We start from the raw sequence: 72089 nt of genomic DNA, 5'->3' as shown, positions 1-72089 counted from the left end.
TTTTTGACATGGAGAGGGTTGATCCAGAGGAGATTGTGCAAGTCTCTGTTGCACATGTTTCGGGTGTGAATGTTACTAGGGCAGCTACAACGGTGGCTGGCTCAGATTCTGATGATGAAGTGGCCGAAGCAAGACGGATTTTGGTAACACATGAACGGACTCATGGGAAAAGGAAGAGAACTGATGATGATAGAGAGTCAGACTATGAAGAAGAAGTTCAACAGTTGATTCGCAGATCAAGAAGGGAACGGATAGGTGCAGGATCGGGAGCTGGTGAGAGCTCGAGGGTGGTACCTTTCACCCCACCCGCACTGTCCGGTATGACAATGGTTCCCTCATCATTACAGGTTACAAGGCCAAGCGCCACGGACATTCCCGTGGTGGCTACCTCATCCTCATTTGGCCTCCCACTCACTTCATTTCAACTTTCGGCTCCGGAAATCGTATCGTTGCCACCTCCAACTCTTACTCCAACGGAGGTCGTGGCACATTTTATTGAGTCGACGGTTGTGGCCACTGCAGGGTTATCGGTGACGATACCACCTGCGGTTACGTCTACTTCTGAGGTCCCGGTTACATCGGAAATCCCTCCTCAGTACACTCAAGATATATCACATCTGAGGTTTGATTTCGATGCAACCTTATCAGACTCAGAACGAATAGCAGCACTTGAACGGGTCGTGGCAGAACAGTCAAGGATTAATCTTATCCAGACCCAGGCTATTCAACGCCTAGTTGCAGAGAATCAGATGCAGTCATCCCTGCTGGTAGAACATGGAAAAATCATAGATGCTTTGAAGGAGTTCTTGGCATCTCAGGGGGAGACGAGCTGTAAAGGCGATGAGTTGAGGACCAAGAAAAGAAATGATCGAGACAATGATCCCAATGCATCGAAAGGTGCAGGTGGTGAGTTGCCAAGAACTGTACAAGCTCTTGGGACTTCCACAACTCAGGGGGAGTCGACAACTGCAGCTGGTGGTTATGATGTGGTGGTAGTGGAGGTTGAGGAGATGGATGATGACTTTATGTGTGATGATGATGTATTACCGAGTGATGAGATAGAGAAGATTGGTGAACAGATTGCGATTGATGATGAGATAGAAGAGGGAGAGATAGTAGAAGAGAATGTATAGCATGAGATTCCAAAAGTCGATAACGCATATATGAGTAAAGAGATGGGAAATGATGAGACTGAATGGGAAGAACAGCCTAGATGGAAAGAAGGATATGCTCAGTGGTTCGTCAAAACGAAGAAACCAGCGGTCCCTACTATGTTTAAGAAGACTTACAATATTAGAGGCTATGCTGAAGCGAGAAAGGGGATTATCTGCTGGATATACGATGAGCAGTTGAGGCTCTTCGTGATTAAGAGATATGATGGTATTCAGTACTTCAAAAGAATGTTGAGATCGTTGAACACACTGCCAGAATGTGAAGTGAAAGACTTAGCCAGATTGGGATTGATAAATCGAAGTGATGATAATATGGCTAGGGTCATCGGGAAGATAGTATGGAAGGAGAGTATAAAGGAAAAGAAGTTCGAGCTACTGAAACCACAGAAGGGTAAACTTATCAAAGATAAAGATAGAGGGTTGAGAGCAGATGGCAAGCCTTGGATGATTATGAAGTATAAACCGATCCGGTGTTTGAAAGAAGTGCCGATGAAACAAATGCCCAAGGATGTGCTCAAAGAGTTGAAGTGGTGGTATGTAGATTGTGAGACAGCTGAAGCAGTGATGGAAGATGAAGATGAACAAGAGCTGCTGAGAGTCTATGATCCGATGCATCTAGTGAACCTGTCTCGAGCTGATCTGCAGGTGCTGAATGAGAAGAAAATCTTTTATATTCCTGCTTGGAAAGACGAAGCGAGGAAATATCAAAGAGTTGTTTCGGTATGTGTACGAGAAGGAGTGAATGCTTAAAGATGAAGATTCAAGATTGTTGAAGATTACAAGACACGTGCTTGAAGATAAAGAGATGAAGCTACTGCCAAGGGGGAGTCTGTTGGTGCATGATGTCAGTAGTTCAGTGTCTAGTGTATGTAATCGAGTTTGTAATGTTTTGTATTTGATGTAAGCGAAGTTAGCTAACAAGTTCGCTGGTATAGGCGAACTTGTTAGACAAGCGAAGTTAGGGACAACTTCGCCTGAACATGCCAGGCGAAGTTGTCGTGTTATATATTGATTAGGTTACGGCTTAATCAATAACAACAAACATTAAGAAGTTTTGTTATTTCGAGTTTACGAGTCAGAGAGTCCTGTAATCAGTGATTGATATCACGTGTTTAAGGTTGCAATATAACGAGTATTTGTTTATTGTAACGTGTGTTCGATTGTTTTAACTCGTATCGTCTTCTACGCTCGTAACGTCTTACGTAGGGATTCCGCACCTACGTAGAACGAGATATCTCGTGTAGATCCGGCTGGGAACCTACAAGGTTTCTTCAATTGTCGTGTCTGGGGTACCATCTTCCTCGATTGTTAGTTCAGTTGGTAAATCTCATCTCTCTGGTGAGGATTCAGAGGAAACTTTATCCGATTCTTCCGATGATGAAGCTGTTGAAGCTCAGAGAGTTCTGGTTACACAAGAGAGGATCCAAGGAATACGGAGGAAAGATTCAGATGATAGTGAGTTGGATTATGAACAGGAGTTGTATGCCTTGGTCCGTAGATCAAAGAGGGCTAGAGCTGGTGAAAGCTCGGGTGTTGTTCAATTTGCCCCTCCATAGTTATCTGGTATGTCTATAGTGCCTCCCTCTTCATCCGATCCATTACCAGTGACATCTAGTGTTCCTATGTGTCTTCGTTAGCACCATCTTGCATACCATCTACGTTTGTGATGTCTATGCCAGCGATTGTGTCTCTACCACAACGTACTATTGCTCCGTCTGAGGTTGTGTCTATGTTTGTTGAATCTATGGTGATGGCGACTACTAGGTCCTCTGTTTCAATTCCCCCATCATCAGAAATTCCAGTGACTCTGGGTATTCCTCCACCATACGCTCAAGACATTTCTCACATGTCATTTGCCTTTGATGCTTCATTGTCAGATTCAGAGCGGATAGCGGCTCTAGAACGTGTAGTGGCTGAGCAGTCAAGAATTAATCTCATTCAGACACAACCTATTCAACGTCTAGTGGTTGAGAACCAAATTCAATCATCTCTTCTTATTGAACATGGTAAACTTTTTGATACGCTTAAACAGTTCTTAGCATCTCAGGGGGAGACCAGTTGCAAAGGGGATGAGTTAAGAACCAAGAGAAAAGATGACAGAGATGATGATCCCAATGCTTCGAAAGATGCAGGTGGTGAGTTGCCAAGAACTGAACAAACTCTTGGATCTTCCACATCTCAGGGGGAGTCTACTGGTCCATCTGGCAGTGCAAGTAGTGAGACGGTTGTGGTGGATGATGATGCTACTGATCCATCTGGCAGTGCAAGTGGTGAGACGGTTGTGATGGATGATGAGGATGATATGGATGAAGATCTGTTGCCTCTTAGTGACATTGAAAAGCTTGGTGAACAGATTGAGATTGACAGTGGCTTAGAGCAAGGTGCGATACCTGATGATAGTGTTGAACATGAAATTCCAAGTGCTGGTCTAGAACGTGTGGGTCAAGATGATAATGTGTCGGGTGATTCTGAATGGGAGGAACAGCCACGGTGGAAAGAAGAATATGCTCATTGGTTTATCAATACGAAGAAGCCAGTGGTACCTACGATGTTCAAGAAGAGTTATAATATTAAAGGGTATGCTGAATCGAAAAAAGGTATTATCTGTTGGTTGTATGATGATCAGCTAAAAGTGTTTGTGGTGAAAAGATATGATGGGATTCAGTATTTTGCTAAGAAGTTGAGATCGTTCAATACGTTACCTGAGTGTGAGGTGAAGGACTTGGCACGTTTAAGGTTGATTAATAGGAGTGGGGACAATTTTGCTAGTTGGGTTGGTAAAATAGTGTGGAGTGAAGTTGTTAAGGAGAAAAAGTTTGAGTTGTTGAAGCCTCAAAAGGGGAAATTGATTGAAGATACAGAACGAGGAATACGGGCTGATAGCAAGCCCTGGATGGTGATGAAGTACAAACCGATTAGATGTATGAAAGAGGTTCCAATGAAGACTATGCCTCAAGATGTGATGAAAGATCTTAAATGGTGGTATGTTGATTGCCAGACTACTGAAGCCATGATGGAATATCAAGATGAACAGGAGATCTTAAGGGTGTATGATCCTATGCACTTGGTTAATTTTTCTCAAGCTGATTTGCAGGTAATAAACGAAAAGAAAATTATTTATACTCCTGCTTGGAAAGATGAAGCGAAGAAATATCAAAAGGTGGTCTCAGTTTGTGTGAGACAAGGTGTACATGCGTGAAGATGGAAGGTACGGCTTTTTGGATTACAAGACGAGACGAAGATGTAAGAGAAATGAAGCTACTGCCAAGGGGGAGTCTGTTGGTGCATTATGCCAGTAGTTCATTTGTCTCGAGTTTATCGTGTCTGTAATCGTTACGATGTTTGTTTTGTCTTTATGAACTAGTTAGTTTGGTTACCTAGTTTTGGCGAACTTCTGTTCTGGCGAAGTTAGGGACAACTTCGCCTAGGGTGTTAGGCGAAGTTGTCGTATTATTTAAACCTAACTTGCGTCGTTAGTCAATAGGTTTTTGGGTGTTCGTTTTGTAAGCCGCAGCAGGGTTTTGGTGTTCTTAGCATTAACATCTAATAACAAGTAACCGTTGTCCTACATGTTACGTGTTTCTTTACGTGTCTCTCGATTAAATACTCGTATCGTATACGTAGGGGATTCCACACCCTCGTGTTACGAGATAATTCTGTGTTGATCCGGCTGGGAACCTACACGAGCACCATACAAAAATTGTAGAGGTGCTTTATAAAGCCGAATTAGCTTTTTAGAGAGTAAAATAATTTTATTTTGATTCATGATTTTAGGTATACTATGTGTAACATCCGTATTACGATATTACAATAAAAGATAATTTATTGTTGTGTGTGTGTCGTTAAGTTAGTCGTGTGTTTAGTGTTTGAATAATATTTGGATTTGGAAGTGTGAGTAGGTTGTGGGGCCCATAACCCCCTATATAAACCCAACCCCTCCACCCTTTCACCATTTTCTTTCTCTCCACACACTTTCACACACACCATAGAACACACATACTCTCTCAAGACCCGAATCCAAATCCGGGTTAAAGTAAGGAAGATCTTGGTGCTCAAAGTGTCTTCAAATAACAAGAATCACGTCCAGATCCTCGAGTCGTCTCGGATTCGAACCGAACCCGAAGCAAAAGGTAGGTTTCAGTTTAAATGGTTAAGTTTTTAGTCGGTTTCGACATGCAAACTGATAGGATGATAGATCGGGCTGTGAAATGTAAGAAAAACATAAACTCGGTGAGTTATAACCTCACGGGTATGTTATAGGACAAAAAGGTGATGTTCGGACCTCATAAAACACGGGTATATAAAGTTGGTACAACTCAAAACCCATAAAAAGGGTAAAATCGGGTCCTAATAAAGAGTCACGGAGTAAAATAGCTTTAAAATGGCTAAAAAATAAGAAATGTAAAAAAATGGATTTTTCCCTGAAGAGAAATTCCATGAGAAGAGAAATTCTTCCATGAAAAAATAAATTCTTCCATGAGAAATTCTTCCATGCGAAATTCCATGACCCCCGTTAGTTGAGGATTTCATTAGCATAGATATAAGAGATACTAGTAACAGATAATTGACACGCGTAATGTATTGTGCAGTTAGCCGTGCACAACTAAGGAAGGGCATTACCATTGACGGCGAGAGATACCGACTCCAGGTGAGTTTGTAGCCCCTTATCTGTTATGTTTTCGGGGCTGTTTGCATACCCAATGTGATAGTTGTTAATACACTTACCTTAAGTGGTGAGTGTATGATACGCGTATGATATGTGTATGACATATGTATGATTAAGTATTGAATGTTATGATAGAATGTTTATACGAATGAATATGTATATATATATATATTTATAAACATGATTAGAAGATATGTATAGTATGCACGTATGAAAATGAATGTATAAAAGAGTGAAGAGACAGGTATGGTTGTATGGTTAGTTGAGACAGAGGGACCAGACCCTAATAATATCTGCGACAGAGGGACCAGACCCTAATAATATCTGAGACAGAGGGACCAGACCCTAATAATATCTGAGACAGAAGGGACCAGGCCCTAATAATATCTGAGACAGAAGGGACTAGACCCTAAAAATATCTGTGATGGTAGAGATGGTGTAGCCTATGTTATACCATAGGGGATTAAGAAAGAAAGTATGAGAGTACGAATGTATGTATGTATGTATGTATGTATGTATGTATGTATGTATGTATGTATGTATGTATGTAAAGCAAGTATGAAAGAAGTAATAGTAAGTAAAGTCTGAAATACGTATCTCCGGATACGTATGAGTAAGAACATGAATGTATTGTATGTTAATTGATTAACTAGAACTCACTCAGCGTAGCCGACTTTTAGTATGCACGCAGGTGAATAGGATGCGACGGGTTGCTTGAGGGAAGACACGTGACAACAAAGTGAAGACTAGCATCGAAGAAAAGAAGATTCACGTGTCGTTTACGTTACCTTTTAAGACTTAATGTATTTTGTTTAAAAACAAGCACTTATGTTATGTAAGAATGTTTAATATTATGTATTCCGCGAAAAGTTTTTAATTAACTCTGATTTTAGAACTGTGTTTATGAGTAAATCCAACGCCAAAGTAGGGCTTCCGGGAACGGGGCCTTACACTATGATTGACGAATAGAATGTTTGCGTCAAAATTAACGCACAGTATATTGTCTAGATTGTTTCAGGAATGATTATTATCAATCAAGTGAGTCAAAAAGCATGATTTACGGATCAAATAATAAAGATTAGGGGGGAGGGGGTGTCGATGTTGATTAGCTTGATAAAAACTAAATAAAACTAATAAGCGTAAAGTTGCTTGAACTTTTAAATTAGGTAAAACTAAAAAAAATCCATAAACTTTATTCCCTGTGTTAGACGTTACAAACTAAATAAATGACTAACATTGAATTTCCAGACTTATAATAATAATAATAATAATAATAATAATAATAATAATAATAAACGGGCGGGGTTTCGGGTTCGAAAATTGACGAATGTCACACTTTTGTCTTTACTTTGTCACTAAAAAAGAGAGTTTTTGAAAGAGAGTTTTTGCAAATAAGTGATGATTAGATGTCCTCAATTTTTAGTTACCGAAAAAACCTTTCATGGAAAGTACCGAAAAGTTAGGTTAAAACAAGCGACTGGTTTATTGGTTGTATGAAATGGCTGAAAGCTCTTTTATGATATGCCCCCATTATACAGTCCGTATGACCATATTTTCAGAAATATCAAACTTGTTCCTGAACTTGAAACTTTATAGCTTCTGACAGATTTGACCCCCAACGTTCTACAACACTTTTGAGCCTTTTAATTCCCATTATCATAACATCCTTTAACATGGTAGGGGAATATAATTAACTTCAAACATCTTGGTTTGACTCCCGAAGCTATCTTTGCAATATAGGAGGTTTTAGTCATTCGACTTTTCCATCACCAAAACGAATTGCATATATGCTCATGTATACCTATGAACTTTTTATACGGGGTGTTATAGTTGGTTTCATATTAGATAATTTATAACCAAAAAAAAAGGTTTGATGATTTTATATCCTGTTTACACTTTCAACCTTCTCGTGCTATAACTTTTGATAATTTGTATATATGTTTAGTTATGGCATATAGACTTGTAGATTAGCCCAATAGGTTAAGTGACACAGTAGGTTAATTAGCTAATTGTGTCGTTCATATAGCCCACATGTATTTGTATATTTATTTTCATATGTCATGAGATAATATTTTATAAAACTTACTAATCTTTTAGTATGTAATTAAATAAACAAATCGCATGCATATTTAATTAATTAGAAATCATGTTATCGGTTACATCTTCGTGGAATACTTGCTCTAGCTTAGTATAAATAAAAGATAATTGTTTCTATGGTTTTGTTTCCGATTTCTACAACAATATCGTTCGACTCGCGACTCACTTCGTTTAGATATGACTGATGTCTGAAGTTATCTTGCAACACTCAAATGTTCTTCGACGTTTATAGAATTTCTCGAATAGATTTCGTTCAGGTTCTCAGGGCTTTATTAAGTTGATTTTAATTTTTCAACTCAAGTATTTCGCTCATCACAATATGGACTGATATTAGGTCGCAAGCAGTGACGGATCTAAATCAAAATTTCAGGGAACCTACTTGGTTTTTGAAAGCTTGAAATCGAGCCACTACATTCTTCTCTTTTTTACTTTATCAAAAGTTCTCTTTCGAAACCTCACAAAATTAAAACATTGTTCAAAGACTCATCACCCATTCGATTACACAAATCCATCTTCATAAGCTTCATTTTTGAAAATCATCTTTCAATGGTTGCGGTTGCAATCGGTGAAACCAACAATAGCTTGAATATCTGATAAAACAAAGGAAATGACGCTCTTCTCAATTTCCACCATTACACGAGAAATGTCAACATTCCACCCAATTTGCAAATTTATTATCTTACTTTGAAGTGTGATAAAAGGTCTTAAGGTTACTCAAAATGCACGATCTTTCTTCGTTACTAAAATCATTCGGATGCATTTATGAAAATGTCACTATCTTAGATATATCTAACCTAGAAAACGCATCACAAGAATATAATCAGACATATTTTCTAACAAACTAGTTGAAACTTTACTGAATTTATTTCAAGTTCTTGACTTTGCATATCCAAAACCATATTATAAAGCAAAAACTTCAACCTCAAAAGGATATCAATTAGTACTAACATTATTTCGGTTTCTTTGATTAACATAACTTTTCGTCATATCTAACATCTTAATCTAATTTTGTTTTTCTCAGAAAGATGCCACTCCTGCCAACATCTTGTCAAACCCGTTTTGTGTCAGATTATTCAATATCCGGTTTGTTTTGTTTATCAACTTAGACGCTTTTAACAAATCTTGAATTTTTTTGAAGATGTTTTGAAAGAGCATTCGTGAGGCCTAAAAAACGTCCAACGCGTGTATATAACACACAAGTTCAAGACCCTTAAAATATGATAAAATACCTTTCGTATTAGATCGTTGTTGCACGCTCTCTCCATATTTTAATGAAATCAAGTATCTCAACAACTTCTGGAAATAATTTAAGCAAACTTATGATTGTTCTATGTGAGAGCCTAATCGTATGTCTCCGGCTCATGCAAGGGAAACCTTTTGGCTTAATCTTTTTCCTGTCTTAAGTTCACCAAGAAGAATTTCTTCTCTCTCTCTCTCTCTCTCTCTCTCTCTCTCTCTCTCTCTCTCTCTCTCTCTCTCTCCAACATACATCATATCTTTTCTTCTACAAGAAGCAGCAACTGTATTAACAACCATGCTAATAGTTACATAAAATTCTTTAACACCAGTTAGTTTTTATTTTATTTTATTTTTTGTTTACTTTTTTTACAACATCCACAAGCACTAACTGGAGTTGATGGGCAAAGCAATATATGCAAAGTAGTGTTGTGGGCTATAAATAGTTTATGCTTCTAATTTGATTGAGATTTTAATTAAACTTTGAGAATTTATGGGGCTAGACCATTGAGGGGGGATGACAATATATTTTTTGGGAGTAGCGGAATACAAAAAACGACGAAAGTTTTTTTTCACACTACCTGCACTACTAGTAAATAGTTGAGGGGTACCAAGGGCTACGCCCATGCTCCCAAGCATTGGTGGCATATGATACCGGCAAGTTTTTTATTTGTTAAACGTTATATTTGAAGTGAAGTGAAGCTAGCTAGAAATTAATTTTGGTCTAGTCTTAGGGGTTGTTTGCAATCATGTAATGAGTCGCTAATATGCCTAACTGATTAAGAAGTAGCCTATGAATCATTTAGTATCTTTCTAAAGCTTAATCATTTATAAAGGGATTAATGAACCATTAATATGTGTCTTTTTGGTTAATCATATACACTCTACCTCTTCAGAAAGGCTAATAGAATCACTAAATAGCCAGCAAACAACCCCTTAGTTCAATTATAGTAGCATTTATGTAATTAGTATTGTGTGTATCCTTAATAGATCATAAAATGCACATTATTTTTTGGGATTTTGTTAATGTTAGTTAAATTAATTGGATAGCGATATCGCATTCTTCTATAGTTAATAGACCAACTTCCACTTAAAACCCACCAACGGATGATGAATGAACCTGAACTCGATCGATATTTAAATATTTGGACGAGTAATGGGACGAGTATTAAATCCGAGTATGAGATCAGGTATAAAATCTGTCTTAAAAATTTTCAGAAGTATGAGACGCATATAATATTTTCCAAACCATGCCCTAAGAAGTTTATTTCGGAATCACAGGAGGTTATTTTTAAGAAACCAACGAGTATATCTGATATCGGCGAATAGCATAACAATCGGGGAAAAACACTGACACATACTCTATGGATATTGGCCAGAAATGAATGTTGATTTATAACTGAATACAAGATTGAGATTACTAATATCCCTTTTTCAACCCATCCCATTTTTTCCCGCCTAAAGTCGCCTGAAAATCAAAAGATAGTCCTGTTATGTTGTTATAGTTAAGTTACAAATATAAAGAGTAGAAATTGGTTTTTAGGAAATATGTAAATTGATTATTAACCCAAAGAATCATTTTGACAATATGATTAGATGTACCCTTGTTTTAATGTAATATCTTTTTTTCATATCTAGAAGAAAATCGTTCAAAAAAAGGTAAAAAAAAAAAGGTAACAAATAGGCCAGGGGTAACGTCTAGCCGTCATGGAGTAAAGTATTGCTGGATAACTACCTAATATGGGTACCTACACCAATCATTTACGCGTCTGTTGACTTTGGAACTTCTTATGTCTCTTTTTTATTATTTTATTTTTATTTATCTTTAAAATTCTGTTCTTTTTGTTTCTAATATAATAATAATAATAATAATAATAAAGAACCTTGTTATCGTAATTCGTAACTTAGCCGAGTGGAAGGGCCGTCGCTTAACGGATAAAAGTGACTCTAGGGATAACAGGCTGATCGTAGGGTGTTGAGCATGTTCCATGCTTATCTTGAAAGTGGTGTAGCTCCATTTAATCTCTACCGTGTAAGAATAAACTAGACAGGTGTCCACGTCATGCAGCGGGAAACGTAGACCTTGGTACACGTAATAAGTTTATGGGTGTTGTTCGGTTTGAAATCATAAAATCGTTCAAACCGGTCTTCGGTTTGATTTCACAGTTAATTTTTTCTTTAATTTTTGGCCGATTGTTTTCAATTTTCAAAGGTTATGTTTTGGTTTTCGACGAAAAAAAAACCGTTACTATCGGTTTGTCTCATGGGTTAATTTAAAACCAACAAAATCATACCGCAAGCACCCCTACATACGTAAAATGTTATTTTTTTAACTGAAAAAAAACTATAATTACATTATACTCAAATTAAAGATAAAAATATGCTCGTTTTTATGATATAATTTAAAAAAAAATTAAAATATGAAAAAGTTATTAACGCTTAAAAATTATGGGAGTAATTGGGTTAAAAGTGAAAATTAAAATAAGATATAGGTAAAAGATTAAGTGTTGTTGTTGTAAATATTTTTTAAATTTACAAATGTTAATCATAGTTGAGGGACCAATATTGTAACTATATTAAATAAAACTGAATACACGTTGAGTTTTAATGTGAGTATTTTGCCCTCATTCAAGTTTGTACCAAATACAATATTGCTTGTAAATCTCTTGATATGTAGTGTCTTAATAATATTCAAGGCCAATTTTGTTTCTATTATATTTCATAATAAAATAATTGATTTGTTCATATATTGGTTTAACACATACACAAGGTACTTAAAAGCATACACCAAGTCCTAAGTAAATACACAACATTAGTTTTGCCCACACAATATTAAATATGTCTACACTACATTTGTTATTACTACACGTTGAAAATGTACATACACCACATTAGACATGTTTGTACTACATCAGTTATGATTACACAATATTTTAAAGTTTGCCTACACTACATTAGTTTTGATTACACAACATTTGAAACTGTGTCTAAACTACATTAGTTATGGCTACACAACATTAGATATGTCTAAATTAATTGTAACTACACAACATTTTAAAGTATACTTAAACCATATTACATAGCTATATCTACATTACATTAGATCAAATGATGATGATGATGATGATGATGATGATGATGATGATTAGCCATTTTTAGAATAAATTAATTTTAGATAAAATAAATTCCAATTGTTCAAATTTTATATGTGATATAAAAAATAATAATAATTTTGTAACTTACCATTTGCTAGCAACTTATCATTAATTATTAAACCATTGATGAGCGTGAGTTACAAAACAAAATATATACTTTGGATTTCCCTAATATACCCTTGCTTAAAAATAATCGGAAAATAAAAAAAAAACATGAGATTGGTTAGAATCTCTTCTCGCACTCCTCGCAATAAAAAACACTTTTGAAATAAACCTAATCATATATATATATATATAAGCTTCAAAATTGATAATAAAATATATTATTATGATAAAAACAAAGAATAAAAAAGGATAGGAAAAAAAATAAAAATAAAAAGACTATATATTTTTATTTAATATATTTTTATTTTAAAATAAAGACTATAAAATGAAAAAGAGAAAAAATGTTAAGAGGGGAGTTATGCCAAATAAAATTATTAAAGGAATTAAAAGTATAGGGGATGAGATATGATAAGTAAAAGAGAGTGTCATTTAGCATAACCCTTTAATTAATTAGGTTATATGTCCCTCATCTATGTGTGGTGTTGTTAAACTTCCCATAAGAATATATGAGAATCATCGTTATCCCAAATAGGGTTGTTCATGAGCCAAACTGAACCAAACTAGGGTATGCTCAAATGCAACACGTTTACAAACTGGGCGTCTTGACTCGATTTGGCTCATTATAATGTAAAAACATATAAAACAAGAAACTTGTGAAAAATGTAGTTCCATCATATCTTTTGGACTTCTGAAAGATAGCTTCAATAGTCATCCAATATACGTCCCTAAAGGCTTGTTTCTGAATGCCGAAAACGTCTTTAGCCGTCATACATAAAATGGGAAATATGGACTTGAATGAGATTTGGATGAGAATTGCAAAGTCCTGTAACGGCGAATGGATTTTTAAAACAGGCTGATGAGGGCTAAGGCATGAGCAGCCGATGGAGATTTGATTTGGTTATGGAACCAGTTTGGATTTTGAGAACTTAGACGATTGATTGTAGGCTTTATAGCCGGATAGTGATTTTATAAATAGTGAGCGAATTTAAATTGTATATTTGTGTGTAACTTAAAAAATAATTCGAGCCAAACGAGCGAGTGTACCTTTCCTCGTGCTAGCTCATTAACAAATCAAGCTGAAATCGAACAGGCATTTTCAAAATGAGCGTTGAGCAATTTGTGTTAATCCCAAAGCCTACCTTCTGGGTTTGGTCATAGTTTACAAGAAAAAACAACAATATTTGATTTGCAGACATATATAGTTATCTCATTATTACAAGGCGGATATTGCAAATGAATGCTTTAAATGTAAACATACACATTATAAGATGTTATTATCATCATTTGAGTTGCTTATTGGTAATGCATACATAGAATCACAAAAGAATATGTATCATCTAATCTTATACAAAGTTATAGTCGAGCCAGATGACTAATATCATATGGATATGTATCCGTGGGCGACAGCACGGTTTGCTGAGACATTATCCCGTTTGCACACGACCATAATTATACATACACGCTATGTAGTGTTAGACATAGCTACTCGGGGCATGTTGTGGGCGGAAAGGGGGCCACAGTGTTTGATTGAGCGTGGGAAATGGATGCACGCAGCACAAACAGTCAAGGCTTCACTGTAGCTTAGCATAATTACATCATAAACATACAAACAAACATACTTGTGAACGTATATACATACATACATACATACTTGCGTATTTACAACTGTGATTATTGTACGCACAACTGATTTCTTGAAACTCACGAAACTCACCAACTATTTGTAGTTGACCCGTTTTAACATGTTTTTCAAGTACTAGATTGGATTAGAAAGTCAATGTGCTACGTGTTTGACTTGTGATCAATGCTGGGTGGATTGATGCAAGTGTGCTAGTAAGATATAAAGCCGCTTAACGGGCTGGATTTAGTTTGTATCACCAAGTTGTAACAAAGTTAGATTGATGTAAAATATTGGAAACTAGTTTGTATTGTTCTTTATAAACAATGTGGTTAATACAAGAAGTGCCTAATCTTCATCTCACATACCAGTTTCTAATAGCAAATTGAATTATTTTCTAACCATCTCTCTACCTCCATTGTTTAAAAACTAAGCACTACTCCCAAGAAAATACTTAAAAAAAGTTTGGTTTATCAAACTATAACTATAATAGCTATTCTATTAATTTTTAATAATATAACAATACATGACCACTTACATATGTCATACACCAGTTATGAAAATAATAATTCCTCAATACCTCATCAGTACCACCGACCTTAATAAACCTTCTTAACTAATAAAATTATTAAATCCTTTGTGTATGAGTACTCCTAACCACTCCTATATTGTTGTCACTCCGACCAGTTTATCATAAAAGAGAACCCTCACACCCGTGGACCAATGATGTATCTTGGCTGGTAGATCCCATGCTTACTCAACTAACAAATTATCATTTTTAGTAGACCCAGCATGCTTGTGGGTACTGACTGACCTAATGAAAGAATATTCTATAGCAAAATTTAATAACATTCAAAGGTCAAGGAAAATATGCAAATGCCTCCCGACTACAACGCACTGTTTAAACTCATAACGAGCAAATGTCTATTTACGGGAGAGACAGGATAAAACAGTTACCCAATGGTAGGGTTACATCTGCATAATTGTGGTACAAGTTGTGAATTATTCGTGATTATTATACTATGTGCCCGGATAGACAAGGATAGTATGACACTGATGTTTATAGTTTCGATACTCCCTGCAAGCATTTGATAGTATGCTATGATGATATGGAGGACGATTTGAACCCATTAGTACAAACATTAACCCTTATCGGGTTAAAATTACTTGTCGCGGGATGATAAATTTTGATATATACATGCAAACAATAGCCTCAGTAGGCTAAACCTATGTACTACCCTGAGTATATGAGTACATGATTTGGTGTGTGTAGCACGTAATTGCTATTTGAATTACCTGAATGTTAGCTAATGTGAATCCTTGTGTAGTAAGTTATAGGGAAAATTACTATTATGTGAGATGTAGTTATTTATCATTATAGGATGGCCCCAAAGAAAACAAACACTTGAATTGAGCCAGTTGTGGCCGAAATGATTGTTCGGCAACTACGACAGTAACTCTGACAATCGCAGCGCGATTCACTGCCAGCATTAATACAGCGATGAATACAAATCAAAGGCCAAACTCTGATACGGCCGCGAATATTATTTAGCCAGTCAATACTAATACACCTACAAATGTTATTTTCTCGATAAATACGAACATTTTCACGAATAATGCTCTCCCACGGGACACAGGTAATACTGCCAATAACGATAATTTACCCTACTAAATGCCATTGGCAACAACAAAAAAATCTTTTACCGAACATGAATACTAGTCGTAACAACCGTGATCCTTCACGACGGGAATACTCGTTTAAATGATTTAAGTTGTGAAAACACGTAAATTTTAGTGGTACTAAAGAATCAAATGAATTAGTAAGATGGACCGAGACGATAAAGTCTGTTATCTGTACCAATAGCTCCTATCAAATTGTATCATTAATTATGCTACTATTACATTACCTAGCCACGCCCTTGTGTGGTAGAAAGCGATGGTACGAACTCGGGAACAAAAGGCAATTATCCGCATTGCCTGGGCAAGACTTAAAACCTTTATATTGAAATATTTTGTCCAAGGAATGAAATCCAAAATAAAAGGGGGGATCAATTGGAATACACAAACCATTCTAACAATCTGGTTCGACAAATACTATGGTTAGTAATCCGAAAGTAGAGACCTTAGTTAATCCAGTTAGCCACAACTTTTGAGAATACCGGGGCGCAAGTCGAGGTGGTAGCTTTGAATTCGATTAGTTAAGGTGTGTTGAGATACCGGGAATCATCTAGTACAAAACTAGCTAATCACGCAACAGGAGTACAAGAGCTACAACAATTTAAACGTGCGTACCCTACAACTTAAAATAATACGACAATTAATTCTAGTTCATAATTAAACATATGCAATGAACCTCTGCCAAAGGGTATGCCGAATAAAGGCATGTCATAAAAGCGAGAAAACTGGATACATGCCTGTAGCCGTGAAACCATTATGACACTGTAAACCAACCATTCTAAATTCATCACTTACAGTTAACCCAATCGTAACTAATTCGCTCACAAATTATGACAACCCCCCCCCCCCTCATGTTTACTATGAGTATAGAAATATGAAACGCTTCAAAAGAACTGTCCCTGGTTAAACCAACAACAAGCATTGATGTCTAACTTGGCTGGAGGCCACGTTAAGTGATTGGATTAGATAGTACACGACAAGACTTAATTGTGGTGAGAGAATACATTTGTAATTTCAGACTAATATGCTTCAGTTTTGTTTGATATAGATACCGATAAAAGAGTTATTCTCCATTGAATTCGTAACCCTAGGAATTATACTGGTTAGTGAACTAGTAAGACCCATATGCTAAAGAATTCGCTAATAGAAAAATCTGTAACTGTTAACCAAATACTCCAAAACTTTCCTATTATCCTAAACAACTAATGTAAGACACCGAACCTCGGGAATCCTACAGTTGGTAATCATATCCAAAAATTCTCAAAAATTTAAAACCCAACATGTTCATCTTATTAAAATCAGTTCAGAGTAATTAAACAGCGGAATAATAAACATCAAATTCCCAAAAACCAGGAAAAGTGCCCAAAACCAAAAATTAAATGCTTATAGTAATTAATTAAAAGATACAGTTTGCGTTATTAATTCTTTGACTAGATGTGCCTTCAACCGTCCGAGCAGTCTCTAGCACGTCCAAGCGGAAATCTCTAGTCCTCAACCTGAAAGTCGATCTAACATACACACAAAGTCAGCTTGAGCTGAGTGAGTTCAAGTTTTCGATAAGTAACATTCATTAAACAATTTAATCCCAAAAGAATAAAAATGTAGGAGAATATCATAAATAAATAGATATATAACTTTCCTTGGTCAAATCATAAGTCAATTAAATCATAAATAACTCTTCTTAATCAAATCATAAATAAATAAAATAATAAGTTTCTTTTCTTGATCAAACACACAACACGGGACTCCTCACCCCGGGGTCTACCCCGAGTAATATATTTGATCCGGCCGCAGTTTAACAAAAACCAACAAAATCATGCAACACGAGCCTCCTCACCCCGGGTCATCCCCAAGTAATATATTTGACTCGGTCACAGTTTAATAATAAAAAAGTCACGCAACACGAGCCTCCTCACACCGGGTCATCCCCGAGTAATATATTTGACTCGGTCACAGTTTAACATACATAAACACGTGATACGGGCCTCCACACCCCGGGTCTTCCCCAAGTAATATATTTGACCCGACCACGGTTTAGCAGGACGGCGGGCCTCCTCACCCCGAGTCATCCCCAAGTAATATATTTGACCCACCGGGACATAAACATGCAACATGGGTCTCCTCACCCCGGGTCTTCCCCAAGTAATATATTTGACTCGGTTACAGTTTACCCACTCATACACATTCACATACACACTTACCAACATCATTTTCAAGCATTCAACCAAACCATATCATCACATTCAATCCATAAATAATGGATAATCTAGGAATTAATACTAGGCCTAATAGTATCCTCGAGCCTAGACCATAAGTAATATATATAACCTTAATGAATATATGACCATAAACGAGTCTAAAATATCCTAAGGCATAGAATATAATCCACACATAGTTTCATAAATGCACAAATACAAATAAGCTATGTAATACCATCCAAATAGTTGTAACGAGTAAAATCGGGTAAAATTGTAATACGGTGTGTATGCTAGCCCAAAACGTAAAAAGATTAAAAAGGGGCATCATGAACTCACCTGACACAAGGCACGAATTCACCACGAGCAAGAGGACCCCCAAAGTATCCCCAAAACTCAAACGCCTGCCGGTTTACATACAAACATCACTAACGACATTAAAAGGACTCGTTTATCCTACGAGACTTTCTAACATGGTTCGAGTTACCTAAAGCCTAGACCTCATCAAACTCATTCATAACAGCCCCCGGGGCCTTAAGTTTACCAACACGTCCCTTAGATACTCGCAGGAATAAAGAATTCCCTAATTACCCCCGGAAGCACTAGGTGATACTAACACGCGCGTTTAAGAGTTGTTTAAGCACTTAACATCCAACTCAGCCCCGTTTGGACCCAATATGATAATTCCACAGCCAACAAGTCCACACAACGCCACATGAGTCAAATGGGTCAATAACTCGCAAGTACAACGCACTAACTATTCAATAAACGCAAATGCGCATTGTACCGACCCGTTTGAGTAATTGACAACCAATTCAGCCCCCATACTTATAAAAATTATTTTTCAACATCCCGTAACCCGAACCAAGGTCACCCAAGCTGAATTGGTCATTAATTACTCCAATACTCGCGTTAAACGCAACAATTCGCTATTCTAAACAACCGAATATCCACTTTCAATCTACAACTAGTTGACCAATCCAACTAACACCAATGCACATGATTTTAAAGTATGTTATACGGGACTTACCTAGGAGGATTGTGGCGCAAAATCCTTAGACGAAACAGCCCCGAAACTGCCCAATTGGACAGCCACCCGGTAAGCCTAAAAACAACCGTTTTTCGACGAATAAACGAGCTATAAGGATGAATTAGGGTGAAAAAAGGTTGTAGCAATTTAGTACCGAACTAGAATTGGACTTCTAGAGGCCGGATGATGGCTGGTTTGCATGAAAATCGAGAAGGGGGGGGGGGGGACTGCTGCGCCGATCGGACCAAGGGTTGGCTGGGGTTTTTTTTTATAATGTAATATAATAACAATAATACATTCTAGCCCCTATACTTTACTGATGGTTGAACTTGTAAGAAAAGTTAAGTATGACCAGCTTACGAGGGTTGCAAGGAGCTCCCGGAAGGATGCCGGGTCAAGCCCGAAAGGTGTACACAACACTACGAGATTAAACATTTTATCGGAAATTTGCGGACGTTACAACTAACCATTTTTATTGACCTACTCCCGGTATAGTTAGGAACCATCGATGTAATTGTCAGTATGGACTGGTTAGCTAAATACAAGGCGGGAATCGTGGGTATTGACTAAATAGTTGAAATTCCTCTCTTGAATGATGAAGCATTATGGTACAAGGAGAAAAATGGTGCAATATCACCTCCCGTGTCTCATCTTAAATTTTTAAAGTGTTTACGCCAAGGGTGTACGGCATTCAAACGTAACTATAAATAACTCCAATGAAAAACATATAGAAGAGATCCCCGTAGTGAGTGAATACCCCGATGTCCCTCCTAATAAACTATCGTGATTACCACCTATCAGACGAATCGAGTTTCATATTGACCTAATCCTAGGAGCAACTCCTATTGCCCAGGACACCTTATCGTCTGACACTCTCCGAAATGTATGAATTATTTAGCCAGCTACAAGAGTTATTAGATAAAGATTTCATAAGACCTAGCTATCCTCATAGGGAAGCACCGGTGTTGTTTGTAAAGAAGAAGGATGGAAGCTTTAGGATGTGCGTTGATTACTGGAAAATACACATAATTTCCATCAAAAAACCAATATTTACTCCCACAAATAGATGAATTGTTCGATCAACTCCAAGGAGCGAATTATTTCTCAAAAATCGACCTCCGTTCCGGTGATCTCAGATTAAAATCCAAGAGGAAGTTGTTTCTAAAACAGTGTTTCGAATTCATTCTGGTCACTATGAATCCTTAGTTATGTCCTTCGAACCGACTAATGCAGCTGTAGTTTTCATGAACCTCACGAACCGAGTTAGTAAATCATACCTTGACAAGTTCATTATAACGTTATTGATGACCTCTTGATATTGAAAACCAAGAAGGAACACGAACAACATTCACGAACAATCTTGGAGATGTTGCGGCAGGAGGAATGGTATATCAAGATGTCCAAGTGTGAATTTTTGCTATAAGGAGTAAGATTCTTAGAACACGTTATTAGTTAACACTGAATTCACATGCATCCGAGCAAAACTGGAAAACACTAGAGTCACCAAGAGAAATTTGCCAAATTGTGGGATCAGTTGGATATTATCGACGCCATATTGAAAATTTTCAAGTATAGCCAACCCTTAACCTTCTTAACCTAAAAAGACCAAATTTATGATTGGGAAGAAGAACTAGAAAAGATTTTTCAATTGCTGAAACAGAAACTATGTTCAAACCAGATGCTAAGTCTCCCAGAAAGAACTGATGAACTTGTAATCCATTGGATTACATTCCGAAAAGGCTTAGAGTGTGTATTAATGCAGAAAGACAAGGTTATGATATACGCTTCCCAACAATCAAAAGCACACGAGAAGAATTAGACTGTCTTTGACCCGGGGTATGGGACGATTGCTTTTACACCTAAGGCATGGGAATGATACATATATGCCATTAAATGAACAATTTACATGAATCACAAAAGTCTATGACCTGCAATTGAACTGTCAAAACTAGTTATGGGGAAGGAAGACGAGTAGAGTCGTGGAACAATTGTAATTGGAAAAAAAAACGATGCCTTAAGATGAAGGGTTAAAGTTAAACATTGGAAAGTACGAATATTTGAAATGATTGTTTAGACAAACATTATCGGACATATTCATGTCACCCAAAAGAAAGTCCTAAGAGCATGACATTTAGAAAACAAAATTTTGTACGGGGAAGATAAAAACTTTGGAAAGAAAAACCGATGAAATTCTATACCTCCAACAAACCGAGTCTAAATTCCAACTTTTGTTAAAACTATGTTATCTGATCATGAATGAAGCACATAAGTCCAAAGATTCTATTCATTTAGGTGCTGATAAGACGCACAAACAGTCAAATAAATTTTATTGGTGATTCGAATGTCTGACTCGTGCTAGAATTAAGGCAGAATGTCAGAAACCCGCAGTAACATTATAACAACCGGAAACTCCCAATAAAGTGGGAACAAATTATAATGACCTTCACAACACACCTTCGTACATCATTCCAAGAACTCAGTGTACTCAGGGTCCTAATTGACCAATTAACTTAAATTGCATACTTTCTCCCGATCCATAACAACTACATGACTGAAAGGCACGCCCACAATTATGTCAACAAAATCATACCTCGATATGGTATGTCTATTTCGATTACTTCGGACTGAGATAGTCATTTCGCCTCTTATGTTCTAACAAACTTAAGAAACCGAATCAGTTTAACCACGACCTGTTCTTCCCAAACAAACGATTGATTTGGACAAACTATACAATCACTGAAAGAATTACCAAGCCTTAGAGAAATTTAGGATCATACGATCAAAAACATGAATTGATACTTTATTAGACTAAAAGTTGACAACACTCAAAATGCAAAATCCTATTTGATTCCGGAAACCACAGATAAAACTATGTCGATGTACATAATGAATTGTTAACCTTTGAAAAGTGTTATTCGAGTTAAGGAAACTGATAAGTTGACATCAACGTATACGGAACCGTACGAAGTTATCCTGAAATTTAATCTCATGGCAAATTGACTAAAACCATATTTATTGTCGAGTTTTAGTCCTATTAGTAATTTCCTATATATACCGAATTGACGAGGCGATGATACTACCAGTTGGAAACTCACACATAACTAAACTTTGTAAAGAACCCGTAAATAATATCAGGCGGGAAAGTCAAACAGTTACGACTCAACAGAACTTCAATGCTCAAAGTTCGGTAAAATGCCTTATAACAGGGAATTATATACATTTGAAAACGAAATCAAATATTATTGTCTGTTTCTAAGAAGCTTTTAACCGGCATATTGAATTTTGGGGACGAAATTTCTTAACGGGAGGAGAATGTGACATTTGAGACAAAACCAAGTACACCTCAGTACATATTTATCGATTAAGCAATTAAACGCTTATTACGTAACGAACGAACGATTAACCAAACGGGTCTGGTTTTGACCCGGATATCCCGGGTGGCATCTATAAGTTATATATGTCTAGTATAAGCCAACATATTGATATTAAGGCCTTCGTATGATAGCAAACTAGTTAAACGAAAACATACTCGTTTAACTACCCGCTATAGATTTAAACGCAAAAGAGAGTTACAAAACAGGCATTGTATCATCCGTTAAGCCGAAAAAGATTTACAAAATATTTAGTGGGAATGTATTAAGCGATCTGTGAAAATATTTTCGATTTTTATAAACAAATAGCATGTTTTATAAATTTACACAAAAATAGCCGAAAAACACGCGTTTTCGCACTTTTTGTCGTACCTGGTAAATTTTTCACGCCAGAAACCGAACCCAGAATATATTTGTACTTGGCATTTCACTTTTTGGCATTTAAATATAGATAAATGGACAAAATGGGTCAAAGGGGGGGCATCACATTTCCGGCCGCCAACCTCCCCTAAATATGTATTATTAATATGAAACTTCACTTTTAAGAAACCAAACATATTTTTAAAACTCATTCCAGAAGGTAAACGAAACCTTAGCTGTTCTTTCATATCTTAAGCGAAATTTAAGGTATTAACATCATTTTTAATCAATTTTATACATGTTTAATCTTGATTAATACCATATAAACATAGTTTGATTACCAAAAATCATTCCAAACCATGCAAATACCTTAAAAAGGGTCCAAAAACTTGTTTTGATCATACACATGGTTAGGAATCAGAATCATACTCTTTTTGGCCATAAACACGGATTAGAGGGTTTAAACGGCGTTTTTACGGTTTAAAAGTTCGGTTTTATACCCTAGCCGAAACCATAAGTTAAGGGGATTTTGTGTTGATGAAACATGCTTTTTTGGAGATATAGGACTTGTATCTAGCCTGTATAGAAGCACAAGATCGTGAAACCTTGATTAGAAAGTCGAAAACGAGCCAACCCCGCTAAGGTTATACTGAAACACTTGATTACGGGCTGTTTAGGTTAACGTTGTGATGTGCATATTGTTAGGTCTCGAAATTATTCAGGGACATCAGGTACCATATCATTGAGTCCCTGTCCAAATTTGGTAATTTTTCAACCATCCGAAAATATTTGGCGAATTTATTACCGAATTAAGATGTTTATTTGGGAAAAATAGTTAAAATGCTTGAAAAATTATGAATATTTTTGGGTAACTCATATTTGGTATATTATGATCATATATGAAATTTTGGAACATTTGGACATGTTTTGTATATTTGCGTTCATATGAGTTTTTATAGTCGAATTTGGCCCGAAAAGAATAGTGAACAAGGTTGTTAAATTCTATAATTGATACAAAAGGGTTTGGGTTAAAATTTGAGCATCCAAGATTTTTTTTGGAATTTTTGGAAATCGTTTAGGATAAACGGACGATTTTCAGATTAAATATAGCAGGTTAAATGAATTTTTATAAATTAATAAACCAGTAAATAATTCCAGAAATATTTTTATAAAAATCTACATATTTTATTTGATATGCGGCTAAATTTTAATAATTTAATGATTAACGGTTAATTAATTATGCTAATTTGAAGGTTAAACAAACTCAATTCTGATAACAACCGGCAAGTTCGTGATTAACGAATCTGCGAAAATATCAGAACATCAAGAGTGATCAAAAATCAAATTTTTGGATTAATTAAGTAAAAACGAACTTTTTTATGAGAAACATGGACAATCTGGATAGATTGTGCGCGTTTCTCCTCAAATCAAACTGAATAAACGGAAACGGACCCCGTAGCGAATCCGGAACCCCAATATGTGATCTTTCTTTATAACTTAATCATTTTATCAACCAACAAATTTACCCAAGCTTACTTCCCCATAATAGTTTTCTGAAATCATAAACAAATAACTTGGCCCAGCTGGGAAATTGGGGAAACTGAGCCAAGTTTGGTTTTAAGTATTAGACATTGAACAATATCACAACCTAAGCCTATTGACACTTTCTGGGCGTTCCAGCTATACCCAAATTAGACATACAGCCCAGTTTAGTATTGAGATTATAATAATATTAAAATATTAATATTATTATAATATTAATTATAGAGACTAAGTGATAGCAAGGGAAAACGAACCCCGAGCTGACCTCGCACTGAGTGCCTACAAAACAATGAGTTTCATAACCCCACTTTTAAACTGTTTTTACGAACTTTTGGGGTGAAAAACATGTTGATACATATTTATATATACTCTGAACTGTTTGATGATGTGAATTATCTAAGTACTAACACACGAAAGTCCCCAGTAACATAGTGATTAACTTCGAGCCGGTGGCTTGTTAGTACTATTGGTTTGACAAACCCAGGCGGGGCCAGCACGATTTGCTGAGACATTATCCCGTTTGCACATGACCATAATTATACATACAGCTATGTAGTGTTAGACATAGCTACTCTGGGCATGTTGTGGGCGGAAAGGGGGCCACAGTGGTTGATTGAGCGTGGGAAATGGATGCACGCAGCACAAACATTCAAGGCTTCACTGTAGCTTAGCATAATTACATCGTAAACATACAAACAAACGTACTTGTGAACGTACATACATACATACATACTTGCGTATTTATAACTGTGATTGTTGTACGCACAACTGATTTCTTGAAACTCGCGAAACTCACCAACTATTTGTAGTTGACCCGTTTTAACTTGTTTTTCAGGTACTGGATTGGATTAGAAAGTCAATGTGCTATGTGTTTGACTTGCGATCAATGTTGGGCGGATTGATGCAAGTGTGCTAGTAAGATGTAAAGCCGCTTAACGGGCTGGATTTAGTTTGTATCACCTAGTTGTAACAAAGTTAGATAGATATAAAATATTCTAAACTAGTTTGTATTGTTCTTTATAAACAATGTGGTTGATACAAGAGGTGTATGTTACATTTCCGATTTACGCTTCCACAAATCGCTCAACAGGGTGTGACACATATTAAGAATTTAATTTTATGTGATATCAAAAACCTATGGGTCTCACACCTTTGGAGTTAAGATTCAACTTCCCCATCTCAAGCATAGTAAAGACAATTAAAAATAATCGAGTTGAAGCAAACTGGTTCAACATATCACCATAAGATAACAACCTCTTAATGGTAAGAAGAAAATACAGTTAGATGGAGTTAATGGATGATAGGTCAAGTGAGGTTGTACGACCATGCCCTAAATATTATTGGACTTTGTCCTATATACGTCCTAAGGAAATATTTATTGACTAGAAACTTCGAGTCCCAATAGTGTATCCTTAGAGTCGCCATCCTCTTGGTAACACGTAAACTCTCAGACTCGTCTAGTATGTGCACTTTGGCCTCTTTTTCTATTTTTAAGAATGCTTCTTTGGCATTTTTCATTACATAACTTTCTCACTTTTTCTTTTCTTTTTTATTTATTTATTTATTTTCTTTAATTTTTTTATTGTGCACTTAGGCATCTTTAACCTAAAAATATATAACTAAGGACTAAAGCTCGTATAAAATTGGACATTTGCGAGACGCGCCACCACTCTTTATTTATTTTCATAAAACTGAGTGGAATTCTAATTTTAAAGTGCATTTAATTCTCACTACCTTAGGGTAATCAGCTTATGGTAATACTCTCTATGCCTTATCGAATTTCAGCTTCACTGTCCCCCCTATGATGAAAACCCACAAAATCTAAGATTTAATTAGGTTTATTAAGAATATGCAATGGAAAACTTTTCAAGATTAGTTGGGCCTACCGACACATCCCAAGCTTAGTACGCTTTCTTTTATATTATCTCATATTATTAGTAGTTTGAAAAACCGATTCCCCGATAAATATCCTCATCTCCCATTTAAGTGCAAAAAGAAACAAAATTAAGGGACATTTTTCAAAAAAAAGTTTAAAATATAATTAAAATATAACTACGACTCAAATGTCCTATCCCCACACTTAAATTTTGCATTGTCCTCAATGCAAGGATAAGAACGAAAAATAAAAATAAAATCAGAATACAAAAAACTGAAAACCTAAAAATCAAAAACAAAAATAAAAATAAAATAAACAAGCAAGATAGATAATGGAAAAAACTTTGCTGGTAATATACGAATGAAGATATGATACCAAAGTCTTCTTCCATAAATGCCCTCCAACTCTAAACGTGCTCACAAAACAAAAACCTCCATCTCTCACACACGAACGGAAACGCCAAACACAACAAAAAATATCTAAAAATATCTTATCAACTTGATAGAGTTTAAACATTCAAAGTATTTCACCATACCAACCAACCCTAAACAGTATATAATATGAATAATAGCAGCAAATAGATAAATAAAAAGAATACAGCTCCTGCTGCTTCATCCCACACTTGAATTTTGCATTATACTTCATGGGGGTCATTTTTAGCTCAAATCCTACAAACCTTAAAAACATAAAAACAAAGAAAAAACTACAAAAGACTACGTTAGTGACTCGACAATTATACAAACTCTGTGGAACCTCCCCACACTTAAACTTAATCAAGAGGTTCCTCTTTGATCTGGACCCTATCTAACCCATTCAGATCCACCCGGTACTTGTTAAACATTGAAATTTTCTCGATGGAATTGAAAAATGATTTAAAAATCTTTAACGAGTCAGACCACCAAAATTTAAACTTACCTGGCATGAACCGGATGCATGACATGTATCGAGAAGAATGGTTATTCTTGAACTTCAATGGCTTCTTCTTTCCTGTAGACCATCTTCTGACTTGCAAATTATTCCGGTTCGCAGATGCTCTTCTCTTCGCATTCTCCCGTGGTTTTGATTTATGAGCAACATTTATTATAAGTGTCACGGGCCAACTGTGATGCTCTTCCACTACCACCACTTCTATATCTTCTAGTAGGGATTCAAAAAATGCTAAGTCACCCTCCGAATCAAACTTACCTATTTCATCATACTAGGCAACCCTTCTAACTCCCAATCCAAAAGCTCGTCCTCCTCACACAATTTATTCTCAACCTTTTCCTCAACACCAAACATCAAATCAGGTGAATCTTCCAAATCCACTTCATTCTCCATCTCTTTTTCAACACCAAACATCAACTTAAGTGAGTCTCCCAAATCTAATCCCTCCTCTATTTCTTCTTTCTTCACTAAAGACCTCTGATAAGCAGCCCACTCTTCTTCATCTATTTCATCATCAGAGTCACTCCAGTAATTAGCAATAGCCACCTGTGGAACCGGAGGTGGGACTTCATCGTCCATTTTCGTCTTCGTTACTTGAGTGATCCCCTCATCTGACACGCCAACATACTCCAATAACTTCAATCTCTTTTCTTCTTCCTCTTCTTCATCCAATCTCCTAGTAATGATTTCTATTGTATGTTGGAGACCTGTAATAACGCTCTGCTGATTTTTCAAGATGATCTCCTGCTCAACTAACTTCTGTTGGGAATCTGAGGCCAAATATTGAGCTAACATGCTCTCTAAATTCTTCATACTACTCTCAATTGGGTTGTGATTTGAATATTGACCATCGAATTGACCCTGATTATGTTGTGGCTGCTGATGTAGATCATCATGATAATACGAAGGATGCCTCTGCCAAAAATTTTATTGCGGCTGCACAGGAGGATTAGTATAATAATATACTAAGCAACCCACATATTGAGGACATATAAGCGTAAAATGGGGTCCACCACAAATCTCACACATATTTACGAGATTCAAAAGAAATAAAAGACACTGACAATTAGACTTATATTAAAAGACTCCTATATAAAACTAACAATTAAACTAAACTATATTAACCTAACTCCTACGACTTAAAAACACAATACAAATAGCACGTATACAGCAAGCAAGTACAATCAAAGCTAACAACGCAATCGCCAAGAGTCCCCGGCAACAGCGCCAAAAACTTGATGTGCTAAAAGTAGTTATATAAAAACATGCAAATCTAGACACTAAGTAATAATTCTAGACTCTTAAACTTAACTAAACTACTAACTGGCAAGTGAACCGGTCGACTCTAGAACAGCTAAGTAAGTCCGGATATCGAACCCATGAGACTCTTTTAATTACGTAAACTAGCTAAATTAGACTCAACTACAGACACGACTATTTATTTATTATTTGTTTAAGGGGGTTTTACTAATAAACTAATTTAAACTAATTAAGGAAACTAAATATGACTAAACTTAGAACTTTGACTTAATTCAGATGATGACAAGCAACCACCTAGGCTAGAATACCATAAGTTTCAATTATCAATTAACCGGGAGAATACTTAGTTATGGAACTGGGATCGTAAAATAGACGCTTAAGAGAAAACCTGAACAGGATCCTTGACCCTTCTCAAGAGACACCTATGGGTTTCTAATAAGTTTTAAGGCATACCAGTATTAAAAATCAAGTTTCCTTACAGTCACCTGATTAATTACAAACTAGTTCCTTTATACGAAATCCTACCTTATAGCACGAAAATCAAAGGCAGTCTAATATATTCAATTGACTCGATAGACAAAGTTAATCAATCAAACCTAGACGGGCTCTTTATGAAGAACTAAATCTAGCAATCCTGATCAACAAAGACCTATCAATAACCTAGCATCTTACAGCTATTTAGGTTAGCAGCACACTTAGGTTTATTTAATTAAATAATATTATTCATATGATCTTATTCGAAATCAATCATAAAATAGTCAAAAACACAAAGTGGATGACCTAATAGCAACCGATCATAATGACAAACAATAATCAAGGCAACTATGGAATAATAAAACTCAACAAACAATCCTAAGCACACACATCCATCAATTTAATATAATCAAACCTTTTACTAGTTCATAAAACCATAACGATAAATAAATCCCAAGTCAAAACAAACATCAACAAAGGTTCATCGTAAGCCTAGGCAGTCTATAATGTTTAGCCTAGCAATATAAGATCAAACAAAACAATAATAAAGGAATTCATGGTGAAAAATAAAAGAAACGAAAGATTAAAGGCGATAAAACCCGGAGTCTACGTTCTTGATCGATATGCACGCCACCGTATGATTTCAGGCCTCCAAAACCTCCAAAAGATCACTTCTAAGGCTCCCAAATTCGTCCTGGCCAGCTACGGTATTCAGGTTCTCTTTAGGGTTGAGTTTCTGGAAACATGCATCCATAGCACCGCGTGGTGGCCTCTCCCCTCACGGCCGCACGGCGCTTTGGCCTAGGGGGGGTCACCCGGTCTGGTCTAGTCCGGTTCACTCCTGGTTCGGTCCGGTTCGTTTCCTGATGCTCCGATTCGTTGGTTTAGCTCGTTTTTGATCGTTTTTCGGCCTCTTTAACCATGAACAAGTCCCGGGACCTACATTTATTCAAATATGTTAGTAGTATACAAATCCAAACAAAAACCGAACATAAACTAATAAAATATTATTTAAAATGTACAAGGGATTCATGTATATTAATCATTATATCAATTATCCTTTTTACGAGGCCGATATCGAGTAGAAGTATAAGGAGCATTCATATCTAGGATATCTACTTGATGTTTGTTACAAAAAAAAGTAACATCTATAAGAAAAGAATCCCACTTGTTGTTTTTGAAATCATTTAGATCGTCTTTTGTGGCTTTAACTAACTCGATGGCATTAAGAATATCTTGGGATTTCTTTTGTAGAGAATAAGAAAGTATATTTGTTCTTCCCATTACTTCCTTTATCAAGTGAAGAATAAACACAAAATCAAATGATTTTAAGTTAACATAACCTGCTTCAGCATCTGCACGTTGAGAAAAAGTTGTAGATGGCTTGTCAATAATTCCCTAAAATGAAAACAAGTCAAATGAGTTAAGATAAAAGAATGTACTAAAATGAATAACGGGTCAAATGGGCTAACCTGAAGAACAATACGAGTACAATCAAACATGTCAATCATACTGCAAACAGACTGATAGTGAGAACCCCAACGTGTATCACCCGCTCTTCTTAATGTCCTAACTTGATTCAATCCTTTTTCTGTTTTAATTTCACCAAGTTCAATTAACTCTTTAATCTCCTTTGTCTTTGCCTTTTGTAATTCATCATGATACTTACTAGAACCACAAACTGTATTAATTGTAGAAACTAATTTATCAAAAAATTAACTCACTTAAACAACCTTCCTTGAAGAAGCTACCAAGGTAAGTTGTAATCTGTGAGCAAAGCAATGAACAAAATAAGCATAAGGACTATCCTTACGAACTAGTGCTTGTAATCCATTCCATTCCCCTCTCATGTTACTAGCTCCATCGTAACCTTGGCCACAAATTTTACTAACATCAAATTGATATTGCAAAAGTTGGTTCCACAGATGTGTTTTCAGGGTTAATGCCAAAGTATCCCTAACATTAACCAAATCCAAAAACCTTTCTCGTATGATCCCTTGTGCATCAAAAAATCTCAAAACTATGGCCATTTGCTCTTTTTTTGACTCATCCCATGACTCATCAACCATGACACAAAAGAATGAATCTCCCACTTCACTACGAATATGCTTTCGCACTTTATTTGCAACAATACTAAGAATTTGTTTTTGAATATCATAAGAAGTCTACTTAGAATTATACGGAGCATTTTCTAAAATAACACTTGCAACTTTGTCATTATAAGAGGCTAGAAGTTTTAGTAGTTCAAGCAAATTACCGCGATTTTTAGACTTAGAACCATCATGCCCTCGTAAAGAACAAGCTTGATATGTCAACCAACGAACTGCATCAATTGTTGTTGTTAATCGTAAGCGATTCTTCTCTAATTCCTCTTTATCTCGCTTGAATATAATGTTTTCAATGTGTGCATCTTGATTCAACAAGTTTTAATTGTATAACATAGCATTTCTGTGTTATGCACTATCAACATGCTTAAGAAATGCACATCTTTCCCGTTAACTCGTTTCCAATTGCCAAACCCTTTAACAGTAAATGAATCTTTCCCATTGCGAACACTTTCTTTATCATTAAATAGATAACAAGGAAAACAATAAGCAGAATGTGTTGTTGGAGAATACTCTAACCAACCAGGGAAAATATTGAACCAGGAATATTGGAACCTACGAGTATGCTTACTTGTATCTTTATTCTTATATTCTGCAAGTTTTATTTGGAAAGGTCCTAAACTCAAATAAGCTCGTCTTACTTGTTCCCTCAAATTAACCAGGTACTCCCATATTGCTTTTCGTTTAGCGGAATCTCTTTCTATTTGGTTAGGATCCACTTCATCCATATTTGATTGTGGTTGTTGTGGTTGTGGTCCTTGTGGATTTTCTTGTTCTTGCGATTGTGGCTCACTTTGTGATGAAACTTTTTGACGTTTATTCTCCTTATCTAGATCTTCATCATCTTTTCTTTTAAAAAAAGAGTCAATCCTTTTCGACTTTACCATGATTTAACCTAACACATAACCACAACAAATATTTAACAAATTAACCTAACATACTAACAATAAATATTTAACCTATAAAAAATAACCTATAAATTGAAAAAAAAAACAAATGATTGAAAGATGCTTTTGGTAACCTACAAAAACTTTTAACCCCTTTCCCTTCCTATTGCAAATCTTCGTTGGCTCCTCACTTTCTCAACTCAAAACATGGCTTCCTGCCCTCCTCAAAAGTCAAAGACTAAAAGTTGCAAATTGATTTCTAGAAACCGTCTGGCACTCTAGCTCCTCTGCTCTTGTTCGATTATCAATCAAGGTTAGGTTATATGTTTAATTGGGCTTGGTAATAAATTGTTCAAAAAATCATTCCTTTATAATTGGGTTTTATTTTTTTAACCTTTCTTGGCTGGCCCGGACTCAAATAATATGGATGGGCCAGACTCAAATAACATGGCTGGGCCAGACTTAATTAATATAACTTTTTTTGGGATTTTTCGATAAAAATATACTACTAAACGAAAAAGATGGTGGGGCTGCGGCCTTGTTCGGCCCGAAGCAAGTTCCGCCTGACTGCCCGTGGCTACTGACACTAACACTGTGTTCCCGAGTTCATTTATAAAAAGAAAGGGAAGGAAAATAAAATTCTCTTCTTATCTTTTTTTTTGGCATCATCTCCTTCTCTTTCATTTTCTTTCCTTTCTAATCTTTCTAATTTGGAAAGATATAATTTTTCTTATTTTACTCTTTGTTTTCTCTCCCTTCCCCTCCTTTATATTTTCATTTCCTTTACTTCCTTAAATGAAACTCGGGAACACAACAAATTTTTTCTATTCCTCATTTTCCTTTCTTTTCCTCCTTTAAATGAATCTTGGGAACACAGTACCCTATACCCGGAAATGATCAGTGGTGGTTCTAGCCTTGCGCCTTCATAGTGGATTATGATTCTTGTTGAATTCAGGATTGAATTCGGGTTTGAGTGATGGACTGATGCTTCTTGATCACCCCGAACATCGATGTAACCAAATTGGCGTACAATACGCCAAGATGAACCAGTGCGTGAACTCCAAATTGCCGTTCGACTTATGACTTTCTTTCTTGTGTGATGCTCTAGCATTTCGATTAAGGCCTAAGACCCATTTCCAATCCAAGTGATTTGAATTATGGCCCAACTAACTTTTCTTTTACTATTAACGTGAGTCCAAAGCCCAAACCATTTTAGATTTTGTTCTTGAATCTTGATTGTGCACAAGTGTCCAAACATATATATATATATATATATATATATATATATATATATATATATATATATATATATTTTCTTTTCTTTAATTTTCTTATGAATTCATTAGATTAGATTATAATTTAATCTAATGTCATCTCGAGTAATTTAACCATTTTAGTATGTTTTCCCAATTACCTACAAAATGTAAAAACTACTTAATATAATATATATATTTGATAATAATATTGGCCTATTTATATTATAACTAATATCAAATAGAGTGTGCATATAATGCACCGATCAATGTATATATTGGAAATATTGAGAATGAATATGATGGCATTAAAACGGTTTGTCATAATACATTCTAGTATGGTATGGTGACTTGTAAATTAGTTGCGTGATATGAAGCTCGAGAGTTAACATAACGAAAGGGGAATTTATGTGCTATCCTGCGGGTGAATGTGAGTCGCACATTTCTAGTACTATTATCTACTTACTATAATAAGTAGAGTGAAATGAGTATAGTTGTGCGCTATGTTGAATATTATGATGCTTATTATATAGGTGGATATATAATCTTTTAGTTTTACTTAGTATGTTATGTTAAATATTATGATGTTTATTATGGATTTTGACCCGCTTATTTATATTTATACTAATGGTATGTTTAATTTTGAATTTTTTAAACCTGTTAGTTGATATTTATCTTAATAGTATAGAAAGGAAGATGATCTTGAACCGTTTACAATAAATCAAGAATTATGAAACTATCAAGTGTGTCTTGTTGGTTTTGCTTAACATTATTGTGTATTCAAATACACCAAAATAAGTTTTCTGTTAAAGTATGAATGGGTGATGTTACAAAATGGTTTTGCTTTTAGAAGGAATTGATATTAACAATAAACTACCACGTTTTTAGTTCTCAATAGCTCTGTTGCCCACCTAGTTTCTTTCTCATATTTTTTATGTGGCTTTCATTTTTGCATTCAATGCTACCTCATCTATGCCCTTAAACCTGAAAGAACATATATATGGCTTGTGACTTTGGCCGATTACTTTTGGTGGTACGTATCTGTATAGTGTTATTGCTATCTAGACCACTCGTAGTATCTTCCAGACCACGAGTTCCATGTTACTTCATATTCGGAGACTCGTGGTTCGATAATGGCAACAACAATAAACTCAAGACGAAATGTAAAGTCAATTACCCGCCTTATGGGATTGATTTTCCAGAAGGCGATACTGGCAGGTTTAGCAATGGTCGAACTGCGGCCGACATCATTGGTCTATTTCTCTCTCTCGTTTACTTTTATGGTTTGCTTTGCTAAAAATCTATCTATCTGTATAAATGTCTACCAAAAAATCCTAAGTGTCGATTCTAAGAGCAATTACATAATTACTACATAATATAATTACATAATTACTCTACTTATATATATAATTACTCTATCGATTCTCACAATTAGCACGTTAATTTAATTTGTACGTTAACTTTCCCTTATATATATAAGGGTTAAAATAAAAATACATCGTTTTATAGGAAGAGTATGAAAGACATAAAATTTGGAGTTAGGAAACTATGTGAGCCTATCTAGGGAATACCTAAATCTTAGAAAACTATTTGGTATTTTGAAATCTATTAATCTCAACCACTAGATCTTAAATCCATGGGTGTAGATCTGTTCTTACTTTTCCTAAAAAAACTATACATATATATATATATATGTATAGTATATATATATATATATATATATATATGTATAGTTTAATATATATATATATATATGTATAGTTTAAGAACTTTAAGTAGGATAGAAATAGTTTGAAAACCTTGTTGAGCTTTAAGAACTTTAAGAACCTCATTCTTAACCACACATTTAATTAAATATGTTAGATTACGTGGTTGAGATTAAATCTAATTAAAAAATTAAGTATGAGAGAGAGTAAAGATGTATTATGATTATATTAATTTAAACGTCCATTACACCTATGTAAAATGCCGGTTCGGTGCGTAAAAAATTTTGTAATTTTTCTACGTACAACCTACGTATATTACATATACATAAAAGAAGTCAAAAAAAAAATCGTTACATTAATTTCTTTCGAGTTCTTAAAACTCAAAGCAATTCTCAAAAGAAATCGACCCTATATATATAAATGTGTGTGTGTGTGTGTATAGTTAAGTTAAAATAAAAACTCACTTAAGTTGTGAAAACTCTAGAAACTCATTCTTAATCATATGTTTTTAGTTAAATTTTGAATCTTTGGTCACAATTAAAGTTAATAAAAAAATGTAAAAGTAAATATAGCGTTTTCTCTCTCTTGAAAACATACGTAAAAATTAGTAAAAGATTGTAAAAAAAATAACAAAATAATTTTTTTTTTAATTTTTCGAATGTTTTGTATTAAATGTAACAATATATATTACATATGTAAAAAACAAAAATAAAACGATTTTACATAAGGTTTTCACAACTCAAATAGTTTTTCGTTCTATACTTCCCCCTATATATATATATAACCTTTGAAAGCTCTTTTGTTACTTCTCCCTTCCTCTCAAGCCACCAGATTGCTTTATTTGTGAATGGAGACTTCTCATGTATTTGACCTGAATTCATGGGCATGGGTCTCACTAAACCCAGATAGCCCTTAGACGAGTTATAACATCTCATTATATTAAAAATTAATCTCATCAAATATTTGATATGAAAATTCTATAAAATAGGGATATACTAAAAATTAATATCCGATTTTTTAAAAAATATTATTTATAATTAAGGAAAAATTTTATAGTAAAATAATAAACGGGTCATGGGTCTCATAAAACCCAGATAGCGTTTAAACGGGTATAGCGTCTCATTTATTTGTGAAACATTAAAACATGATAATATTTATAATTAAGAAACAATTTTATAGTAAAAAAAAAGCGGGTCATAGGTCTCACCAAACCTAAATATCTTTTAAACGGATTATAATATCTCGTTTATTTGTAAAATCATTTCACTATCAAATCTTAAGTATATTATTAACTTCCTTACAATAAATAAAATTAAAATTCAAAAAAGTATATAAATATTATAAACAAAAAATGTAAAACTATATATATATATATATATATATATATATGCGTAAGTTCAAGCAATAAATGATATTAGTGCGAGAAATGAATATGTGTCATTTGTTTTATTTTAAGTTTTAAATATTTAAAAATAAATGAAAATGATGTAAAAACAACAATAAATGCACTATTTCTCTTCAACTAATAAAACTAATATAGCCATAATAAATCTATATCTAATAATATACCTAACTAATATAACTAAAATAATTAAAAAGATAAAAATACTAATCTAGTTTTATAATTTATTAAACGTATCTTCAATATTTTATCCGACAAAAATCCAATTTATTCATACAATACTATTTCTTTATATTGAAAAAAACAATTTCTTTCTACTAAATTTATTAGTATATAACAACGCGTAATTTTTAACAATAAATATCAAAACATGATGTTTTTCTCAAATGATATATCTAGAAAAATTATTGTGAAAAACAATAATAAAAAAATATCATACAAATGTGTCCATTAGATATAAACAATAAATATACAACCTACACAAAATTATATACCTACACTTGTTTTGAGCAATAAAAACCTACAACAACTTACATATGTAATTCGACATCAACAATTATATAAACTACACAAAGATACACTTATTTTATACGTGTGTAGGGTATATGTTTTTCATATGTATGTTATATGTCTTTTTATTATTAAAACAAGTGTAGGTTATATTTTTTGTGTAGGTTGTATATTTTTTTGTTGATATTTAATACAAACACGTGTTAGATAGTTTTTTGTACTATTTATTACAATTTAACCATGTCTTGATGGATATTAATATATTGGGTTGGAAGAAATTGGTTTTGAATATAAAGAAATTTTAATGTATGAATAAATTGTACATTTGTAGGATAAAAATTCAAGAGAAAAAAAATAAGTTATAAAAATAAATGAATTCTTAATATTTTTCAATTATAATAATTTGATTAGTAATAATAATTGAATAGATAACTATTATGGTTTATTAGTTATATTAATTGAAGAGAGAGAATGCATATACACTTTCTTCATTCATCTTTAAGCATTTGAAACCCAAAATAAAGCTTGTGCCCCATACTCATTTATTGACTAAACCATCCCTTATACACACGGGTGCGCACGCGCACACATACACACACACACGCATATATATATATATATATATATATATATATATATATATATATATATATATATATCTGTGTGTGTGTGTGTATAGTTTTAGGATAAATACATTTTATTTTTAACATGAAAACAGTAAGAACCAATTTGTGTTATTATTAGGTTAGTTTTTACAATTGTTTGTTGTTATTTTTTTGTTCATATATGGTGATTTCCAATTATGAGACGTTATAAGTATTTGTTGATTTACATTTTATTATTAAGATTATCTTTTTTTCTTATGCTATTATAAGTATATGATGTTATTATTTTGTTGCTGATTTTGATTCTTTTTTTTTTGTAGTTATAAAACATTGCTTAAGTAGATTGGTATTGTTTCCTACGTTCTCATGCTAAAATTATTTTGTACATGAACCCTCCCCTATATATATATAGGGAAAGTATAGAATAAAAACCAATTTGAGTTGTGAAAACCCTATGTAACATCGTTTTTTTTTTTGCACTTGTAATATATGTTGTTATATGTAATACAAAACATCGAAAAATCAGAAAAAAATTGTTTTGCTATTTTTTTACTAATTTTTATATATGTTTTCAGGAGAGAGAAAAACTTATATTTACTTTTACGTTTTTTATTAACTTTAATTGTGAACCATAAAAGTCAAACTTTAGTTAAAATCATGTGGTTGAGAATGTGTTTTTTGAGTTTTCACAACTTAAGTGAGTTTTTATTTTAACCTTACCCTACACACACACATGTCTATTAAATACGTATTACTGGATTTGCGTTCACATAACGCTACACAATCATTGTATATTACACCTCGATATAACACACAACATCTACACTCAAATATAAAATTAAACAATCGGTATGTAAGACGGATTATTAATTAGTAGTACAGACACAAAGTCCATGTAAAATAAATTAGGTTCGACGTGACATACTAACAAGCTCATTAAATAGCAATTAACACAATAGTATATTTTACACACGTACAATCAATACACACAAAACCATTGTAGAGATACTAGCTAGGGCCTATGTTGTTCATACTTATTTTACGCAAAATTTCTAGGGATTTGTTGAAATGGCATCAAATGTATGTAGGTGATGAACTAAAAATGAAAAACTTAGTATCATAATACCATGTGTTATGTGTGTGGGTTGGGGGGAGGGTCTTGTTAGGAACAAAGCGGCGCGCGAAAGCGAACAGCATGACATATGCACAACGATAAACACGCTTAAACGAAAATATAAACGACACAAGAATTTAACATGGTTCGGTCCGCAAGGGGACCAACGTCCACGGGCTGCAACTAGGTTTCTTTATTAGCTCAGAACAAAGATTACAATTACATGAAGGGATATATATAATAAACAAGATTATGGTTAAACATAAGTAGGAACCAAAACCGGGCCTCCTAATAAAACCGGCTCAAAGGCCTTCATAACCCAACAATCTCCCACTTGAAGGCCTTGTGATAAACTCCAGCCCGCCATCCAAGCAAATAACAATCCTAATCATCCAGTAGTCAGTAATCTTCAGTAACAAAAATCTACCAAGCCTTCAATTCTAAGAATAACCTAAAACTTCAACAACAGAAGTTCTTCAAGCCTCCAATTACCTAGGAACAAGTTAAGATTTCCACCAATCCACCCTAGTTGCAGCGGCCCTTGCATCAGTTTCCCGAAAGGCCCATTGAAGCTCCCGAGAGCTCCAATCCGGTCATCACGACCCAGTCATAACAAAATCCGCCAATGACTCATCCTCGATCTTAACCGGACCTCACTTACTTACAATACCGGCTCCAAAGACTTCTAGAGGATAAACACTCTCCAAATCAGCAGACTATACAAGGAGAGATTTTCACATTCGGATTCCCGGTCCTCCGAACCCAACGTCCCTTTGGAAACAAACCTAGAACACATCGCATGCTCCCACTGTTACCAAAATCCCGACATGTTCAGACCTCCGAATACGCTCAATCTGACATCCCCGTGACTCCAGGCTTCATGTCTGCAAACTGAAACCCTTTAGCCTACCCGATGCAGCGAGCCAAGACCTTATAACTCGAAAGTTGGTTCACTTCTTCCGATGATACAGAGACCGTATCTTCCAAAGTCTTTAACTAAAAGATTCAACAATGCTTCATAAAGTGAGTAACAAGTAATAAAGCATACCAGAATCTTGAACCCAAGAGTCTTCACTGCCTTCCATTGAGTCCTAATGCATCACTACCGATACATTCTTAGAAGCAGAATTTACCATTAATGGACATCGACTCTAAAGAATGTCCCACACCTTCATGCAGCACCAAGTCAAACTATGCTCAGCTCCCACTATCTTTGTTATCCCATGCTCAAACAACACCCATGAGTCGAATCTCCGCTTGTACTTCCCTTGCAAAAGAAAACTTCACCGAATACAAGTATAAAAGATCCCCTCAAATGTCAAACCATTGATTACCACCGAACAAGAATAACTTCACAGTTCTAGACCAGCTAATAGGCAAACGGTTGTAACATCAATCGACCTTTCAACGAAAACAAGCGGTACCAAGGGTTCTATGATCGTACACACGATCAGTTAACGCAAACCGTAGCCGGAATAATCCAAACGAGCAATAGAACACATGGCTTGCCACTGTTTTTCTTTTTTCACTTATGTCGTTACCAGCGCACCCACTGGTTTCCATTTTCCCCAGGTTTATCCATCACCAGTACCACATCCAAGTTCCATGACAAACTAATCAACCAAAAAATCCATAACCGACGAGCATTCCAATCATAATCATCCCGTCTTCAGTTATAACAATAACAAATGAGAACAAATCAAAAAAAGTGAACAGACACAACAATCACACGAGCCTGAACTTGTCGACTGTTCTATTGAACACTGTCAAACAAACTGATTTGCTCCTGCAATAGCCGATAAATCAAGTAACTATAAATAAACTGCAAATAGTTACCTCATACTGATCTCATGCAGACAAATCTGAACCCGAACGCTAAATTTTCACATAAATCAGTTCCCTAATTTACAGTTGATAATAAACAGTCAAAACCCGAACTTGAAATTTCACATATCTAAACTCGTAAATCAATCACGCTCCCCGGTCACAAAACCGTCCACCTTACCCGACCACATATCCGACTATCCGGGACTCCAAAGAAATTTCTCGGCCACATTCGAACTCGAAACCCAATGAAATAACTAATCGCAACCGGACAATTGACCCGCCAATCCCGGTGATACAAAACTGACCTCGCGACCTTCGATCTCTTTGCGACTTTAACTAGTTTAACTCGGTACTACCTTGATCACCTCATCACACATAGCAAAACCAAAAAATATATACTCGATCAACTGCTCTTGTGTTTCCTCGATCAACGAAACAAACAAAAACAAAAAATAATTATGTCTTTCATGGTTTCATGTGGCTCCAACGAAAGAGAAAAAAAGTAAAGCAACATCTTTCAGTACGAACTTCAAGGAACAGCAAAATTACCTATATTTCTTGATGGGGCGGCGAGGTAAAAAAAATAAATAAATAAACCTCAAAATAAACTTTCAGCACAAATCCAAACAGCAGCAGCAACGGATTTCTTTTCATTCAAAGAGTACCCGACGATTTAAAAAGAAAACTCCTCGGCATAACAAGACGACAAATCTTGCCTGAAAATCCAGAACTCTAATCGCCCCTTGGTGTAAGAACAACCCACATCTAAATCGTCTCAGCGCAATCGTATGTTCAACGAGCCAAAGCTCTGATACCACTTGTTAGGAACAAAGCGGTGCACGGAAGCGAAACAACACGACATATGCACAACGATAAACACGCATAAACAAAAATATAAACGACACAAGAATTTAACGTGGTTCAGTCACCGTAAGGGAACCAACGTCCACGGGCTGCAACTAAGTTTCCTTATTAGCTCAGAACAAAGATTACAGTTACATAAAGGGATATATATAATAAACAAGATTAGGGTTACACATAATTAGGAACCAAAACCGGGCCTCCTAATAAAATCGGCCCAAAGGCCTTCATAACCCAATAGGTCTTCACCTTTCTACCTTTGCTTTAACCATCCTAAAACACTTTTTGGCCTATCGAAACCATGTTTTGAGGAAATGGGGTTCGTCAACATACAAAAACCAGCACATGTAATTGGGGCTTGTAAAAAGGAACATTTGTGAGGATGCATGGATGGTGATCTCTGATAAAAGGAGAATTTGATCGATCGATCTCCTTCTTTATAAACAGCAAAAGCTTTTTTTACCCTTCTGAATTATATTGGAATCAACTTAAATTTGTGGTTGAGCCCCCTTTAATATAACTGTAAATGTTGAAGAACAATATTGATTGTGACTAAATACTTGTCAGGGCAACTCCTAGGTTTCAACAAGTTCATTCCATCATATGCTGCAAGGAACAAGGACATCAAAATAGGTGTTAACTATGGTAGCGGTTGTGCTGGAATTAGAAAAGAAACTGGAAGACATTTGGTATGCATACATTTATTGGACAACTTGATTAACATAAATACACTGATTTCTTTCTTTCTTTTTTTTTTTTGTGTGTGTTATTCTATTGAAGGGTGATCGAATATTCATGGATAGGCAATTACGTCGTCACAAATTAATAGTTTCAAAACTTACTGGATTGAAAAAGAGAAAATCATATCTAAGAAAATGTCTTTATATTGTAAATATTGGAAGCAACGATTACATGAACAACTTCTACTTGCATGGTATTTACAATACAAGCAACAAGTATAGCAAGGATCAATACACGAAAGTCCTTATACAACAATACTCAAGGCAACTAAGGGTACAAAACTTGTTACTTATCTGTGTTGTGATCATTGCTTTAACATATAAAACTGTAAGTTTCTAAAACGTGATTTTTTTTTTCAAAATAGGTAAAAACTAAGAGGGTAAATGGTTTATTGGAGAGAGATTTTTTTTCTGTAGGTACTCCGTCATTTGAAATAACAGATCCAAATAGTTATTTTGGTGTTTTCAGATCTTGTTCGGCGACATAGAAGTTTTGTCTGAATTCTGCTAGACAAAACTTTCATGCCATCGGACAAGATCTAACAACACCATAACAACTTTTAAATTCTACAATTTCAAATGATTGATCGCCTACAAAAACAAAAAAAAAGAAAAAAAAATCTCTCTCCGGACCATTTACTCCCTTAGTGTTTACCCATTTTGAAACAAAAGGATACTGCAGACTTTATACCGTTTGGGAGCTAGAAAGATTGTTCTGTTTGGTCTGGCTGAGATGGGTTGCACTCCATCTATGATATACAAGTTCGGCACCAACGGGAAACCATGTGTAGAGTCAGTCAACGATGCCGTAAGATTGTTCAATGACAGGCTTATGTCACTTATTGTTGAGCTCAACAAAAACAACTCGGGTGCAAGATTCATTTTCATCAACCTTGCAAGCATTTTATCACCACTAGGAGGTAAAATTTTTGCAAGAAATGATACTTAGGCCATGCACGTGGACAGAATTGGTAACAATGCATGTTACAATTCGCAATATACTTTAGAAGTCAATTAACATGACTACCATAGTCTAGTTACTGTTATATGATTTGTTTGGAAATTTTCAGATGTGCCGCTGCCAAATACTCCTTGTTGCAATGTAAGGGAAGATTGGCAGTGCATTCCAAGTTCAGTTCCTTGCCCTATTCGCGATTTGTCTATTTTCTTTGACGGTATCCATCAAACAGAAGTTTGTAATATGCTCGTTGCAAGAAGATCATATAATGCATCCTCCACTATGGACGCGTATCCATATGATATAAGGCATTTGGCTGAACTCAAGCATTGAATATGATTACGTGATATAAGTTTTGGTGCAACTATTTTGCAAAGACGAAGTCTTGCTACATGTATTAAGTAAAAAGTGGAGGTGAGGCAGGAGAATAGTGTTTTTTTCTAAGTTCCATTTTCATTCATTATGGTGTAAACAACATACAGTTTTAACGCATTTATTTATCACTAATTTGATTTTTTTTTCTAATAACGTACTTTTGTCTATAGATTTCTTAAAAAAAGTTAAATACTCGGTTTTTAATCAATCGACGCTGACGAATCAATGTCGGGTGGTAGCGCGCCGCTACCGGAACCCGTAGCGGTTCACTATGAGTCCATGACCGGCCTATTAATAGCGGGCTTGAATATCTAGTCGATACATTAAGGAATTCCGTTCTCTCTTTCTCTCTCTCTCTCTCTATATATATATATGTACCCAGGGAAGGGTTAGATTAAAAATTCATATGAGTTAGTGGAAACTTTGAAAACCCATCAACAACCATTGATCCATTTCATTGAAAGGCCAAGATTAAATCTTCAACTATTCCCTTTCACTTTTTGACTTTTAGTGTTACAAAAGGACAAATAAAAGTACAATAAGGACACATAGGTAAATTGATTTGACACCATTTCTTTCTTGGAGACCATCCGTTTCATTAAAAGGCCAATATTAAATCTCCAAGTAATATAATGTTGTTTTGTTTTTCTGTATAGTACAAGAAAATAATATGTTATTAATATTAATTAATATGATTTAAAGTTATAAATAAATGAAACTAGTTTTTTTAAATGTTACATGCATTTAATAATGTATTTAACAACATGCTTAAAAATTTATGTTAATTTATATAATTTTAAAATATATAAATTATATTAAATATATAAATTAACATAATTATATAAACCTTAAAATATATGAATTAGGTTAAGTATGTAAACTAACATAAATTTTTAAACTTTAAAATATGTAAATTATATTAAATATGTAAATTAATATTAATTTTTTAAAAATTAAAATATGTAAATTTTATTAAAGTATATAACGTATGTTAAATTCATAAATTAATATAAATTTTTAGACTTTAAAATATGTAATTATGTTAAATATATAAATTAACATTAATTTTTAAAATTTAAAATATGTAAATTTTATTAAAATGTGTAAATTATATTAAACTAGTAAGAGGAACCCCGCGTTGGGAGGGCAAGGGCCGGTTGGTGGTTGTGAAATTGTAACCGAAGAAAATAACGGCGTCCAAACATCAATGTTTTAATCATAGAAAGTTTAGAAGACAATAGTAATTAATTTGTTATCATTATAGGGGTTGTAAAACATGGTTTCGACATTATCTACTGCATTTATAGGTTCATCAATAAGACTAAAGTTTCTCTTTTTGCCATCTTCGGGCTTCCTGTCTCATCTCCAAAAGAATTTTCTTCTCCAAATTGCTTGATTATCTTATCGAAGGCTGCAAGATTTAAAATTTTCAAGTTACAAAGATTTCCTTGTTGCCTTAAAAACAACTAGTGTTGATTGATAATACAAAAACTTGAAAATGGTTGCAATGAATTTAGCAATCAAGTCTTCAAGAGCAGAAAAAATAATTATTATTTGTGGTTGCTAACTTACACCTAATAACTATAATGCTATTTATGATACAACTTTGAGATTTAAAGTTCAACATAATTCTCATGATAAACACAGATACTACTGCATAATTTTAAAATGTTGATGTGTTTTCTGTAATTAAGTAAATAGTTGAAGAAACAAAGAGATCAAACTTACTATATTCCATCCAAGTAAGCTCGAGTAGTCCCTATTAAACGAACCAGATTAAGATGCAACACTTAGCACCCGGATTTTAGAAGTGGTTTCATATCCCCCCCTATGCCTGAGTATTTACACCATATCCATGCTTCATTAGAGACCTCAATCATATGCATTTTCTACATCTAAAATTCTAAAAACATATATATATATAGGATCAGGATCATGTGAAAACTTTTTGGGAATTAAGAACTATGAGAACTATTTTGGACCACAAAAAAACCCAAAAATAAAAAAAAAACATAAAACAAAAAAAAACACAAAAATAAAAAAAGTAAAAAAACCAAATTTCTTATTTATCATCCCGGTTTCTAAAAAAAAAAAAAGAAAAACCGTAAAAGGAAATTCTTGGTTTAGCTAAATTATACATATACATATATGTATAATATGTACATATATGTACACACATGTTTTTTTCCTATACACATATGTATAATTTAAGGTAAATGATAATGTATATATGTGTACATTTCATAACTAGAGATTAAATGAAAGTATACATATGTGTATAGGTATAATACGAATTAAAAAGAAAAAAAAAATCGGTTTTTTTTATTATACATATATGTATAATATGTACACACATGTTTTTTCCTATATACATACGTATAATTTAAGGTAAATGATAATGTACATATGTGTATATTACGTAACTAGAGATTAAATGAAAGTATACATATGTGTATAGGTATAATACGAATTAAAAAGAAAAAAAAATTTTGGTTTTTTTTTTAATGAAACCAGAATGAAATATAAGAATTTTGGTTTTTTTACTTTTTTAAAATTTTCGGTTTTTTTTATTTTATAATTTTTTTAATATTTTTAGAGGGTTTTTTTAGTGGTCCAAAATGGTTCTCAAAGTTCTCAATTTGCCAATGATTCTCTTAGGATCCTTACCCTATATATATATATAAAAGAAAAACAGATGGCATCAATCCAAAATAGAAAAACAAACTTTGATCTACAACATGCCCACATAACAAATCTAATCCATAAATTTCTACGGGCGTACTTGATTTCTATTTTATATCCATTCATAGCCGCCAACTGAGAACGATTCATACATGTGTTAACTAAAATAGTGACTTTTATGATCTTGAAACACATATGAGGAGGCCTTTTAGTCTAATAACCCTATCATGGTTAGATCAGAAAAAAGAAAATTAGTAATTGCTACAAATACCACTACTTATTGCATTTACCTAAGCTTTATACACTCTTTTCAGCACCAATGGTCACTTTTGTCCCAATTAACTAACTATAGTTGAGCAACGTTCATTCGGTTCATTTAAAGGCTAGGTGATGTGTTTGATATGTTACCCAACTCGCTTAACCGACCCATCTTGCACCAGTAAACATTTAAGTGCAGCATATTAATAATAATAAAAACAACAATAATAAACAAAGAATAAAGAGGCAGACCCATACTCAATTTCAACTATATTTGTTGGACTGAAAACACAACCTTACCAGATTCATTCTGATTAACATCAAAGAAAGTAGCATATGGTAGAGTTCCCTCCCTTAATAAATGCAAATTCACAAACCGAGAAACATAACAAATAAATAAACAGAATGTCATGAGGTTTGCTGTTTACTGGTTTTATGAAAATTACCTTTTAATTAAAGTTCAATCTTGGTTGATTCTTTTCTTACACGCCTGTAACGCCAAAATAAAATTTCAGTTAAAACAGTTTATAGTATTAGAAAGTCACTTGTCATTTGTTACACAAAAGCTTGATGGTTACATTAGAGCTTGCTGCCTCTTCACGTGAGCATTATGCTTTTGTAATGGCAATTGGCCGCTTGAGTTAAAAGTTTGGTCTATTGAATAAAACCTAAAAATTTTTTGAACTGGGGAATGCCTAAGACAGGCACATCACATACCTGTTTTGCAAAAATCACAAAGAAACAAAAGGAATCTATAATCTAGTTTCAAACAACTGAGGCCCGGGCTTATTATATTATGAAAGAAAGGGGATAAGACCGCCATGGCTGCAAAGGAGTTCACAAGTGGAGAGCTTAGGATACATCTCGCGCTTGCCATTCACCACTCTGCCATGCCAAGTTGCAGGAATCCCAATTTCTAACACGACTTTTCGTCAAATTCGGTCAGACAGACAGATTAGCGTCAACAAAGTTGACATAAACAACAAAGCGTCATGATATTATCAAGTGAAAATATAATTCAACTGAAATTGGGACATAAAACATGAACAGTAATTTGTGACAACCTGAATCATGGAGACAACGTAGGTAAATTTCAATCCGGCCAACCAACGACGAACCAGACAACATCCAGCCCCTGCAAATTAACCAAAAATCAATCAACATGTACCATCCTTCAAAAAAGATACTAATTGACCAATTTCTATATGACAATTGCAACTTTGTTAAGATTTACCGATTAAAATGAGGGTTTCAAAGTACATGCACCCTACCTGATCATCGCAACCGTCGCCTAGGGTTTCGAAATCGAACCCTACCTAACCATCGCAACCGTCACCTAGGGTTTCAAAATCGAACCCGGCAACAGTTGGCGGTCGATTAAAGATGAATCAGAGTCTACTGGCACCACCAATGCACTACAACACCGCCACCGCCATAGACAACGACACTGGATGCCTAGCGGTGGTACCCGTGTGAGCGATTCCACGAAACTGGTGGTGTGAGGTGGTCTTGGAGCCAAAGAACGGTGGTGGTGGCATGCATCTGACAGAGTGTGCAGAGTACCATTTTAATTTGAAGTTTTGAACGGATGAAAGAAAAAGATACGTGTACAGTGGAAGAAGAAACGTGGATAGCTCACAGACACGTGAAAGTTAAATAGCTTGGTATAATAGTTAAAACATGAGGTACAACTATATAAGCCTAAGATCTTCCTCAAATGTAATATATATAATTATGTAAATTAACATTCATTTTTAAAATTTAAAATATGTAAATTATTATAAAATATGTAAATTATATTAAATATGTAAATTAGTGTTAATTTTAAAAATTTTAAAATATGCAAAATTTTTAGTTAAATATAGATAACAAAGTGAATCCTAAATCAAAAGCAATATGCATCGAACAATACATTTCTGTAGTTTAGTTAATATAGAGGTGAATATCTGGATTTTTTGTTTAAATGGCGTGAATGTTTGGATTATTTTATATGACCATTATTATCAATTATATTATAATAAATCAAAATAATTAATTATACTTTATTATATATTAGTTGGGTAATTGTTGATGGGCCATATTAACTTTAATTAACTAAAAAAGGGTTTTCCCTTGGGTGTATATATAGAGAGAATAAATTAACATCATAACCTAATCAGAAACACACGTACAATTTTATGTGTCTCCTCTCTCCTAAACCGGGTTCATCTCAAGAACCCTCACAATCCTAAACTGTACATCCTAAAGAGGAACTCGATCAAGATGACAAGCATGTCAACTACGTCATACTTTGCTACAGTTACTACTCTCCCTACTGTAACAGGTTCATATATTTAATATTTATCATGTTTTCTATTACTTTCCTAAACAACTGATCAACATGTGATATCAAAGTGATGTTGATTAATCAGTTCTTCATGTTTTTCCTAAAATCTGGAATTGAATCAGAAGAAATGGACTAAACTTGATAAACCCTAATTTTTTCGGTTTCTTTTTTCATGTTCAATTACGAAAACAATATATGAAACTGTTTTAAATCGCTAAAAGTCATATTTAATAAACCTTAATATTTTTGAAATCTGTTAAAATCATGTTTAAAGATTTCGATTCAAATATTTTTTGTATGTTTAACTGTTAAAGATTTCGATGATGTTCTTCGTGTTCATCATAATTCTTGAAAATCATACATATTTTGGTTTAAATTTAGATTAAAATCTGTTAATGATTATTTAGGGAAATAAAATTTTAAATCTTGGATAACTTAAAAAAGTTTTAGTATTTTTTTAAAAGATTTGAATCCCCTCAAAATATAAATCAGATATAATTGCTAATCACTAGAAGATTTGAACCAAATCTTATCATTATTAATTTAGTTAGTAAAGATCATGGGTTAAGGGCTTAAACCAGTTTACGGGTTCATGGGTTATTCAAAAATTCATGTGTTATGGGCTTAAAGCCGTTTATGAGTTCTTAGAATTTATAGGTTTTTAAAAATGGTTTGGGGTGATAACCCATATGTAATATTAAGAAAATTTTGGTCCAAATTTGACAAACTAATAAAACTTAAGGACTAAAAATATTCATGGCAAAAGTAAAGGAAAAAAAAAAGAAATAAGACAAAGAATGCAAGTAGCTTATGTTAAGGAATGGAATAAGGAAACTTCATCCCACATCGGAGAAAGAAAGAAAAATTAAGCACTTCATAAGGAGAAAACATTCCATGAAAATGTTCTTATGTGGTCAACCACTCTCCCTAGTCCTAGCGGAGAGTGCGAAGCACCAGACGCACACGCGCACGGGTGAAGGGCAATGGGCGCAATGTGGCGCTTTGATAGCGCACTTTGCACTTCGCACGCTCGCATCGCCGCGAGCTGCCTTTGTATTTTTGGATGATGATGAGACGAAATCAAGATATGGCAAGTCACTAAAAGATCAGGGACTAAAAATGAACAGATTCAAAGTTTTGCATCTTCGCGATACGCGAAGAATCCATGTTTTGCATCTTCGCGATACGTGAAGATGCAGGACCCGTGGCGAGACCGTGGCGACATGTGACAAGCCTACGCAGCGACTTAACGAAGCTAGTGAATCTTCGCGATACGCGAAGATGCAGGAAAATTTCTATAAATAGGCCGGCCATGGGGGTGGTCCTCACTCATCCAACACTCCAAATCACATACTTAACCTCGATAAGCATGCCACGACCCCGATATGGCGATATCCCGACAAGTCTTACCTCGAAATGCGTGCAATAACTCTACCTAGTTACTCTCTCTCGACCTCTCTCCGAGTAGAAGTGCGGTCCAAGTAGAGCATAGGCGTTTCGAGTAATAAGCCATTCAAGGTAGGGGTTCTGCCCGATTATTATAATATAAATGGCTTAGACCCTAGTCAGGGATATAGCCTGTACCTTGATTTTATAAAAGTGGAAATAAGATTCCATAAAGTCGAGATTATAGATAAAAATAATACCTCTTTATTATATATAAAGATTTTATAATAAAAGAAAATTGAAATATATGTTTCTTCATGAAGAAGAAACAAAGATTTATAAGTGATTAACAAGAAAGGACCAGAGGTCCTTATATTTATAAAGAGATAAAATGTCAAGATAAAGGTATGCAATCGGACTAAAGGTCTGAAGCTAGAAAGTTGAAATATATGTCTGGATCCTTACATATGTGGGTAGACGGTGGGCACACCGCACCTCACTTGCTAATGTCTCCGCCAAGTTGGGCCGGACCTAAGTAACGTCCGAGAGGGGATTATCTCGTGTATATTGAATAGTTGCTAAGACCTCGATGCTGCGCTATCGTTGAGAGGTTTCAAGTATAACTGGAGGTTTATAGTAGTATATTTAACTTGGTTGTTTCCTAAGCCACGATGGGCCGGGTCATAAGATACCCGAGGGGATAACTAAGTAACTTAAATGTTTTGTGTCAGCGTGTTCACCAGCATGTGTTGCTGACGTATTTTTATAGCTGTTTTACAGGTAATGGAGAATAGGTGTCTGGAGAAGAAGAGTAGCCGTTAGACGATCTGATGGCTCAATGGATGTTTTATAAATAAAATAATGAGAAACATGGTTTTGTAATCCAAACACTTATGTACAAATTAACGGGTGTTTTAAATCCCGTCTTTTAAATATAATAATACTTTAATAAGTCTTCCGCGTTATAATCCTAAACTCTGATATATTTACAAAACAGGTTCCAACGTTGATCAGAAGGAACTTAGCATGCGTCAAAGAAGATGGATGGAAACTTTAAACGATTATGACTGTGAAATCATCTATCATGAAGGAAAAGCAAATGTTGTTGTTGACGCATTGAGCCGAAAGGAACATGAGAAACCCAAAAGGGTTCGAGCTTTGAGATTAGAACTACAAATAGATCTAATCGAACAAATCAAGAAAGCTCAGAAACAAGCAATTGAAGAAAACCATATCTCCGAAGAAAAGCGTAACGGCACCATTGATTCTTTAGTAAAAGGAGATAACGACATACTCAGACTTGGAAACCGAATTTGGGTACCATTATTGGAGATTTGCGCGAAAGGATCATGAGTGAAGCTCATAAATCAAAGTACATGATGCATCCCGGTAGTGATAAAATGTATCAAAATCTTAGGCCGAACTACTGATGGAATGGGATGAAGAGAGATATTGCTTTATATGTTGCTAAGTGCTTAACATGTTTACAAGTCAAGGCAGAACATCAAAAGCCTTCAGGTTTACTCCAAAAACCTGAACTTCCTGTATGGAAATAGGAGATGATACCAATGGATTTCATTACGAAACTCCCTAAAACTACCTGACAGCACAATGCCATTTGGGTAATCGTTGATAGGTTAACTAAATCCGCTCATTTCTTACCTATCAATGAATCCTATTCTATGGATAGATTGGCACGAATTTACGTGAACAACATCGTAGCATTACATGGTGTGCCATTATCTATCATATCTGACCGAGACAGTAGATTTACGTCTCATTTCTGGAATAGTTTCTAGCAAGCATTAGGAACTAAGTTGAATCTTAGCACTGCTTATCATCCTCAAACTAATGGGCAGAGCGAAAGAACAATTCAAACGCTTGAGGACATGCTTCGAGCTTGTGTGATCGATTTAGGCGGATGTTAGGATGATCATCTACCTCTAATGGAATTCTCATATAATAATAGTTACCACACAAGTATTCAAGCTGCACCGTTTGAAGCTTTGTATGGGCGAAAATGTAGAATGCCTGTATGTTGGTCCGAAATAGGAGATAATCAAATATCTGGACCCGAAATAGTCCAACAAACGACGGATAAAGTGTTGCAAATCCATGAACGACTTAAGACGGCAAGAGATCGACAAAAGAGCTATGCAGATGTCCGCCGTAAGCCATTGGAATTTCAAGTAGGCGATAAGGTTTTACTAAAAGTATCACCATGGAAAGGAGTTGTACGATTAGACAAGAAAGGAAAGTTAAGTCCATGTTTCGTAGGACCATTTGAAGTACTAGAACGAATCGGTACTGTTGCTTATCGCTTACGATTGCCAGAAGAGATGAGAGGAATGCATGATGTATTTCACGTCTCTAACTTACGTAAGTGTCTGGCTGACGAAACTTTAGCCATGCCATTAAAAGATATTGAAATCAACGAAAATCTAAAATTTGTAGAACAACCCCTACAAGTTGAAGATTTTCAAGTCAAGCAACTTAAACGTCGAAGGCTAAAATTAGTCAAGATACGATGGAATTCTTGAAGAGGACCCGAGTTTACTTGGGAATTAGAGTCAGAGATGAGAAGGAAATACCCGCATCTGTTCTAAGCGAATCTCGAGGATGAGATTCATTCTAAGGTGGGGAGGATGTAACATCACGAAAATTTTGGTCCAAATTTGACAAACTAATAAAACTCAAGGACTAAAAATATTCATGGCAAAAGTAAAGAAAAAAAATAAGAAATAAGACAAAGAATGGAAGTAGCTTATGTTAAGGAATGGAGTAAGAAGACTCCATCCCACATCGGAGAAAGAAAGAAATATTAAGCACTTTATAAGGAGAGAACATTCCATGGAAATGTTCTTATGTGGTCAACCACTCTCCCTAGTCCTAGCGGAGGGTGCGAAGCATCCGACGCGCACGGGCTCGGGTGAAGGGCGATGGGCGCAATGTGGCGCTTTGATGGCGCACTTTGCACTTCGCACGCTTGCATCGCCGCAAGCTGCCTTTGTTTGGATGATGATTAGACGAAATCAAGATATAGCAAGTCACCAAAAGATCAGGGACTAAAAATGAACAGATTCAAAGTTTTGCATCTTCGCGATACGCGAAGATGCAGGACACCTGGCGAGACCGTGGCAAGCCTACGCGGCGACTCAGCGAAGCTAGTGCATCTTCGCGATACGCGAAGATGCAGGAAAATTTCTATAAATAGGCCGTCCATGGGGGTGGTCCTCACTCATCCGACCCACTCCAAATCACATACTTAACCTCGATAAGCGTGCCATGACCCCGATATGGTGATATCCCGACAAGTGTTACCTCGAAATGCGTGCCATAACTCTACCTAGTTACTCTCTCTCGACCTCTCTCCGAGTAGAAGTGCGGTCCAAGTAGAGCATAGGCGTTTCGAGTAATAAGCCATTCAAGGTAGGGGTTCTTCCCGATTATTATAATATAAATGGCTTAGACCCTAGTCAGGGATATAGCCTGTACCTTGATTTTATAAAAGTGGAAATAAGATTCCATAAAGTCGAGATTATAGATAAAAATAATACTTCTTTATTATATATAAAGATTTTATAATAAAAGAAAGTTGAAATATATGTTTCTTCACTAAGAAGAAACAAAGATTTATAAGTGATTAACAAGAAAGGACTAGAGGTCCTTATATTTATAAAGAGATAAAATGTCAAGGTAAAGGTTATGCAATCGGACTAAAGGTCTGAAGCTAGATCGTTGATCTAGTACTTATAAAATGTTATTCTCATACTATAGGTCCGAGGTAACGAGACGAATTGGTGAGAAACACCAACCAAGAAGAAAGGTGAATACGTCCAACTTTTTATAAAACAAAGTCTTGAATGTTTGCATGGGATTATATCCCTAAAACTTTATAAACAAAAGTAATGTTGGCCCCTCGGCTATTGTATACGTTTGTCTGGATCCTTACATATGTGGGTAGACGGTGGGCACACTGCACCTCACTTGCTAATGCCTCCTCCACGTTGGGCCAGACCTAAGTAATGTCCGAGAGGGGATTATCTCTTGTATATTGAATAGTTGCTAAGACCTCGATGCTGCGGTATCGCTGAGAGGTTTCAAGTATAACTGGAGGTTTATAATAGTATATTAAACTTGGTTGTTTCCTAAGCCACGATGGGCCGGGTCATAAGATACCCGAGGGGATAACTAAGTAACTTAAATGTTTTGTGTCAGCGTGTTCACCAGCATGTGTTGCTGACGTATTTTTATAACTGTTTTACAGGTAATGGAGAATAGGTGTCTGGAGAATAAGAGTAGCCGTTAGACGATCTGATGGCTCAATGGATGTTTTATAAATAAAATAATGAGAAACATGGTTTTGTAATCCAAACATTTATGTACAAATTAACGGGTGTTTTAAAATCCCGTCTTTTAAATATAATAATATTTTAATAAGTCTTCCGCTTTATAACCCTAAACTCTGATATATTTACAAAACAGGTACCAACGTTGGGTGTCACGCCCAGGCCCTGAGCCGGGGTGTGACACCATAAACCCGAAAACTCACTAATACTGGAATCAACATTTTCCCAAAAACTTAATAAATTCCCGCAAACACCCAAATACCGAAACCCCACCAAAAGCAGAAAACTGACCATTCCTAGGAACCCAAAATTCCCGATAATTAACTAAGGTTTTACCAGAAACTAAAAAAATCCTCACCTCTAAATATTTTTTTGCTATTAACTAATTAAATGTTTTGTAAACATTTAAATATTATAAATTTTTACAAAAGATAAAATGCTTAACTTGAATGAATTTTTTGATGTATTACTTCTGCCCAAAGGTGATGTGTACATCTACTCTATCATTCAAGTTTAACTAAAGCTTTTGTTAGATTTCCCTAACATGATTCAAATGCCTTACTTCAACCCAACGGTGATGCGTTACATTTATATCTAGCAAAATTATCTTGTGCATAATTAAAAGAATTATCTCACCTCTGCTCAAAGGTGATATGTTACAATTGTTTTGCCCACATACTTAAATAAATTTTAACTCTGCCCAAAGGTGATTTATTTTTTATTTAAGTAGAACTTTTTATTACAGTCTAGTAGTTTGATGTTAATAATAGACATATCACATCTTCAATAAAAAATAACGATCCTCACATTAATAATCCTTCATTAATCTAATGATCAAAAATTTTAATCTGTCTTATTTTAATATCCCATAACACTGCTCACTATAATTTCCTTCCATAAATTAGTATCTCATCCAAAGCATCCACTATAATCTCAAAACACATATGAGATTTGCTTCATAAAAAGTGTCAATAGACATTTAGCTCTTCTCGTTTTTGATTATCCCTCAAGACATGATATGACAATCTTACCGCTCTTTCTAATAACAAGAATTCTATTGAAAACTAGAGCATAACAAATGAGATGTGTCAATCATAATGTCTCTTATGATAATGATAATCAAGAACTTATTTAAACAAATATTATCACTAGAGTTATTCTAGATTTAGTTTTTCCTAACACTAATCAAAATAAGCTTCTAAGATCCATGCACTCCTTAAAAATTTGAACTGTAAGGTTAAATGGCATTACTCAATACATCATAATGTACAATATCATGACCCATAAAATTAAGGCCTCACACATGAAAATAAGTACAATTTTCTAGTACATTACATACTAAAATTTTCAATAGTACAATTTCGTGCCGTAAGAATCAACTATAACACTTAGAAGTACCAAAGGAAAATGAGTGTGTTGATCAGCAACATATTTACAAGAAAAAAAATGTCCAGTACTAAAATAAGCTGCTATTCAACTCAATACCACTAAAACCTAAAAGAGGATAATTCTAAGCTAGGTTCATAGGCAAAATACAAATATTACTTCCGTCTTTAAGTTCTCTAAGGAAAAGTCTAATTGCAAAAATATGCCATTAGATTAGGCATAGGCAACAAGACTATCCATAATTTGAAAGAACAGCTAGCTAAAATTGATAGTTGTATATTAATGATATTTAGGTCTGCTAATCCTAATATTCCCATTAGCACATGATTTGGGAGTCTAGTTCTATATGTTTACCCGAAATAAACAAATAACTAACATGAGTGTTAGTGAGAAATTTAAATGTTAAGGTTATTAGAAACCATGATAAACTGTCTTCTAATTACGTTTTATGGTACCTTAAATATTCTAAAGATTAATCAGAATTTAGTGTCAATACTTAAGCTAAATTATGAAAGTTGTGAGGTTTGCATAGCCAACATAAAGTCACTCTTACCTTAAAATCTCATATTATTTGTTATCAATATCTGGATTCAAACATTTATAAAATAGAACTAGATGATACTATATACTTTCACAACTTTTGTCCATCAGAAGTTATATTTTACTTACATTCGTGTAACTTATTCAAACAGAATATTCAGACATTATTCTTTTTCATTTGAAAGTCTGTTGCTTGTATCTAATCTGTCTTCTATGGTCCACGGTCTTAAAGAGATCCATTCATATAGACTTAATACGATTTCTTCTAAATATGTCTCTAAGTTAATTATGACATCTAGACGTTAATGAAATCAAATCAAGTCTAACATATATATGACAAATTCCCATGTCACATACGTCATTGAAACTTCTCTTGTATTTTTTCTAGAGATATTAAAGATTAGTGGGAGGCTTAAGTTTCTCAATCATAACTTACAAGATTTGCAAGAGGTGGGGGGGGGGGGGTGAAAACTTGATATTATCTCAATTACGCCTCTTGACAAGACACTGCTCCATCACAACACTATTCCATTAAAACTTATATCTTTAGAATTTAAATATTACTCTTACAAAAGTTTCATTGTTGCTTAAACGTGGCCATATTCAGATTTCTTACTAAAATAATCCTCGTCAAAAGAAACTACAACAACTTATATTATTAACCTGCTTCTCTATTAGAATCTGTTGGTCTTTAAATATTGACCATAAGTATGCAAATTTCCTAAAGGCTTCTAAGGTTAGTGGGAGCAGTAAAAGTCTTTATAATGACTTGTTATCAGTACAAGAGGCGGGGGGGGGGGGGGGGGGGAAGAGACTAATTAAATTTTACTCTGAATTTAACTCCGATTACACCTCTTGTACACCCTACTACACCAACTGTTACATATTTAGGATCCTGAAAATTGATAGCAACTTAACCCAGGAGCTAATCCATAAAACCGAAACATCTAATAAACCTAATAATCAACTCAGTAGGTCATCTAGATTTTAAAACCTACTATCTTTGATGATTATGCAACCTCCCTAACTAAAGTTGAAATGGATGTTGAAAAGTTTACTGATTCTACCTCTTCTAATTAAACCATTAGCATCAATCAATCTCCTATGTGAATAAAGCTATTATTAGCAAATAACTTCATAAGTCAAAATAACGTTTGAGATTTTGTTGAAACACCTAAGGGTGTTCATAACCAAACTAAATTCTAATACAAACGCTAAAGACACTAGGAAGCACGATTGATTGTTAAAGTCTATATGCAAAAGGGAATTAATCATCAAAGAATCTTATAACCTAATTTACAAAAGTTTTTTTTAGGATCATCATTGTTCCAGTGGCTTATAGTAGTTAAAGAGCTACGTTAGATGAACATTAAAACAACTTTCCCTAACACCTGACTTACAACTTACATATTTACATGTTCATAAAACAGCCTGAAAGTTCTAAACTGAAAGTCAAAGAACACTTAGTTTGTAAGTGAATAAAATCCATGTATAGGTTAATGCAAAACATCAAAGTGTGATGAAATCTTAATAGAATTATTTTCGTCAATAACCAAGTGGATTAATGTACTTACCTCAAAATTAGTTAGAGCAACTAAAATAAGCTTGTCCTTATATAGATGACATTCTTTTGATAAGTATATGTTACATAAGTCGAAGCATTTTTCATACATACTTTGATTTGATAGATCTCATAGATATCCCTTACGTGATAGATATCATAATATTCTGAGATAGACCCAAAGGGACGTTAGTTTTGTTCCATAAGTTGTACCTTAAATGGGTCCTTACGCTATGTAACAAACAATATTGCTCTCCTTTAGAGGATAAGAGGACCACTGAGATTATTACCTCATGCTTTGTTAAGTAGAAGTCTTATATAGATTCAAGTCTATATTTGTTCATATATTACTCATATTGCAACACACTAGATATGTCTAGATTAATGCGAAACATCTAAAAGAGTATTAAAATATCTTTAAAGGAAATGAGCGACTATAATATAAAGAAAGAAGTAAGAACTCAAACCGGTTGATTACTCTAAACTTTTTTATATTCAAAGATAAGATAATTTTATTTTCAGGGTGTATTGACAAGGTTGCAAAAGTCGCTAGGCGGACCCTAGGCCGCCGACTGGGGAGTTGGGTGTATTCGGAGTACTCGGGGAGTACTTAGAGAGTACTCAGACATGGTAAATATAAAGAAAAGCCATTTTTGGATATTATATATATGTCAACCATCATAAGTTTATTAATATTTATAACAAAATAGATGAATATCAATCTAAATCACAAAAATACATTTTGAAATAATAAATTATTCTAAAATTGTTAATCATTAATTTAAAAAAAAATGATATTTGCTCTTTAATATTATAGATATACGAATAATGTTTTATTTTTTTAAGTCAAAATCAGCCCAAGTTCACGGACTAGATGTGATTTTGACTTAGGTTGACCACATTTGATCGATTCTTAATAACTAGGCGGACTTAAAGAAACTCACCTTGACGACATACCTTGTAGCGAGTACTCGGAGAGTACTTTGCCTCGTAAACCTACTTTTACAACATTGGTGTATTCTTATATCAGCAGATAAATCTATCTCATGGATGAGTCATAACTAATAATAGTCTAAGTTATAACGACATAATATGTTGTTTAATCATAGCGCACTTGTCAATAAATGTTGTTGAATATTTATTTTGTGAACTCATAAGTTTATTAAACTCCATATACATAACATATTGAAGACTTAATGTGATAAAGTCAGCTACCAAGTTTTCTCAAACAGTAACAGTTTGAGAGGTGTTGCATTAAATTTGATATGAAACTAATTATTCGTTTATGAACGAATTGAGAAAACTAAATTTTTATATCAAATACATTCATGATATGTTTAAGGATTCGATAACTAAAGGTCTATTACCCATACGTATTATGAAAGCGCTTATAATCATGACGAGTTTATTGATGACCATGTACAATGCATATCATACTATGAATGATTAACTATTAATTTTTCCTTACCGGCTTTGATTTTGTATGTCTCTTAATATGTTCTGCATACATAATGACAAATAGACAAATTATTATACAAATCAAACGTTCTGAAGGGCTTACTTAAACATTTTAATCAGAACTACTTAGGTTTTAAATAAGGACTGCATTATGATTAATGGGGGTCTTGAGCTGACATTCAATTCAATGACTATATTTCTCTGCTCCAGTTTAAGTTTAAAGCTAAAATGAGTGTTAACTCCTTTTCCTTTACCTGACGGAGGTTGAAATGATCTTCGGCTAGTTTGACGATCGGACATCTGTGCGAGGTTATCTTAGGTTTAGGGATAGGAATACGTTCCTCTCTTATCTGTACTTGTTATATCTTATCCGTAGCAGTTTATTTGATGATTGCATTTTAAATATTTTTAATCAAATACCTATTTTGTTTGAACCAGTATCGGTATAATAAGATTGAATCTTATTCATAACATGTTTAATCATTCAATGATTATATCTGTGGACATTCTCAGTTAAATACCAATGCTTTTATCATAAACTTATTTCTGATCAAAGCCTAGATATACTCAATACCTAATTCGATAAGACCGATGGCCCTGATACCAACCTGTCACACCCCGACTTAGGGCCTAGGCGTGTGACCCATAGTTGGTACATGTTTTGTAAATATATCAGAGTTGCGGGTTATTTAGCGGAAGACTTTGGTTAAAATAAAAAATTAATTTATTTTTAAAACCTCTCGGATAATAAATATCCAAGTATTTGATTTACAAGCCTTGTTTGATGTTGTTTGCAATATTTTAATAATTAAAAATTGTGCCATCTCCATAAGCGAGTATCTAACTCCATGAATGACTCTAATTCCTTGTTATCTGCGTTACATCTGTTTCCCTAAAATGTGGGGGAAAATACGTCGGGGATATGTTGGTGAATCGTTGACTCTAAAAACATTTATTAATTTAGGGACTTGTGCTACTTGCCATAGTTGATAGTTTTCTTAAACACGCTCAGCTTTCTTATTTCTAGGACTTGTGTCATGTTCCATACACACATAATTATGGTTCTCCGGGAACTGATGCCCATTGGAGAACTTTGGTTATGTCTGCTAATCTGCGGCCATGTAGCCTTGATTGATAGGCTAGACAGATATGTTTGGATCAAGACACATGTGTACTCGGTCTGAGTTGCTTTTATTTTCTACCTTGTAATTTAGGGATCACGTAATCCCTTAAATTTAGAGATCATGTAATCTCATAAAACATGACTGGTTTGTTGAGATAAATAGTCCGATTATCTTAATAACGTACTGTAAAATGTTTAACGTATTCATTTGTGATTGTCTTTTCTGAATGATGTGGTGATCTCGTTTGAAAACCTTTGTGAATAAATGATGTGTAACCTATAATAGAATAGGTTTATATAAATATCCAGATCGTTTCTTGATCCAGCTGCAGACCTTTAGTCTCGTTTTGATAACTTTAAACCTTGACTGATCATTTGTTTGAATAAAATATTTAGACATGTAGTCTTTCCATTTATTTACAAATCACGTGTTGGGTTTCTTCCTCATGAAGAAACATATATGACAGGTTTCTTCTTCAAGAAGAAACGTCAATTGACTATAATCCTTGTATGTAAAATCTTACATTTCTTAATCATGAAGAAACATAAATGTTAATTATATCTCTTGCATATAATGTTTCTTAATCGTGAAGATTCTATTTTTTACTATATCTTCTTGTATGTAAAAGCTTATGTATTTTAATCATAAAGAAACATTATTCTAGTATGCATAAATCGTTTGTAAATATAATTATGATCAAGGTTTGGGCTATACCCCTGACTATGGTCTAAGCCGTATAATATAATAATAACTTTAGCGGAACCACTACCTTACACGGGTATTCGGAGTTTATATGCTTAAGCTTGAACGAGCAGCACTTCTACTCTTTATCGTGTATTGAGGCTTAAACCATCGGAACTTTGGGGCTTGGCACGTACTACGAGAACCACCACGCAAAACGAGGCTAAACATGTGGACATGATATGTTTCGATGTACAACGGAATGTACCATAAGCCTTCCTATTTATAGCAGCTTTATGCTACTTCGCATAGCGCGAAGGAGCAAGACTCCGGTCGTTCGCATAGCGCGAACCGCCATATATTTTGAAGAGTCATCGCCAAGTCGCCACGTGGTCTGACACATACTGCCATGTGCCAACACGTGTCACACATGCATGGGAGTTACTTCGCGTAGCGTTAAGCAACCCTTGACTACTTCTTCGCGTAATGCGAAGCCACTCAATGTCGGTTTATGTATTTTGTCTTTTACGTAGCGCGAAGACTTTAAAGCTGATCCGTTCGCATAGTGTGAAGGATCAATTTTCAGTTTTAATCATTGTACGTTCCAAAAATATTAAAGCAGCCCTTATGCGGCTCGCGGCGATGCGAGCGTGCGAAGTGCAAAGTGCACCATCAAAGCGGCACATTGCGCCCATCGCCCATTGTCTGTGCCCGTGCCAGTGCGTAGCGTGTCGGGTGCTTCGCACCTAGGACCACTGAGAGTAGTTAGCTACATAAGAATATTTCTATGAAAACTTTCTTCCTTATAAAGAGCTTCCATTTTCTTCCCTCTTTCCATGTGGGATGATAGTTTTCTTTCCTATTTATACCCATGTGGAATGCTTCCATTTCTTTCCATCTTTCCATGTGGGATGAACTTTCTTCATTTCCATGTGGGATGAATCTATTTTTCTTATTTCTTCAATATGGATCCTTTCACCTCCATATTTTATATTTTCTATTTATTTTGAAGAAATTTAAATCCCTCATCTTTCAAAGTTGTCATCTTTGACCCAAAATTAATATGGGATTTTCCGGGATGTTACACCTCAATCTAGTGAGCGGATCCCCATATGTGCATATCGCGGCCTTTCGAGCATTTTCTATCCTGAAAACCCAGTGGCTGGCCTATCTATCAAAAATTCTCTCAGGTATCTAGCAAAAAGTCCCAAACGCTCTACAAGATGCGTAATATAAGGCCCAAGAGACAGCCTAGCTTATTGGAAGGAAATCCTTGTTACACACTAGCAAATAATGTTTGAGAACTTTCATGTAAATACATATTTAACACTTTTTATTATATCATTAACAGTGACAAAGTTATATGTGAAGGGCATCATCGGTGGCATACCAATATATATGACACAATTAATCAACATGGAATAGTATGACGGCTTGTTGGTACAATGGCTTGCAAGCATGATCTTAGTGTTATCTTGTCATACGTTTTGTTAAGGGCATCAACAATTGTTTGGTATGAGAAAATGGAGATGGCATATACACTTTGGTTTTAACTTAAACCGGTAAGTATTTTTTGTGTGGAAGACTGAAAGCTATGGGACACCAAAATTGTAAACTGCTTAGTTGTATCTATTTTCCTTGTATTTCTTGTTTCAAACTTGTGTACTTGACTTGTAAATTAATTAATTATAATATTGTCACTTAATAGTGTCACGTGTGTTTTGAACAATCTGTACGTCACACTCGGGCGTTTCCGCTTTAGCCGGGGTGCTACTAATTGGTATCAGAGCGTTGACTATAATATAGGACATTAGACGTAGTGTTCTAGTTAGTTATAGCTTATTTGTTTATGTAACACCCGGAAATTTTCGTTAACCGGCTTAAGCGTTTATAAAAGGTTGTTTATGTGTCGGGATTTCATCTTCCCAGTTGAGGGGCTTTGTGGCACTTTTAAAAGTCCAATTATTAAGCTTTTGGAACAAAATATATCACTTACAAACTAGAGGGACTTGATTTGTAAATTTCCTAAACCTAAACTAAAATAGCTGCCCCCTCCTCTTTCTTCCCTGTTGCGATCAGAAGATTCAAGGCCTCCATCACCTTCGTTTTTCTTCGGCTCCAGCCATTACAGGCCCTCTCCCGACTAATTCCAGGTTAGTACTACATCAAGGAACTTCCTTTTTACCATTAAACCCTTTATTGAACCCTAGAGATGTCATAAACATGTTAGGGTTTAAGTTTTGATTATAACAGTTTGCTGACAGATTCATACTCGTTTAATGTTTGGTCTGTAACTCGATGATAATTGATTAATTTTGATCGATTCTTGTCTCCATGATTTTCTAATTTGAGTCTAGTTTCCAGAAAGGTATAATTTGTAATTTTTGGACAAGATTTGAATGGTTTTTATGATTTTATAAAAACATGTGTCAAAGTTGATTTGGAGAGTTGAAATCTGGTCTGTCTTCCCGACATCATAACCTTTTTTTGACATGTCCAAATTAGTTGGTTCCACTTCTGGAACTTCAAATTTTGAGTTAGGATTCCCTCGTTTAATTTGGTTTGGTATTAATTTTTAAACAAATAAAACCCTTTTATTGTGCACTGAAATAGCTACACGTACCATTCTGTGTTGGATGAATTTGTATGATTTTTGTGTACACTGGAAAAATATAACAAAAATATTTTTAGAAACCTAAGACATTTATGTAACTCTGGTAAAACTTTCATAATTTATTTCTATGATTTCCCTATGTAATAAAATACATCTTTGCATGCTAAAATCTGCATATTAAACTAGTTATTGATCGATACTTTCGGTGTAGGTAAAACCGGTGGCTGCCCAATTAAGCTATTTCCGGGGCTGTTTTGACCAAGTTTTTTGTTCTAATAGCTCCCTAGGTATGTCTGATACTTCATACTAAAATATCTTGGCCACCGGAATTGATTTGACAGGCCAATCGTTAATAGTTCGGAAACGAGGATTTCGGTCGTTTAAATTGTTAATTGTTGTGTTTTGCATGTTGTTTGAGGGGATTAACAACCAAATCAGTTTTTCTATTGTTAATATGATTAACGGGCTGTTTTTTTTTAATAAAACGGGGCTGAATTGGTTGGTGGTTGCTCAAACGGTTCAGTTGAGCGCGAATTCTCGCTTAAACGATAATTTGTGCGTTGTACAAGGGGATTGCCGACCCGTTCAGGTCGTGTAGTGTCGTGTGGACTTATTGGCTGTAATAATATGATATTTTATCTATATAGGGCTGAGTTGGTTGGTAATGCTCAAACGGTTCGGTAGAACGCGAATTCTCGCTTAAACGATAATTCGTGCATTGTACAAGGGATTGCCGACCCGTTCAGCTCGTGTAGTGTCGTGGGGACTTATTGACTGTAATAATACCATATTTTATCTAAACAGGCCTGATTTGGTTGGTAATTACTTAAGCGGCTTAATAACGCGCGAATTCGACACAATTAACGTAAACCAGGTGTAGTTTGTAAACCCTTTTGTCGCAGGTTTTAGTTAGGGGTAGTTTTGGTAAATCAAAGGCCTTGAGGCTGATGTAAATGAAATCTTTATGGGTAAGGTTTCGGGTCAATTAAAGTATGTTAGGACGCCCCGTAGAATAAACGAGTCAGTTCGAGCTAATTAGTAATCGTTGTGTGCAACCCGACAGGCTTTTGATTTGTGGAACTGCTTAGAGATTCTCTAGCTCGTTGGTGAGTGTGTGACGTGTATCAGGTGAGTTCATGATGCTCCTTTTTACGTTTTGGGCTAGCAGACACACCCTATTACAAATTTTCCCGATTTTACTTGTTTAAACTATTTGGATGGTATTACATAGCCTTATTCGTATTGGTGCATTTATGAAATTATATATGAATTATATTTTATGCCTTAGGATATTTTAGACTCGTTTATGGTCATATATTCCTTAAGGTTATATATATTGCTTATGGTCTAGGCTCGAGGATACTATTAGGCCTAGTATTAATTCCTAGATTATCCATTATTTATGGATTACACGTAATGATATTGATTGGTTGATTAATCAATTAAGATGTTTGTAAGTTTGTATTTGGATGTGTATGTTTTGATAAACTGTGACCGGGTCAACTATATTACTCGGGGAAGACCCGGGGTGAGGAGACTTGTGTTGCATGTTTATGTCACGGCGGGTCAAATATATTACTTGAGTCCTTGACTTCGTGTCTCGTGAATTGGGGTGAGGAGGCCCGCTGTCCTGCTAAACCGTGATCGGGTCAAATATATTACTTGGGGAAGACCCGGGTTGAGGAGGCTCATGTTACGTGATTTTTGTTTTGTTAAACCGCGATCGGGTTAAATTTATTACTTGAGGAAGAATCGGGGTGAGAAGGCCCGTGTTGCGTGTTTGACCAAGGAAAAAGTATTTATTTATTTACTTATGATTTTCTTCAAAATTTTTATATTTATTAATTCAAATGGGTTTATGGATGTCACTTATAAAAACATGAACTCACTCAGCTTTAGCTGACGTTGTGTTTATGTTAGATTGATTTTCAGGTTGAGAAGTAGGGAACTACCGCTTGGACGTGCTCGAGACTACTTGGACGGTTGAAGGCATATCTAGTCAGAGAATTATTAATACAACTGTTTTCTTTTCATTTACTATTGCACGTATTTAAAATTTGGATTTTTGGGCATATTTCCCGGTTTTGGGATTTGGTACTTGTTCATTTTTCCACTGCATGTCACTCTTGACTATTTTAATAAATCGAGATCGTTTTGATTTTTATTTTTGAGAATTTTGGATATGATGACCAACTGTAGGACTCTCGGGATTTTGGGGTCTTACAATTTATTTGTTTAGGTTACATGATTAGTTGTTCGAATACACTTATTATTACTATTATTATTATTATTGTTGTTGATTTCATTTATGTCTCATGTACACAAGCACACACACAAGTCCAAGACTTATGCCTAAAACATGGAATTTCAATCATTTTTTTCAATCGATTTCATTTCGGTTTTCTGATATTTCTTCTTTTTAAAGACGGTTTTACATGGCGGGTATGTAGTAACTGTAAGGAGGACGTGCTTGTTTTCTGAACTCTTGACACCAAGGCTATTGAAAACTAAGGATAAGCAATGCGTGCATATCCAATCAGACGCAGACCCGGTTGCTTACCTAGAGAGTTCGTAAAGGGCATGAAACCTATTAAGCCAAAACGTGCCACACCAAAAACCATACGAATCGCAACTTTATGCTTTCAAACATGACCATGTTCTCTTTGTGAAAAGGACATGGTTACACTCCTAAGGATGTCACACAAGTCATGGTGGTTCATGCAACGTCTGACTCCGACCATTAATGTTTTACAATGTTTTTAACTAAAAGACTGCAAGTCATGGTGATACATGAATACCCAACTTTTGGTTCGATTTGATTATGCATTTTGATTTTTTGTGTTTTAACTGAAATTCTGTCAAGTCGTGGTGATACACAAATACCCAACTTCTGATTTTTGTTGGAACATACAAGTTATGAAGGTTCATACAAACGTGTGATTCCGAACTTAATTGTTTATATTATGATTTTAAAGTCATTGGGATATGTGAATCGTGGAGTTTCAATTCGTTTCCTTTATTTATATATTCAATTACTGTTTTTGGTTTAAAATTAAAAATAAGAAAAGTCATGGAGATACATGAATAGTCGATTTTCAATTCGCTTTCTTTATATAATTCATTTATTATCATGGTTTAATTTAAAATTCGAAAAGTTATATATGAACACTCGATTTTCAATTCGATTTCACTACTTATATTAAGTTCACATTAAATTCGTATAAAAATTTGATATATTTTTCGTAAGTTTATTCAAAGATTTATTAGATTATTATTGAAATGCGAAAACTCATGAGTGATGTAGGCTGTCGCAGTCTAGTCAAACAATCAATTTTAAAGACCTAAATACCTATAAACTAGTATAGGTAAGTAAGGTCGTCTCCACAGGAACTCAAGGAAAGTGCTAATTTAATATTACTAAATTAATTATTAAACTAAGGCGGACAGAAGATGTCAAGCAGTTTTTGAAAAAGATTTAATTTGAAACTAAATGATTACTTAAAAAGATTTGTAAACACCATTAATAAAATGTATTCATTCTAGGTTCGGGTAATGTGTTATTCAACTTAATCCCAGATTCACTTGTCTTGATTGCGTAGTAATTACTAGACCCAGTAATTTGATTGTGATGACAAACGATACCCTAACCGAATTGTTGACACAATTGAACTCGATCTACACAATTACCAATTTATGTTTTATGAAAACTAATTAAGTGACAATAGTTGATGATTAATAGTTCAATGACACAAGAGCCTAACCTTAAATGTTCATGAACAAAACCAAACAAGTGATGTGCTAATCAATAATCTCAAACACAAATTGTTTAAACAACCAAGAAACCAATTGAACAAGATAAAAGCAATAAACTAAATCAAGTTCATAAACATTAGGCACATGAATCTGGTCTTAAGGAGAATTACGCAAAACCCTAGCCTAGAACAAACACTAGAGTTAGCCGAAAATCAACATATTATGCAAAATACTTATCTTTAATGAACATGCAAACCCGGAACTAATTGGAAGCCTTGAAATGGTAGAAAGTCACCCTAAGCAATCTCTTTTGCCTCTGGAAGTCGTGATATGCCGAATGGTGGGGTTAATGGGTTTATAGAAGGCAAAACCATGATTTTTTTTGGTTTTAGGTCGGTTCGCGTCGCGTGAAGTTGCCATGGGTTCATCTTCACGTTGCGCGAAAGACAAAATAGTTGGGCTCATAATGATACAACTTCGCGTCGCGCGAAGTTGCATGTCTAGCATCTTCGCATCGCGCGAAGACGCAAACCAACATCATATTCAGATTCTTCTCATCAAGAAACCCGAAATTCATATATTATCGATTTCGTAACTCATTTTCTAGGCCAAGATATGCTCGTCTTACTAAAAGACACTTTCCTGGTAACCCATCTTGTTCAGTTTTCACTTCGCTTCAGGTTTCTCATCCAATCCTTTCCCGAATCCTTCTTAACCCTCAATACATGTTTCCCCATGCTTCCATCATCTCGAGGCTTGTTTAATCTTCATCTGGATGGCTCTGAATTAGCTCGTTTAAGCTCCTTAACTTCCAATGTCCTGAAAACACATAACAACGCTTGAAGTACCAATGTTCATCCATTTATTAACCTAAATATAACTAACTAATATATAAAACTAACTAACTTTTACCCAACCATCAATGAGCATTTCAATTTCGATTTCAAATTTTGTATCATGCGATTTCATTTCTTATGATTTATAAAGATTGATTTCGATTTTAGGAATCTTTTATGTAAAGCTTCTTTTGATTGCTAATACGAATTTCATATTTACGTTCCGTGTCATGTGAACACTTCGAGCTTCGTAGCATGCCTTCTCATTTTTCTTGACGTTGCCCTCGAAACTCAACCTACAAAACGATAACCCAGAGCATCAGGTAATTGACTGTCACAATCCCGACCATGATAACCAAAATTCATTACTAACCACAACAATACATCCAAACCCCAAAGCTAAGCCTAAGCCAATCCAAGCCCAACACACCTCTTGGATACTCAAACCTAACCCAACAAAATACTTACATGGGAACCTACCCTTTGTGTAACACGTGTAATTCCACCACACCGTTACCACATTGTCGAAATGCTCCAAGTTGTGGCGTTCTCGGCCACCACATCAACCTTGCTGAGAATCTATGCATACTCAACACCACTCATTCATTTCCCCCAGCCATTTTTTAACCATTTATCCCAACCATATGCTCTTACTTCGAGTCTGCTACCATTGTGATGACCCGAGCACACCATCATACTCAAAAAAGTCTAACTTGTTTCCGTCATGCAATACCTTACCCGCACATTCTTCGTCTACTAAATGTTTATTCGTTTTCCAATATCAATGCTTAATCTTTTCAAAGTCATCCACCATGCTTAAAATTTTTTTTTAAATAAATTTGCCATGCATATATCTTTCCACGTTTATTTCTCTTATAAACATTTTTACGTAAAAATTTCAAATCTCAATTATTTTAAATAGTCAATTAACAAATATAAATATCCATATATATTCACAAAATTATTTCGTTACATGAAGTAGAATCAAGATATTTTTCTAAAAGAATCTCATTTAACCAAATGGATTATCCCCAATATTATTTTTATTACTATCCATACTATCATTATTATTAATATCATTATTACTATTATTATCATTAATATTATTATTATTATCATTTTTAAAATTATTATTATTATTATTATTATTATTATTATTATTATTCTAAAAAGATCTTTAAAATAAGATTATCTTTAAGTTAAATAAAATTTGTTATAAATTGCTCTTATCACCTTTCACTCAATAACCAGCTTTTTCATATTTGTTGAGTTCGTGAGTCCCGTTAATATAATATTATCACTATAACAGTTTTATCAACAAGTTATAGTATTTAACGATCCTCCATATTGTTTTCATAAGACACAACCCAACAGAAAATCTTTTACACTAAAAGGTTTATAAACCGATATTAGCCCATGGTTATGGTTAAGGTATATGATAAACCGATGAATCGGTTATGGTTATGGTTAAGGGTGTTTCATAAACAAACATTAATCGAACCTAACCAGTTATATATATAATTATTCAAAATATGGAATGTTTATTACAATAAATCATCACCTTTCCTTACAACATAACTCTTGCTCATCATATTCCCACAAATATGATATATAGATTACCTCCCAAGCAACAAAAACAACAGTTATATAGGAAGAAATAGTAATTGTTCTTGTGGCAATTAAGCTACTTAGTAACTGTTGTAGCAATCTACTAGAAGATCCGAACAAGATCTATATCAGTTTGAGAAGGAATTCCATCCCCTTTTATTCTACCAAAACAACCAAGAACTATAAAAACCGTAATAAGATGTGAGCATACCATTTCTTTATGTTAATGCACATATCCCATATATTAACCGAAGTTAACCGAAATCGAACCATAACTGGTGGTTAACCGAGTCGCGCTTAACCAATCAATTGGTTATTCTTATGGATATGAATTTAGCATTAACTGAAGTATCCGTTTTGGTTATGAAAATGGTCATAACTGCACCGAACCGCGCCATGCTCAGCCCTTAGTATAGGGTCAACTTTTTGTCAAGCATTCGGTCCAAAGCCCTAAATCTTTAAACGTTTTGCCCAACTATTTAATAAACCGTCGGCCAACGGATTTATTCCGTTGGACCTTCATATCTATTCGGTTGAGCGTTCATATTTGTTCCATCAGGACTTCATATCTAATTCGTTGGGTCTTCATATCTATTCTTTTAGGTTTTCATACTCTTTATAAACATTATAAATGTTTAAGTTGAAAATTTTAGTTTATGTTATATTTATCACAATTATTTCAATTTATGTTAATGAAGAAAGTTTATAACTTTCAGCAACCAATAACAAATACAAATAATTGTTTTATAATCAATTATGCTTGGGACCAGGTTATCACTAGGTTAATGATGGAGGTTTACAACTTCCAATGTCGTTTGGGACAAGGTTTCAATAGGTGTCATTTGCTACTTCCGTAGTAGGGTGTTAACGGTGTCCGAACCAATCACCAACTTGCCACAAAGTGGCGTGATTTAAGGGGCTGTTTGGGATTTCTTGTTTTTACCTCCTTATAACTTATAATTTATGATAAGTTAAAAAAAAGTTTTGAGTTTTCTTATTATGTGAGAGGAAATATCGATAAGTTACACTTTTGTAACTTATGACTTCTCCTTATAAGTTATAAGGAGGTGAAAACAAGGAATCCCAAACAGCCCCTAAGAACAAAAACCTCGGCATTTTAGATATTTACAGCAACATTCTCACCAAGCGCTATATGGAATGGAATCGAGCGGATGTCATGAAAATTACTGAAAAAGAATACAGTCAAACAATAAGCATGAGTGTTACACACGTTGAGGTTTTGCGTATGATTGCTAACCTACCGAATGCGTACCTTTTTAAAGTTTACAATCTACAGAATGTACGGATTATTACCCTTAGCCCTTAGAATTTTGACTAAGAATAAAATAATGTTTCGAACATCATTGTTAGATTGGTTTTATTATTAGTAATTATTTAATAAATTTAAACATTTATAATACATATGAAAACGTATGAAAGCACGACGGAATAGATATGAAGATTCGACGGAATAGATATGAGCACCCGACGAAATAGATACGTTGGTCGACCGTTTATAAACAATTGGATTGATCGTTTAAAGGTTGTTAAATGGTTAGACCGGTTGTTTAATAAATGGTCAGCTCCATAACTTAACGGTTGGTTTTATAAAAAAAACGGTCGGGCCCGACAGTTTAAGTGTATACGTGTCTAGATGTGGTTGATTCTAAAAAAAAGGGTGTCAGATAGATCAATTGGATATCAGTTCTAATTTGTTGGATCATATCGTTTAAAAAGCAATCATTTTGATATTAAGTTTGAAGGTCTGATAAAGGAATATTGTTGGAAAAAACTAAAAACGGTCATTTTGGTGATTTTCTCTTTTCTTTTTATGATTGATGTTAGTGTGTTACTACTTTTAAGTAAAACTTTAAGATACCAGTTGACTAGCACATGCATAATATTCGGTACATAAAAGGCACGACACACTTTGGACTCACGCTTTGTAAACCAACCACCCATACCCTACTTGCTTATACTGATGCCGATTGGGCGGGCTGCCCAAATACTCGTCGCTCAACGTCGGGCTATTGTGTATATTATGGCTCTAATCTTATCTCTTGGTCCTCCAAACGCCAACCTACCATTTAACGCTCAAGTGCTGAAGCAGAATACAAAGGCGTTGCCAACGTGGTCGTTGAAATTTGTTGGCTCCGAAACCTCTTATTAGAAGTGCACCACCCGTTATCTCATGCATCTCTTGTTTACTGTGACAATATAAGTGCTATTTACCTTTCCGGGAACCCTATCAATCACCAGCGCACCAAACATATTGAACTTGACATTCACTTTGTTAGCGAGCAAGTTCAACGAGGACAGGTTCGGATTCTACACGTTAGCTCTCCTTATCAAATAGCTGATATTTTTACAAAAGGTCTTCCACGTGCTCTATTTGAAGATTTTAGATCCAGTCTCAGCATACG

The 72089-nt window shown here is 34.7% G+C and overlaps 1 protein-coding gene across 1 annotated transcript; it reads left to right on the top strand.

Annotated features, from left to right (window-relative positions):
- Positions 1-33988: 33988 nt before the first annotated feature.
- LOC143592938 (GDSL esterase/lipase At2g19010-like) lies at positions 33989-43062 on the top strand. The gene is made up of 5 exons (XM_077072715.1): positions 33989-34259; positions 41599-41720; positions 41812-42045; positions 42454-42691; positions 42842-43062. The coding sequence occupies exons 1-5, from the start codon at positions 34007-34009 to the stop codon at positions 43060-43062; spliced, it is 1068 nt and encodes a 355-aa protein (XP_076928830.1). The 5' UTR covers positions 33989-34006.
- Positions 43063-72089: the final 29027 nt, after the last annotated feature.

The sequence above is a fragment of the Bidens hawaiensis genome, unplaced genomic scaffold (assembly GCF_021521415.1).
Source record: "Bidens hawaiensis isolate Kalapana, Puna unplaced genomic scaffold, B.hawaiensis_p1.1 tig00041472_1, whole genome shotgun sequence".
Classification (NCBI taxonomy): Eukaryota; Viridiplantae; Streptophyta; class Magnoliopsida; order Asterales; family Asteraceae; genus Bidens; species Bidens hawaiensis.
The sequence above is the reverse complement of the archived record's forward strand: the minus strand, read 5'-3'. Positions and strand labels throughout refer to the sequence as shown.

Bases quoted from the DNA above. Each gene is read 5' to 3' on its own strand.
- LOC143592938 (XM_077072715.1), top strand. From the start codon at position 34,007: ATGGCTTGTGACTTTGGCCGATTACTTTTGGTGGTACGTATCTGTATA. The intron at 34,260-41,598 runs GTCTATTTCTCT...AATACTTGTCAG, and splicing joins AACTGCGGCCGACATCATTG to GGCAACTCCTAGGTTTCAAC. The intron at 42,692-42,841 runs GTAAAATTTTTG...GGAAATTTTCAG, and splicing joins CATTTTATCACCACTAGGAG to ATGTGCCGCTGCCAAATACT.